Source organism: Zootoca vivipara, chromosome 1 (genome assembly GCF_965207765.1).
Source record: "Zootoca vivipara chromosome 1, rZooViv2.hap1.1, whole genome shotgun sequence".
Lineage (NCBI taxonomy): Eukaryota > Metazoa > Chordata > Lepidosauria > Squamata > Lacertidae > Zootoca > Zootoca vivipara.
The window spans coordinates 99,851,082-99,923,170 of NC_142582.1; the positions used below are offsets into that span (position 1 = coordinate 99,851,082).

General features: G+C 44.1%; 1 non-coding gene across 1 annotated transcript; it reads right to left on the reverse strand.

The window, feature by feature from the left end:
• Positions 1-6,666: 6,666 nt before the first annotated feature.
• On the reverse strand, positions 6,667-6,739 carry TRNAE-CUC (transfer RNA glutamic acid (anticodon CUC)). The gene has a single exon. It is a non-coding gene; the product is annotated as a tRNA-Glu (tRNA).
• Positions 6,740-72,089: the final 65,350 nt, after the last annotated feature.

The window sequence follows — 72,089 nt, forward strand, 5'->3', positions numbered from 1 at the left end:
ACTATTCAACAGTTTAATTTTCTTTAATTTTCTTTTCAATTTAGAGGAGCCAATCATTCCTGCGGTTATTCCATATTGTCTTACGGTATTTTATGTTGCGTACCACCTTGATATTTTGTATGAGTGGGCACAGTATGTACTGTAAGGACTTATATAAATCAATACATGTATTATAAGAGACAAAATAGGCCAAAAGTGTAATGAGGAGATTTATTTCACATGTCAGTTTTATTTTATTTTTTAATTCCAACCATGGGGTGGGGGAAGTCAACATATTGTTACAAGGTGAACCCACAGGCATGTTCACCACACATGTGCCTTGAACGTAGAGCCCTGGGAGGGGTGAGACCTTTGGTATGGAGTCAATATGGGATACCAGTTAAACATGGGTGTATACTTTTAACCCTTACGCTCAGTAATAAACTTTGCATGCCAGGAAATTTACCACATGACAGCAGAGGGACCAGCTCAGCTCTGCCTACTCCCTGCCTTTGGACGTCCCATTTTGGGGCCTCCCACTGTCTACCAATGGCATGCATCCCATTGGCCCAATCCAAACTCATTGGCTACAATATTACTGAGACCGGGGTAATCTGTACCGTCACACAGCAGGACATAATTTGTGCATTCCAGATTAGCTCTTGCAAAGGGAGGGGGGAGCTGGCAAATAGCAGTTGCTTGGGAGCAATTCATAACAGAGTGCTGTTGTCTTTGTGCTCTTTGGTCACTTGTTCAAACGGAATACTGGGCTAGATTAGATGACCCTCTGGTTTCATCCAATAGATTCTGGACTCATCCAGCCAGGCTCTTGTGTTTTTCAGAGCAATATTTTCCCCTCACAACTCAGTTACCTTAATCAGATTTGTCCATTTCTCACTTCGCGGTTAAACAACAACTACTCCCAAAACAAAAAACCCTGTTTTCTGCGCTCTCTGTCTCTCTTTTGAGTTAGGAATGTCACAGACTTTTTTGCGGCTTTGTTTGCTGTTATTTTAATCTGTTTGTTTTCTGCAGATTCTGACTGAAATTAAGCATTTTGGTTAACAGCATGTTTAATTTACCAACTCAAACAACATGCCACAGCCAAACAAAAACAAACCTGAAATATGAAGCTGCAGAAGCCAAGTGCCTAAAATTCTCTCAACCCACACCCAGACCCACAATTTTAATAGGGTCTAAATCATGGATGTGGAAGAAATCCAATTCAGTCTGCATTTAAAGGTGAGCCCACCTCATTCACCCAAACGCAGCCATGCTTCAAAAATCATGCTACTTCGGAGTTCACAGGCCTGATGTGATCTTACTCCTCCTCACCTTCCATCTGAGTTGCTGTGCATACCTGGGCTGTGGATGCGGCAGTGGTCCTGCAGTTTTATAAAGCCCTGCCGACAGAGGGAGGAGGTTTGGGTGGCACCCTTAGTCATACTTACAGTGGTTCCATTGATTTCTGTGGGTCTGAGCTAAGTGTGACTAAATCAGGATCCACTCTATCCTTAGTGTGGGACGTCATTTAGTGGTGACCAAAACATGTGACAGGCAGGATACGTACAGGGCTGACTTTGCTGTGGCTCGGTGTCCAGAGAGTGGCCAATGTTAGCATAGGCCAATAATATATTCATCTGGCCCTCGACACTGCTGGAACTCTCGGCAGCTCACCACATCCTTCTAGGAAACAACATTTTCACTGGGAATGTAGCTGGGAGAGGGTGGACACATAAACTGTACAAAACCCCTCCCCAAGAGGTTAACTGGATGCCTGATCAACAATCAGATGACCAGGAAACTTTGGAAAAGTAAAGAAATGAGAACCACAGGAAACTTGGTGGGTTTAGTTTCCAAAATTGAGTGAATGTCTTTGAAAAATGGTATCACTCAAAGGTTCCGGTTTCCGCCGGCAGGAATGGCGGACCTGTTTTCCATCCCTCTGACCTTCGTAAGGAATTTGGCGGTTGCTAGGGGAGTAAATGGCAACCCCCTACCCTCTCCGGGGGTTACGGAGAGGGGCCGCTGGCCCGCGATGCCCCCAGACCCACTCCGACTGTTTATGGAGTGGGGGGAGCTTGGGCTGAAGCACTTACGAGGGCCAGGACTCCCGGACGCTAATCTGCATGGCGGGGATTTCCATGGTTAAAGAAGATAATTAGGCTTAAATCTATGGACATACTTCAGAAGGAGGGGAAGAAGCGCTGTTTACTGCTGAGAAATTTATGCTGCTGAGGGAGAGGAGTCAAAGGCTGTATTTCATCTGGAAGAAGGATTGATGGGGACGGAGCGATAAGGGAAGTGAGGTTTTTTTTCTTTTCTTCATATGAGTTACTTCGTACCTTCCCAGACGCGATGTCCTGGCTTGTTTGGAGTGAAAGAGAAGCAAAAGACTGTGTGAGTTGAACTTTATAAACTGTTGTTACTGAGCATATTTTTTAAAGATGTGGAGTTGCCGACGAGAAAAGCCCCCCTCTAGTTGGACGGAAGGAGTGCCTGGACGCGTTCGGAGGATTTATGAGCTGTGACGCACTTTGAATTGGAGCAGCGACCTGAAGCTAAGTTCAGCTATAGGGCAAGGAGATCCATTAATTTACCAAGAGTCTATGGTTTGATGTTTGGGTCTTCTGCCTGGAAAAGCTGTAAATTTTACAAAGATCGTTAATCTACATGGTTATGAGAGAAAACGAAAGTGATTTGAGCTTTTTAAGATGGCGCTGCTTCGTGTTGACGACGCAACAGGGAGCTCCAGACCAAGAAGATTTATGGGGAGGCTGGACTGATTAACCCACACAGGAGAAAGAACATCTGTGAAACCTTGTTTGATATTTATCTCAGCAGCTGGGAAACAATCGGTTGAAAGTGGAAAACATCTATGTGACTGTAAGGGAAAGATCTGGATTATTATGAACTCGGAGAGACGATTTGAACTTTAGAAAAAAGACGGCAGTGGACGGTTGCGAGGAATCCCCAATTTCTTGAAGCATGGGAACCCCCAAAAATTTTTTTAGATGATTTGGCATAACATTCGGTTTGATTGATATATATGTGTATAATTTGAAATAATGAATGTGATATAATTGGTTTTAATTGGAAAATTAATAAAATATATTTAAAAAATGAAAGAAAAATGGTATCACTCAGTCTAAGCCATCATAGTCTCACCCATTCTGGATAGGGTGAAATAGGCACTGCAATGACCATTCGTTTCTGGCATTGATTCAATATCAGTAACTGTTTAGAATAATAGAATTGTCGAGTTGGAAGGGATCCTGGGGGTCATCTAGTCCAATCTCTTGCAATGCAGGAATTCTGCCCAACAGTTGTCCCTGGGTGGGCTTGAACCACCAACCTTCTGGTTAGCAGGCAGACACACTGAGCCATTGCACCACATTAAAAATCGGAAATGAAATGCTAACTAGGAGAGGATACGTAACTAGCTGCAGCCAAATGAAGTCATTTCTTGTGATGACAATTCACACCAAAATCACTAAAATTTGAAGAGGCATCCTAGATCAGTGGTATAGTATCTGCATGCAAAAGGTCTCAGGTCCAGACCTGGCATCTCCACTGGGGGTGGGGTGGGGAACCTAACTGAAACAATTTTGAGCCACTGGCCCTGAGTGTAGGTAATACATGGACCACAAGGTGTTCCTTTTTTTAAAAATAATAATCACCAGTACTGTAATGATTGGTAACTTCAGCACATAGGGCGCAATAAAGCTAGACAGCCGATTAGCATTTACAAGTAAGGAAAGAAATGTATAACAATCAGGCTTCCCCGTTCTTTCAACATTGTAATAGATAATAATCTGCTAGAACTCAGTCCCATCAGAAAACAACTGTAAGAACGGGAAAGCACTGTATGTATTTAATTATTTTTCCTACTCCACAAACAAGTTTAATTGGAATCTTAAAACAGCAAGGAACAAAAGTTCAGTTCATTAGGGGCTAACTAACTGAAAAGGGCATGCATATACCGGTATATATATTTATATATATAGCTTTTGCCTGATCCAAGTTCCAACCTCCATCTGAGAACACCAGCAGTGCACACACACATCACCAAGGAAATGTTCTCATTATTATACTCCTAAAGCATAAACCAGGCCACCACAAGCTTTGAAGGTACTGATCTTCAATTATTTCTCTAATTGTTTGGTCTGTTCATATGTCTGGCTAAAAGGGAAGAATCACTGATGCAAAAAGAAGACACAAATAATTACTACCTCAGTGAGAGCTGCGGTTTTATATCCCTTTATTTATTCTTTGTTTTCTTATGCTTGTGACTTGAAGTCAATTGTATTCATGTACAACCCCAAAAGTATAATATACAACACTTGAGACATTTTGTGCACTTCATAGTAAGCCCAGAAACAACAACAAAACATCCCTCTGCTCTGAATGTCCTGCCAAATCAGAATTCTATTTGGTCCACTTATTATCAAACCTGGCTATTTGCCGATTTAAAATTCATTTTCCCACCTCCATGACACCGAGAACAAAAAGAGTGGTTATTTAAGTTGCTCTTCTTGCCCAAAATGCCTTGGGGAAAGATCTTTAATCTCTCTTGGCTGGATTCCCTACACTGGAAGAGCATGACTTTTATGTCCTACCTAAATCATGCCACTTGTCTGCCTAAAAATATAGATATATTTTTCAGTGAATTGGAAGCACCTTTTTCATTTCATCCCATTCCAGGCCAAGCCCAATAGTGATTGGTGGGGTGAGAACACTAACTTACTTTCCATCATTTCCACCGCTGTGGTTTACTGGGGGGGAAGGGGTGAGGCATGGCAAGTACGGTGCAAGCATGCAGCAGGAATGCTGGATGGATCCGCTAATGTGTTTGCACCATGCCAGCCTCACTGCTGCCTCACCTTTCCCTCCTCTCCTGGTAAGTGACAGCGATGGCAGTGATGGGCTACTGGGTAAGCCTTGCCATCCCATCAACTGCTCTTGGAGAAAGCACAAGTAGTTCTACACAAGTCTACAGTACAGATGAGATACTGTAGGTCCCAGAGTCAATTCTAGTCCGTAAGGAATGCCAACAAGCTGCCTGGTCACCAATCCACTTGCAAAATCAGTGTATGGAGACATGCAGGTGGATTCTGGGACCCTAAACCCCTGCAAAGGCCCATCCCTGATGCCGGTAGGTTTCAATGCAAACCTACCTAATTTACAGTTCCACAAAATGAAACACAGCCATCCTTTGGAATGTGTACTCTGAATTTTGTGATGAAGTTTTCCAACAACACAAGCCTGCTCTGCCCAATTTTAATAATAACCTTGAAAGATTTTTATTTTCATTTTGCTGCTGCATCACACTGTTCACTAAGACCCCAAGTTCAAACGTTTCCAACCTTTTTGAGTCCACGGTTCCCTTGACCAACTACATTCTTTCTGTGTCACCCCTGTGGGGATCAGGAGCCCAGTTATGTCACCCCTTGCCTGCAGAGTTGGCAGCCTCTCGCCCTTTTTCAAACACCCTCCCTTATGGAGTGTTTCCTCAGCCTCCTCTCCTCTCCCCTCTTCTTCGAAGTCATCCAGGCAACCACAGCTGCCACCCCAGTCTCTGAGCTGCAACCCCCATCCCAAAGAGAGGTGCCTTCTCACTCTGCCCCAAGGAAGTGCCCCTGGCCAGCCCTAGAGGCACCATTCTCCTGGGGCACTTGTAGCCAGGGCTGCTGCAACAAAGAGCTGTGCAAGCCATTGGGAGGAAGAGACGCAAGAGGGCATCAGAGGAGGAAGGGAAGGAAAGAGGGACCAGGAGCAGCTCGCCCATTGGGCCTAGTGGCGTGGGGCGCCGGGGTGCCAAGGGGTGCTGAGGGGCGCCCCAGCAAGTGGGGGAGCTGTGCAGCAGCCTCCCTTTCCCTCCTCCTGGACGCCTGCCAGCCGCGCCGCTCGGAGGAGAGAGGTAAATGAGCGGAGCAGGGGCACTAGGACCCTGTTCCGCTCTGCAGCGGAGCTTTCCTTTTTTTTAAGGGGGGGGTGGCCCGAGGGATCTGCAGCAGGGCGCCCGATGATCTTAAGACGCTACTGAGAGGGACAGAGGCCAGTGTTGCCCACAGCATCCCTGACTATCATTCAAGGCACCCCAGGGTGCCACAGCACACTGGTTGAATACCACTGCCCTAGATCTTTTTCACATGTACCACTGGCAACAGGGCCGGCTCTAGGGGTAGGCTGGGTGGTGCAGGGCGCCAGGGCGCCGGGCCAGCAGGGGGGCGCCTCGCAGCAAAGCCGTGTGGAAGCCGTGTTGCGCGCTGCGCCCGCCCACCAGGGCAGGGGTGCCGGAGCGATCTCCGCACCACGGCGCCAGGGCGCCCGACCTGCTTAAGACGGCCCTGACTGGCAAGCCAGTACAGCTGGTTATCATTGCCGCCCTTCATTGCTATCATCACTACAAACTGATGAAATGACTCCCTACTTTGCAACCAGTGAATGAAATGGAAAAAATGTTCGGGTGGGTGGGACATTTTGACTCAGTCCTACAAGTAGTACATTGAGAGAGTTTAGGTTGAGGTGGAGCAACCAATCCAAGCTTTCCCACTGAGCTTCATGGCTAGCCAGACATTTGAAATCAGGACTCTCTGCTCTGACTCCCATTTCTTCATGGAATTGTAAAGTTGGAAGGGACCACAAGGATCATCTAGTCCAACCCCCTACAATGCAGGAATCTATTGCCCTACATGGGACTTGAACCCATGACCCTAAGGTTGAGAGTCTCACACTCTACTGACTGAGCTACCAAGGCAGATACTGGCTTCCCAGATATGCAAGCTCACAGTGCAATCCTATACATGTCTCCTCTAAAGTAAGCCCCTCTGAGTTCCGTGGGACTTGCTCCCAGGTGAGTGTGTATGGGATTGCAGCCTTAAACTGATTTGAAACTGCAGTCCTAACCCCACTTACCTGGGAGTGAGCTCCACTGAATTCAATAGGACTTGCTTCTGAGTAGGGCTGCACTGTTGTATTTCTCCCCAGGAACTGCAGTACTGTGATGGTCACTTGAAGAACATTATTAGAACCTTCAGTGAATGACAAGCCCCATGCTTCTTTGAGAGAAGCCATGACAGTCAAATTGGTATAATAAATTTGGAGTGTTGAAAAACAAAATAGCTAACATTGTCTGGTGTGCTGTAGAATTGGGGAAATGATTTGTTTGGGAATATTTCTGTTGTCATTGTCATTGGTTTCTTTAATTTATTTGGCACGTTGGGTTCCTACCCCACCCACCCCTTCCCACTCCCCAATTCAACTGCTGTGGCTGTTGACAAGTTTTGATTTGAGTTGATTGTTTTCACTCTGCTTCAGAATGCCACTCCAAGCCTGTCCACAATAAAAATACAAAGCAGATGATGAGAGAGGCCGAAGGCAGGGAAAACAATAAAACAAAAATGCAACCTATTTGCATTTCATTCCACACATGGAATTACATGGTATTTTAAAAGAATTTTGCATGATTGTGTTTTGCTTATTTTAGCATACAACTGAGAAACTGCCTTATTAACTAGTTCACATTTTGAATGCTTCTACAGTCATGTTGTTGTTGTTGTTTAGTCGTTTAGTCATGATCTGACTCTTTGTGACCCCATGGAGCAGAGCATGCCAGACACTCCTGTTTTCCACTGCCTCCCGCAGTTTGGTCAGACTCATGTTGGTAGCTTCGAGAATGTTGTCCAACCGTCTCATCCTCTGTCGTCCCCTTCTCCTTGTGCCCTCCATCTTTCCCAACATCAGGGTCTTTTCCAGGGAGTCTTCTCTTCTCATGAGGTGGCCAAAGTATTGGAGCCTCAGCTTCAGGATCTGTCCTTCCAGTGGGCACTCAGGGCTGATTACCTTAAGAATGGATAGGTTTAATCTTCTTGCAGTCCATGGGACTCTCAAGAGTCTCCTCCAGCACCATAATTCAACAGCATCAATCCTTCGGCGATCAGCCTTCTTTATGGTCCAGCTCTCACTTCCATACATCACTACTAGGAAAACCATAGCTTTAACTATACAGACCTTTGTTGGCAAGATGATGTCTCTGCTTTTTAAGATGCTGTCTAGGTTTGTCGTTGCTTTTCTCCCAAGAAGCAGCCGTCTTTTAATTTTGTGACTGCTGTCACCATCTGCAGTGATCATGGAACCCAAGAAAGTAAAATCTCTCATTGTGACAGGACCAGTGGCCATGATCTTGGGTTTTTTTGATGTTGAGCTTCAGACCATATTTTGCGCTCTCCCAAGTACAAAAACTCTCCCCCCTCTCTGTGGTTTTCATTAACTGGCATTCAGAAGCATTGCTGCCTCTAGTTGTGGAAGCACAGCATAGTCATCCTGGCTGGTAGCCATCAATAGCTCTCTCCTCCATGAATTTGTCCAAGCCTCAGAGAATTCTGATGGAAACAGAAATAGGAGTGGAAATGGCCAGAAAAGATAGGACATGCCAACTGTCTGAAGATCTGCTTTGCAAATTCAAATTGCTATCTTACCTGCCTATGTTCAAATGCCATCAAACCAGAAGAAAATGGATCAACAAACTATAAAGTTACGTAGACAGAAAGAGTTATATATCTTTCATTGTGTGAGGCTTCCTTACTGGAAAAAAAAATGTATAAGCAAGGGTCAATGAGGAGTTTGGAAGAGGTGGTACCCCTCTTTAGCTAAATACATTAATAACCATGCATTTATTCGATGAAATGATATTTCCTTAACAATTCTAATGGTTGACAAGAACTGCAGCACCAAACAATGTTTTCAGGCGTAAAAGACAGCATCAGTTCAGCATGTTGCATGACATTTCCCCATAAAGTAATTTTTCCTTTGGTTGCTAGGATCCACAAAGTCCATGACAATGACAGGGTTGCCAGTGGGTATCCATTTTTCCCCAGAAGCTAGAAGGCTGAGTTTTAAGCCATTGACTATTACACATTTGTCATACAACACCTTTTGAGTTTTCTTAAGGTTCTTTGTTTCTAAGAGAAACAGATTTTTCATGTCTAACAACGCCGCTGTGCTCCGATGCTGTGTGCTTGCAATGGGTTACACCCCAAGAGGTAGGTAAATGCAAGATTTTTAATGCAATGCAGTTCCTTTAACCTTCAAGCAAGCCTTCAATCAAGCCATACTGTTGGATAGCTTGCCGCTATAAACCTTTGGACCAGCTGCCATATACTGAGACATATGATGTTCCGATGGGGTTTCACTCGTGAGGTCTTATCGAAAACCATCACCCCTACATCTGCCAAAGTTGTTCCCTGCTATCTTCCCTCTTCCACCTGGATGGATAAAAAATGTCGGCTTTGCAAGTGGTTTCACACACCTAAGTATAACTGGGTCTGTGTGGGTTTTTTTATTGATGAGTTTTATTATCCTGGTGAGAGTTACAAATTGGACTGTTTTGTTTAATTGCATTTGTAAACTCCCTTCTCTTTCTATTTCCTTTGGTCTCTGAATTCATTTGGAGGCAAACAAATCCTCCAATACACACTTTTGCTACTAACATCATTGTTGTCATCCCCCCTCCCTCTCCACAAGAGGTGCTGATCTTGCTAAGTCATTTTCATCAGCTTACACCTTAGCACAGGTGGAGACAGGGCCGGCCCTACGGCCAGGCTGGGTGGCGCAGGGCACCATGGCGCCGGCCCACCAGGAGGGCGCCACGAGCTGCGCCCGCCCGCTGGCCGGCCGGCCGGTCCGCTGCGCAGCTGCACGCGGCGCCCACCCGCCCACCGCGCTGGGAAACGGGGCGGGAGGGCGCCGGAGAGATCGCGCTGTGCCTGCCCGCCCGCCTGCCGCGCAGCAGCGCCTGTGGCAGCCGTGCTGCGCCCACCCGCCCACCACGCTGGGAAACGGGACGGCGCTGGAGAGATCCGGCGCACCACTGCGCCAGGGGCGCTTAAGGCGGCCCTGGGTGGAGGCTGGATATTTTGCATAGGTTGTAGGGGAGTTTTGTCACTTTGTGATGCAACAGGCAATAGCTCACAACAACAACAGCATGAGCCTGCTATTATACAGAGACCTGCCCCTGATTTCCAAGCAGCTCATTGGTTCAAACTGGGTGTGGGGAGGCTGTTCACGAACACCTGAGCATTCAGATCAGAGGCACCAAGCCAGTCACATGCATGGGCTACATAATATGCTAGATCAAACCTTTTCATTCATAGGTTCCCCAAGCAGAGAATTGAGGATATTTGAAACCCATTCAATATCACGAGAGGCAAGGGGATAAGTGTGTAAAGGTCTCACAACCCAACTCTCCAAAAATCATGCTTAAGGGTGGCATTCCAAAACAGTGGGACTTCCAGTCAGAGGTGAAACAGGAAGTGCCACTCTGTGCTGCCATCTCCACTGCCACCCCCTCATACTTGCTGCTTGCCACCCTGTCTTGCCCTGCCGCTGCTGCTCCTATACCTGCTGCTACTGCTGCCTACACCACCCGCTCTGCTGCCGTCGCTACACAGTCTGCCACATCTGCCACTGGTGCAGAAGCAATGCCAATTTCTGGCAAAGTTGTGTTGCTTTTGGGGCGAGATCTTGCCCAAAATGGATGTGATCTTGCCCAAGACTGGCGCCAATGGCAGTGGTGCTTCTCCACCGCTAGCAGAGGTGGCAGTGCACCCATGGGGTTGCCACACCTTGGGGGCTTCTGTTAGCTTAGGTAGCAGCCTCATCCTGCCTAATGGCTGGGCCAACTCTGCTTCCAGTGGAAAGGATGCCTGGAGGCACCCTCCTGCCAAGAGCCCTCAGGGGTATATTATGGAGCACTCTCTTGGGATTTTGTACTGAAACCCTGCAAAGCAGCATCCCAACCCGAAAGCATGTCCCAGTAGGAGACAGAAAGAAGGAGAGGGACTGGGCACAATTGGTGATGGTGAACATTGATGGTCAAAGATGAGACAAGTTCTTTTTCATTGTTTATCTGGCTGGATGAAAATGCTCTTGGGACCCAAAGCAGAAGTGCCCTCGGAGCAGCAGCAGCTACCCTCTGAGGCTAAAGCCCCATGTGGGCATGAGGCAGTTGTTATAATAGACATGAAGCAGAGAAGAAAAGGTGTGGGAAGTGCATTATTTGCTTCTGAAGGCAGAGGCGGCAATGTTAGTTTGGGAAAGGAAAATGTTATTTACTGAACAGAGGTCTTTCAAGGCCAGAAGGTTATTAAACAGTGCTTGAAGACACATTTGCTCCCAGGCTTTCATGTGATAGTTAATCCTCCTCAATTTTCTCTCCCATTGTGTTCTTTTCTCTATGTCTAATAGACTGTAATCCTGTAGGCAGACCCTGTATTTTATCTTATTTATTGTACAGTGAAAATGCTTTAGAACTAATACCTATTATGAATGACATATTGGCCACCTGCTGGTACCTGGTAGGCCTTCTGGGAGAGGAGAGGCACAAAGGGTTGGATCTGGACAGTCGTGCTTAGGGTAGACACATTGAAATCAATGAGACTTCAATGTGGATCCAACCCAAAGGGTTGGCCAGTTATGGTTCTTTTTCTAAGGAGACCCATCATGGAGAATGAAATGAAGAACACATTTCCATGAAAATAAATCTGTGTATGTGGTCAAGGCCCTGTTGAAACCACACTCATCTTGTTACCACCAGGCCTACAATTTTCCCAACTCAGGGGAAACTGGTTGTGATAGAAGCCAGCTCTCCGCAATTCTGACTAACTCTTGTGGCCTCACAAAGTCACCCCCTTTGCATCCCCAGAGCATTTAAAAAATGGTGCGATGAAATGAAACGTTTAATCTCATGTGATTGCAAGATTCCTAGAATGATTTTTCAAAAGGTAAGCAGGCCACCTTAAGCATGGAGAGAAGCATAAATGCTGAGGAATGACAGGTGTCATTTCCAGCAGTGGTGGTCTCTGAGCATCCCTGGAAGATTCAGGACAGTCAAAACAAAGTACTTGTTCACATAGCACATAGTTAAACTATGGAATTTGCTCCCTCAAGAACTAGTGAAGGCAACCAACTTGAATAGCTTTAAAAGAAGATTAGACAACTTCACAGAGGACAAAGTGGCTACTGGCCATGATGCTACCTCCACTGCCAGAGGTAGGATGCCCTTGAATACCAGCTTCTGGAAATCACAAGCTGGCAGATTTCTCCTGTGCTCAGGTCCTGGTTTTGGGCTGCCCATAGGCATCTGGTTGGCCATTGCGAGAAGAAGATGCTGGACTAGATGGGCCTTTGGCCTGATCCAGCAGGCTCTTTCTATATTCAGACACTTAACAATAATGCCTCGTGCTGTCTCCTCATAAGTGTGCATGTCAAAATATCCACATTCTGTGCAGATGAAGGAACCGAAATCAGCATTGATCCAAATAAATCCTACTCGGAGTAGACCCATTGAAATTCATGAATCTGTGTTAGTCATGTCCATTAACTTCAATGGATCTTCCTTGAGTACTACTACTATCCTATTGGACAAGGGAAATCAAATTCAGCAACCATCCATTTCCATGATATGTGCTCCCGTTCTAATACCTCCAACCCCTAGCAAGCAGAAGTCTTATATTGTAGCCGTCTTATTTTATTGCTGGCCAACTTTGGTCCTTCACTAAACCTGTGATGCAAATGTTTGAACAGAGCGGAAAGAATGACATGACATTGGATGAGTGTACCTCTCTGGAACATATAAGCATTTCAGTCACTATACGGATTTTTCCCCCCAAACTGTAAATCATCTGTGAGCCAGGATTGTTCTACTAATTACAGCAAGAAGCTGTGCTCATTAGCTGTTCTCATCTGGCTCACTGCACGAGCTAAATAGTCCGTAAATGAGCCAGCAATTATTGTTGTATTACCACTACCAGCTACTGCTCATATCAAAATATCTGCACCAAATGTTGCGCCTGTTGGTGTTCTCAGGTTAGGCATTTCATAAACATATTGAAGCAGTTAATTGGGCAATCATTTGGAGGAGAAGGGGGATTAAAAATAGTATCAACAATTAAGTATTTGCTTGGATGCCAGAAAGGTGAGTTCTGCAGGAAAAAAAATAACTTCAAAATCCACACAGCAATGGGCCTATGCAAATATTTTTCAAATTATGAAAATGGCCTTCAGGCCCACATGCATTCTCCACCATCTTTGCTACAACAGCAAGACACTTTAGGCTGCATTATAAAGCTTCAAGAGAGACATTATGGTTGAATTCTTGGCACATCACTTATGCACAGGGTGTGCTGTTTCCTCTGCCATCACTCACACAGAGGCCAAGCGCATGCAAAGGTTAGTACCATTGCACCAGTTTGGTACCATTAAAAATGCCATTGTTAGGCAGAGTTAGGCCACATCCACACCATATAGTTAGCGCACTATGGAACCACTTTAACAGTCACAGCTTTCCACAAAGAGCCCTGGGAAGATAGACTGATGTGTCAAACAGCCAGAGATTTTGCAAACTTAATTAAAAGCTTAAGAAGAACTTTCTGGATCAGACCAGTGGCCCATCCAGCATCCTGTTCACACAGTGGCCAACCAGATACCTATCAGAAATTCCACCATATGCAACACCCACCATTAAAAGATCCTGCCACAACATCCAAAGTGGCCAAAGGTCTATCTGAACACAAAAGTTCAGAAGAAAGGAGTGAGGGTGCCAGCCTAGCCTTCCATGGAAGGGATTTCCACAATCTGGGAGCAGCCACCAAGAAGGCCCTCTCTTGTGTCCTCTTTAAATGTGACTGTGAAGGTGACGGAGCCAAGAGAAAGGCCTACCCTGAAGATCTCACACCCTGGATAGGAGATGCAGTCATTTGGATAACCTGGACTTTATAGGCCATAACAAGCACTTTGAATTGTGTCCAGAAACAGGCTGGTAGCCAGTGGAGCTGTTGTAACAAGGAGTTTCTGTTCTCCCTTTAACTGGCTTTGATTAGCAACTTTTATCATTTCTTTCTTCATTCCAGGGAGAAGATTAGTTCTGAACCAGACCATTCTCAGCTTGACTTTCCCACTGCAGTCAGTTTAAAAGCTGCTCTGCAAGCTTTTTAATTTTAAGCTCCAGCAGTCTGGTTCCATCCAGTTCAAGTGGAAGCCATCCCTTTTGTCCAGGCCATGTTTTCCCCCAAATGTTCCTCAGTGTAACAAACAGGGCTGGCTCATCGTAGACCCCCGGTGGCGCAGGGCACCATGGCGCCGGCCCGCCAGGAGGGCGCCGCGAGCTGTGCCCGCCCGCTGGCCGGCCGGTCCGCCGGTCCGCTGCGCAGCTGCGCGCGGCACCCACCTGCCCACCGCGCTGGGAAACGGGGCGGGAGGGCGCCGGAGAGATCGCGCTGTGTCTGCCTGCCCGCCCACCGCGCAGCAGCGCCACGCCCCACCGCGTTGGGAAACGGGGCGGAAGGGCGCCGGAGAGATCTGGCGCACCATGGCGACAGGGGCGCTTAAGACGGCGCTGGTAACAAATGCAAACTCTTGCTCTCAACCCCATCATCTCATCCATGCACTGAGACTACAAAGCTGTGCCTGTTGAGTGAGTGGAAACTTGTCACATTTCAGAGAAATATACCTCGGAGGTCCTGGCTATCAACATCCTATCTAGCAATTTAAATTTGACTTCCAGGACCTCACAGACTACTGCAATGTGCTACCTTTGAAGGTAACTTGGAAACTACAAGTAATCCAGAATGCGGCTGCCAGACTGGTAATTGGGAGCAGCTGCCAGGACCATATAACAATGGTCCCAAAATATCTACGTTGGTTCTCAGTACATTTCTGAGCACAGTTCAAAATGTTGGTGGTGATCTTTAAAGCCCTAAACAGCCTCGGCACTGTATACCTGAAGGAGCGTCTCCACCCCCATTGTTCAGCCCCTGACACTGGGATCCAGCTCCAAGGGCCTTCTGGCAGTTCCTGTTGAAGATTCATTGCCCGTGTCTGCTGTCATGGGATTGTTGTCTATCACATGACGGTATATGTTTTTCATTCCACAGAGTGGGAAGTGACGAAGACAGGGTGTTTGTGTTCCTGTGTTCCGTGAAGTGGGATTATTGTCCTTTGTTCTTTCTCTTTTTTGCTTCCTGATGCTAGAGAGAGAGGGAGCCATGTTGCAGTGCTCTGTGTGTGTTTATATGTAAATAAAATAGATTAGCCAAATGCTGAGTTACTGAGGTTTGTTACGCAATTGTGCAAACTCTGCAGATCCCTGAGTGTGCTGATGTCAGTTGGCATCAGTCACTGTGATGTTCGAGCTGGAGAAAGCTTTTGAAGCTCCCGAACAATCGGCCAGGAGGGAGAGAACATACCAGTTGGGCATGTGTCTTTGCCAAGGTCCTATTCATGAGTAGGAGATCCTAACAGTTCCCTCACTGTGGGAAGTGAGGTTACAAGGAACCAGGCAGAGGTCTTCAGATGCCAAGGGGATACATGACTACACAACTTTCCAAAGACCTCTGAAGGCAGCCAAGTATCAGAAGTTTTTAATGTGTGATGTTTTGCTGTGTATGTTGAATGCTGCCCAGAGCGACTGGGACAACCCAGTCAGATGGGCAGGGTGTAAGTGCACCACAACCACTGACTCCTTCCTAGCACAATCTACACAGCTATCTAGATCAGGCTTCCTCAACCTCAGCCCTCCAGATGTTTTTGGCCTACACCTCCCATGATCCCTAGCTAGCAGGACCAGTGGTCAGGGAAGATGGGAATTGTAGTCTCAAAACATCTGGAGGACGAGGTTGAGGAAGCCTGATTTAGATTATGGGTGATACCCGAAACCTTCAGATGGGCAACACCTGCAACCAGGCAGACAATTCACCCTGCAGTCTGTTGGTGCATCATATTGATAATGATCTATGCTCTTAATTATCAAATCACTCTCTACAAGGATCCCTTCACCCCTGGAGAATAGTAGCTTGTCCCCTAAGGAATGGGTCCCATCTAAGGGCTCATTTCCCTTATTCTCAGGGTGACACCCTCCTTCCCTGAAACCATTATTCTTCATAACAGCCAGGGAGCTATCATTGTGGGAGTGTGACACAGCTATAACATCCCAAAAGGTCACATGCACCAACCTCTCTGCCTCCCTCAGCTTTCCCAGGCCAGCCACCTTGGCCTCAAAGGAACAAACTTGTTCCCAGAAAGCCGGAAGCTCATGGTACTAAAGACATACCCACAACTTCTGTACAACAAACAGATATAGTACTTGCATATTTGTCAGATAGTGCCAAACATGGGAAATCCATTCACCCATTCACCCACTGGCTTTCTAGATGCATGTTTTGTTGAATTATTTTATTCGGAGCTTGTTTGGTTTAGGCCAAAGGGGGGGAGCTTCCCCCCCCCCAGCATTGCAATCTCCCAAAATGTGAAAAGGACTGTCCATCGTAGGCAGGATGCTGAACTTCAGGAGAGTTACAGGTAGGTAGCCGTGTTGGTCTGAGCGTGCATGCACACGAAAGCTCATACCTATGACAAACTTAGTTGGTCTCTAAGGTGCTACTGGAAGGATTTTTTTATTTCAGGAGAGTTGTGTCTTCTTTCTTGTCTTGGGCGTTCTGGGGGCACTAACAAGAATTGATGCAAAGAGCACTCTTACAAAGAGCATTCTCACAAAAAGAGGGAGTGTGCCCATCTGCCCATGTACTATTGGCACACAGGGCAAGGTGAGTTGTGAGTTGTGGCATGCCAAGGTGCTGCTGGTCAAACTTCTACTTCCTCCGGAGGAATCTGAATATGCAACACAATACTTTGTTGGGGTGTACTTCGCCAGCGTGGAAAATTTACATAATTAATTGCTCTCTCTCTTTTTCTTACAGTTTTCTACATTTGTCTGCTGCATAAGGAGATCATTCTGCTCTGTGCTGAGCCAGTGAACCTTGCATCAATGGATCTACATGGGTGGGATCTACCGGTGGACCAACTGCAGTAGCTCAGCATAGGGTTTCTGACTCCCAGTTGTCTAACTGGAGCAACAACACAATGCTTTTGTTCTACCTAAATTAGGCTGCTGAAATAAAGAAAGCTAACAAGGAGCAAACTTGTGTGAAAAGTACTAAGAGCTCAGTTCAGTTCTGGCCCTGAAATAAATTCGTAGGCTCAGAATGTGCTCAGATACAACAGGACACTGGACTTGGTGGGCTTTTAGCCTGATCCAATGGGGCTATTTTGCATCTCGATCTAGTTGATAGATCTTGGGGTGCTAATAAAACATGAAACAGACCTGACAAGGCTGACATTTGCCCTGCTCTGATCTACATGCTGCATACCCTCAGATTTAAAGCCAGCTTTTTAGAGAGAGGACTTAGAGGGGAGAAATGTTGGGAGGGGTGCTTACACTGCTCCAAATAGCAGTGACCCCAGGCTACTTTTTTCTTTGTGAATTCCCAGACATCTGGAATTTGGAGCAGAGATGTGGCAGGTGGCAAAGGGTGAAGCACAAACCTCCCCCCCCCCCGGCTGCTTCTCTGCCCCAGATCCATCCCACCATCATGGAAACTGCTTTTCCCTGGGAACATGCAGCCAGGCTCTGAACTGAAGTGTTGTTCCAAGAGAAACGGGAAGTAACTTCAGTGAAATAAACAGCTGAATATATTTGAATAGTCTGTTATTTGGGTTTGGCTGCTTCTGTGTTCTTTCACTGTTAGAAGAATTAACACCCAGGTTTAATGGATGACAGAAAAAGAACCTGGCGTGGGCGCCTTGTCTTTTCATTGCTGGCATATGCAGCAACAAGCAAATCAAAAAGAAAGGGCTATGAGGTTGGAATAAAGCAAAGGCTAAAATGGCACATTTCCTGCAGTTTTGGGTGACCTATAAGCTGCATGGTGGCAGGCAGATTTCACAGCATTCTCCACCTTCCATTTGCTCAGAACTAGCAATTATTCCAGGTGGTGAAAGGGGAAATTGCTTGAGCCAATCTTATAGCAGTAATCAATATGTAAATGCCATTCTGTAAACCTCAGGTGCATGATTCAGGGCAGAGGGAAACAACTTATATGTCTGCAATAGGCATTTAAAAGTTAGCGATAAAAATTATTTAACTAGAACATGGAGAACCGTCATAGATTCCAGTTTGAGCAGAATTCAAAGGCATCTCTGCGAAGAGCCAAATGCAATTTTTTACAGCCTGCCTCCTCTACACGTATACTTGCTGGTAAGCATTGCTGGCATCAGGACTTCCAAGGAAGCGTGCATAGGACTGTAGCTTTGGAGCATTTTTGAACATGAAGTTTGAATTCAGCCTCTACTACGTCTGATGCTAAAGACAAAACGAGCCATCTTTTACAAAGTGCTGAGCAGCAGAATTGCCAGGGTGATACTTTGGCATGAATAGGGGGCAGAAGAAGCAGGCAACAGGAGAAGCAAGGCTGCGAAAACATGCTACCGCACATCCCAGCACAGTTCAGGGAGAGAAGCATCATCCAATGTGCCTAAGAACATTGAACATATGCAGAGGAAGCAGCAACATTTCCATTGGTCTGAATTTCCTGCGGAATGCACACTAGAGTCACATACATTCATTCCTAGCAACAAACATATGGGACTTATGTCATTGGAATAGTTCCCCACATCCCAAAAACGGATAGATAGGAACTTATCTGCATCAGCCAGCAGTTGCTGCAATTTATATACCGTACATAGTACATTTGTACCCCACTTAGATTTGTTTCAATGTTAAGCAGTCTAGAAATAAATAGATACTAAAAAACAGCTGTTGGTGATCCCTGATTTAGATTGGGATTATGATCTCTGAAGGAGGCAGCAATAAGATCAACCCTGAAAATGCCTTCCCTGGACATGGAACATCTTGACAATTTTGGCCCAGTGGCAAATGTCCCCTTTGTGGGCAAGGGTTCTTGAAAAGGTGGTTGGCGGCCAGATCCAGGTGCTCTTTGAGTACACAAATTTTCTAGATCCATTTCAGTCATGATTCAGGCCTGGTTTGGGTATGGAAGCTGCCGTGGTCACCTTGTACAATCACCTATGTTGGGAAAGGAACAGGGTGAGTGTGATTCTGTTCCTTCTCCATGATCTCTCAGCAACACTCAGTGCCATAGAACATGGTATCCTTCTGGGGTAACTGTCTGAGCTGGGTATTGGGGGCACTGCATTGCAGTGGTCCTGATCCTACTTGGATGGTCAGCTCCAGAACGTGGCTCTTTGGAAACCCCACAGAGAATAGCATGTTTCCTAGCTGGAATCCCTTGGGGATTGGCTCTGTCCCTCATGTTGTTTAACATCTGCATGAAACCTCTGAGTGAGGTCATACAGAGGTTTGGAGTGTTTTGTTATCAATATGCAGCTCTATTCACCTTTTAATCTTCTGCAGGTGAGGCAGTGGATGCGCTTGGTTGCAATAACGAACTGGATGAGGGTCAATAAACCAAAACTTAACCCAGACAAGACTGAGAAGCTGTTAGTGAAATGGCTTCTCTGTTCAGCTGAGTAGCACAAACAGATGAGGGTCACACTCCCTCTGAATTTCATAGGTTTTTTTTAAGGATTCCAGCTGGATCCACTGCTATCATTTGAGGCACAGATGGCCTCAGTGGCATGAAGTGCCTTCCACCAGCTTAGGCTGGTGGCCCAACTATGGCCCTGTCTGGTCAGGGATAATTTGGCTACAGTGGTCTATGCTTTGACAACCTCAAGACTTGATTATTGTGAGGCGCTTTATGTGTGGATTCTTTGAAAATGTTTTGTTTATTGCAGGACACAGCTGTCTGGTTGCTGACACGTTCAAGGCAAATGGATCATACAGCAGTTAGGAAAGTGACAGGAAAGTGCACTACTAAAGTGCGGGGGAAATGAGTGATTAATGGGAAGATGTACACCCACTGCACAAGCAGCTCGGTAGTAGGAATGCTCATTGTTTTATAACCTCCCAACAAGCCAATCAGAACAAGGGCTCAACAAAGGCCAGACATCCTCTAACCCCCTACATGAGCTTTGATGCTAGCAAATCAGAATGAAAGCTCAATAATCAGGTCATCGGGGGGAGCCCTGTATTGCTCAAGTTGTACTTCAAATGTTTCACGACACTGGCTGCCAATTCAGCTGAGGATAATAATGCTATTTGTGGGACCTTTTTACTATTGCACCCTGAGTTCCGATAAGTCCTCAATAAAAGCTCTAAGAAGTAATGAACAATGGCAAAAGGTGACTAACTATTCATTCTTTCTTTCCTCTCAGTTTCCAAGGAAAGCAAAGTTCAGCGGGTGAAGGAAAAAAGGAACCCTTGAAGGTGTCATTCAAAAAAATGCTTGGGAAGGTTACGGAAGTAGGAAATTGAAGTAGTGTTGATGAGGAGACAGTTTAAGGCTGCTTGTTAGCATATGCCGAAAGCTTGTGTGTGTGTGTGTGTGCACGCACTTGGAGGTCACATCATTAATTAATATACAGTCAAAGTGCCAAAACACATGAAACTGAGTCAGCTCTGAGTTTTCTAGACTCCGATGGCCGATCAGATTACTGCAAACTGAATTAAGCCTGTCAGAATAATGAAACGGTTTAATGAAACAACTTTACGGTGTCAGCTTGATTTGTGCATGCAATAGCAAGACGCTGTCGTTTGGATCATAGGCGAAAAGATCTTCTCCTGCTCTTCTCCTGGGCATGGAATCGCACTAACATCTGTGAGTGTCCTCACCATCCTTGTGAAACATCAGGAGTGCGACAAGGTAGTTTTCACACAACCCGCCCTCTCTCTCTGCCTCCTAGCACCAACAGCACGGCAAAAGGGAGAACTCTTCCCCTGCCGCCGCCACCCTGTTCAAAATAAATAAAGAAGCCACAAAAACAGCTCCCGCTGCCTGAAGCATATTCAAAACATTGTGTATGAGCTCTGCATTTTCTCTTCTCACCTCTGCCCCTCTGGCAGCACTACTGTCAAGAAAGCAGAGGACCAGCCCACACACAAAGAACCTCAATCCTTTGTCCCACAGACAGGCAAGATGTATAGCCTTGATCACCTGTCCCGCCTGCCCAACCAACAAGCATAATGAACATACAGAGCTCCAGTCCAAACCAGCATAGACTTTGGTATAAATTACCCATTGTTACAAGCTGAGAGGCTTACGTCTTTTCTCCAGCTTTGCCCTTGCTAATTCATGCCACGGTTCCTGAATGAACATATCACAGGGGGCTGGCAGAATTGCTCAGTCAAATCATGTTGACAGAATCTTCATTCACTTCAAACTCGCTCACCTCAAACAGGTTTTTGAAAGGAGCGTTAAAGTGTGGCAACTGTCCTGGGTGATCCTCTGGTGGTTCCACATCAGGATGAGCCAGTTGGTGAAATGGGTGTATAGTGTGGCAAGTGCCCTGTGAAATCTTCCAGGAAAAATACCTGGCGTCTCCAAAACCCTGGTGATCATCTGCTTTTTTGGTCTAGAATAGATTAGTGGTGATTTTTCCAACCCTCCCTTTCCTCCTAGAGCTGAGGCAAATTCTCAGAAGAAGCTCAATAAAAATGCCTCTTTGATTATTGCCACGGCACTTTGTCTTTGCTAAGAAAAGTAACTGAGGCCATTATTGCTCTTGTGGACAAAAGCCATTATGCCTACAGCATCTGTCAAACAAACAGTGGTGATGTTGAATAGATAATCTGTGAATGTGTTTAGGGTGCTGCATACAAGGAGATGGCTGGTCTATCTGTGGAACTTTGCTATGCATTTCAACAATCCTCAGACAAGAGGGAGGGTTTCCTTTGGCAACCAGGGTACAGCATTGTTCAGAGAATGGCAAGCTGGTTTTACTATAATAGGTGAAGATGGCTGGGCTTCGTTCATTCATGGACCTCCAAGGCAAGCTGATTTTATTACTATATATTAACTTAGTTGGGCTTCATTCATTTATATAGGGATGTGGGGAAAATGAGATTCACTTCACATGTTAAAGGTGAATCTAACTAATTTGACCTTTGAAAACAATACATGAACCAAAACACAGTCAACCATTGGAATTCAAACATCTTTGATGTAGTGCGGTTTTCTAGACACATAATGTGTGCAAAAATACACATACTGTCATACCTTGGAAGTCAAACGGAATCTGTTCCGGATGTCTGTTTGACTTCCAAAATGTTTGGAAACCAAAGCACGGCTTCTGATTGACTGCAGGAAGCTTCTGCAGCCAATTGGAAGCCACGGAGGAAGCCACAGAAACATCAGACCAAAACATGGGTTCCAAAGAACATTTGCAAACCGGAACACTCACTTCCGGGTTTGTGGCATTTGGGAGCCAAAATGTCTGAGTACCAAGGCATTCAGGATCCATGGTATGACTGTACTAGGTTAAAGTGTTAGAAAATGCAAATATTACTGAAAATAACAAGCAAAAATGTATTCTATTACAGAAAATTGTTTTCCTAAAATGTGTATAATAGGTAAAATTGCATGCACATGTGTGTATAGTAGAATAGATAGGTAGCCGTGTTGGTCTGAGTTGAAACAAAATTAAAAAATTCATTCAGTAGCACCTTAAAGACCAACTAAGTTTTTATTTTGGTATGAGCTTTCGTGAAGAAGTGTGCATGCACATGAAAGCTCATACCAAAATAAAAACTTAGTTGGTCTTTAAGGTGCTACTGAAGGATTTTTTTTTATTTTATTAGAATAGATTCACACTAAAATGCTGTCATGAAGACCTTTTTCTAAATGCACCCCGCCCCCAACGTACACACACAAAACACTGTTGTAAAAATGTGCAGAATTTAAGCTTGGGAAAACGAAAAACTGAGAGAAACCCAAACTGACAGATTCACCTATCCCCAAGTTGAAAAATGGCACACAACTCTCTTACCATTCCAAATACGAGAAAGCTCTGCAAGAGGGGTTGTTCTGCATTTCCCAAGGGGGGAAAAAATCCCCATAACAGTGGCAAGGGAGGCAAGTGACATATATAATAGGTTGGCATAATATGAAAGTTGTCCCTTACCTTCACTAGAACCAGCCTCAAATTGCAGGACAGGAGGTTTTCAGAGGCATCCGAAAGTGCAGATGATGAGAAAAAGGGAACAGGCTATTCAGCCAACAAAACAGAGCAGAGCTGAATAGAAGTTGCCCACGAGCAGCTAAAACTGAGGAGTCAAGACCAAAGGTCTCAGCTTTATAGGGCCAGGTGGTACCCTATTGGCTCTTTGTATCCATCTCATTCCTCCTCAGCTTCTAACTATGTGTGGCGGCAGCACTGCAGCACGGTCAAGGCCAGCTTTGCTTTCAAGCTACCACACTGGTGCAGACAGTAAGGTGCCTGGGCCCAACTACCAGAGTCCACGCATTTTCCTCCTCCAGTTGTGGGCGGTTGTTTTTGCTTACAGCCAAGAATGCATCTATGCTTACCTCATGCAAGCTGCATCAACTAGTACTAGCCAGAAATTCTGGATGAAAGATACTTGAGACTGTGGGTGGCCAGTCAAATTACTGTATGGGACTGTTAGAAAGTGAAATTTTGTCTCTTTCCAGCTTTTTTTCCTTTCACCATTCTGAAAACGCTTGCACAATGTGGAAATGACTTGTGTCATGTGTTTCTTCACAGTACAGGCTGGAGTCAGGGAAGAGAAAGGGACAAGAGTTGTGGGTAACAGTTCACTAACTTCCCATTACAATGATGTCTGTATATAGCCAAATCTGTATTTTGGGTAACAGAAGAAAAGAAAGAGCAATGCCAGAAGTGACACAAAAAAAATCCCGATTAAATGAAACACTGGTGTTGTTGTTTTTAATACTGAAGATTCAACCTAGGACCCCTCCAGACTGCCGCCCCTTTGCAGATACGGTATATTCTGTAACATATCACTGATGCGATAATATGGCATTAGTGGTGGATTTACAATGGACCGTCTGCACATCATACTGCTTTATTAGTTGTTCTGCAATTCTTCCCAGATTGTTCCACCACATGGGAACAATCTTCTTGCAGAGATTCAGTTTTTTTATTTATTTTCAAGTGTCTCCTGGAAACACCTGACAGGCCTGTGCAGCTGTCTGCATGGATTAGTCATTCGCTTTAATGATTATCTGGATTCTTAAAATGGTCTTTTATTGTTGTACACCACCTTGGTATTTTATGAGACAACACCCTAGAACCACTGTTGTAAAATCTTTTTTTTTTAAGAATAGCTTTTGTTTGGTTTGGTTTTTTAAAAGGGGGAAATTGAGAGATATAAAGCTACAAGGTTTCAGCAGGAAGCTGCAGGACACACACTGATGGGAAATAAAGCAGAATATCCACCCCAAAACTTCTGCAGATGAAACAGCATTGAAAGCAGGATGGCATATAACTGCTCCAATACCATGCTGAGCCCAAATCATCACAAATGCATGGTGATGTTCCACCACCATGTTGTGGATCTCTCTTCGCGTTCCAGCTGTTGCCATGAATGTAGAACAGGGATGTAAAGCGGAGATGGCTTGTAATTATTTATTTATTTATTTATTTATTTATTTATTTATTTATTTATTTATTTATTATACCCCACCCATCTGGCTGGGTTTCCTTAGCCACTCTGGGCGGCTTCCAACAAAATTTTAACATTAAAAGCTTCCCTAAACAGGGCTGCCTTCAGATGTCTTCTAAAGGTCTGGTAGATGTTTTTCTCTTTGACATCTGGTGGGAGGGTGTTCCACAGGCGGGTGCCACTACCGAGAAGGCCCTCTGCCTGATTCCCTGTAACTTGGCTTCTTGCAGCAAGGGAACTACCAGAAGGCCTTCGGCGCTGGACCTCAGTGTCCGGCCAGAACGACGGGGTGGAGACGCTCCTTCAGGTATACTGGACCAAGGCCATTTAGGGAGGGGGGGCACATAGCAGTGGATTTAAAAGGCAATCATGATGTAATTACATGACAGTCCTGCATCTTTACTGAAAGATTCTGCAAGACCGCAGTAGAGAGCTGTCCAGATCAATGCTCCGCAAATGTGTAGGTGCTGACTGGGCAGGTATGCCCAACATGGCCATAGGATGTTAATTCAGTGGCCCTGCGCCTGAGCAATCTGCAGCAGAGACCTATACAATGGTGACTCAGATGTTCACCACCACCTTTGCCACCTCCTCATGAAGACTGTCAGTAAGTTCACAGGGAACATGTCTCTTCAAGGGTAGCAGCTTCTTTCCACATGCTGCTGTGCACCCTTCCAAGCTACCACTGGTGCAGACACTCTCACCTTGATAGTAGCACTCCATTAGGTGTGAGGAACCCTTGAGATGTTGCTGCACTACAGGGAAAGTTTCTTACCGTCCTTTTTTATTTCAGTCTTTACACAGAGAGGTTATAGAACCCAGCCTCTTGGATAATGGCATCTCCACCCCCACCCCCCATCTCTCCCACTTCCTCATTTGACACTTCTACAGGTGCCGCTAAGTGCCCTCTGTCTTTGAGCTCTTTGCTCTCCTACTTTTAAGGCTTGCTGGGTTCTGGGAGATGGAGGGTCTGGAATGCTGTCTAAAGACAGTGTGTCAGCTGGGTGTTGTTCCAGCCCTCCCATGATTTCCCAGCTTTCCTCCTCATCTGCCTCTGACCTGCAACCTCCCTCAAACCTCCCTGTTGTAAATCTATACTGTCTTCCTCTTCCTCCTCTCTGGAAGGGTCAGGATGGGGAGGTGGTTTCCACCATTCCTCCTCTGCCCAGTCCCTGACAGCCAGCATAGTCAATAGTCAAGGCTGATGGGAGTTGTAGTCCAGCAACATCTGGAGAGCCAAAGTTTCCCCACTCCTATGCTTTATAGCAGTGGTAGTCACGAAATTAAAAGACGCCTGCTTCTTGGGAGAAAAGCAATGACAAACCTAGACAGCATCTTAAAAAGCAGAGACATCACCTTGCCGACAAAGGTCCGTATAGTTAAAGCTATGGTTTTCCCAGTAGTGATGTATGGAAGTGAGAGTTGGACCATAAAGAAGGCTGATCGCCGAAGAATTGATGCTTTTGAATTATGGTGCTGGAGGAGACTCTTGAGAGTCCCATGGACTGCAAGAAGATCAAACCTATCCATTCTTAAGGAAATCAGCCCTGAGTGCTCCCTGGAAGGACAGATCGTGAAGCTGAGGCTCCAATACTTTGGCCACCTCATGAGAAGAGAAGAATCCTTGGAAAAGACCCTGATGTTGGGAAAGATTGAGGGCACTAGGAGAAGGGGACGACAGAGGACAAGATGGTTGGACAGTGTTCTCGAAGCTACGAACATGAGTTTGACCAAACTGCGGGAGGCAGTGGAAGACAGGAGTGCCTGGCGTGCGCTGGTCCATGGGGTCACGAAGAGTCAGACACGACTAAACGACTAAACAACAACAGTCAGGATGAGCCTGTGACCTTCCCAATGCTACTGGACTACAATTCCCATCCTCCTTGACCATTGGCAATGCTGGGTAGTGTGCAGAGAACTTGCCACAGTGAAGCAATTTGCAAATATGATGTCAGTTCTTGCCCCAAATAAATTAATGAAGGTCTTTAATTTCCAGTGTTTGAGGCTGGTTTGTGTGGATGTTTTTAGCGCTGTTGTGTAAACACACACATTGTATGATCCAATGTTTGCTCTTGTAGCACTTTGTTTGGTGAAGTGGGTGGCAGTGGAGAATCCAAGCTGCTAATCTAGCAATGATAAAAACAAAATGAAACTAAAAACAATGTTCGACTTTAATTCTACTGACTATTCTTTATACAGCAGTTCAACAGCACAGTCGACACGGCATACAAAAGGTATATATAGTGGTATAATTGCCAACCTTTTTCCATTTCCTATAAATCATATTTGGCTATCCCCATCTCTGTTTACCACTTCACATAGGCCCACGTATAGCACACTCTCCTATGAGAAACACTTTGATGCATGTGGTGTAAAAAATGCTGATGGCGCAATATTTTGTGTATGCTGTGCAAATTTATGGGTGACAATACCATCAGGGATTGCGGGCATGGAATGTGATAAAAATTCTTATTCCCTTTACCTAGTAAAGCGGAAAAAAGTCCCAGAATGTGACAAATAGGAGAAGCGGCAATTGTTAATTATCATGACACACAGCCCATCTGTAATTAATCCTTTTTTCTTCTAACAGGATTCTGCAACTGTAGCATAAAAAAACAGGTCAGATGATGCTTTAATTAAGGCTGTGCTGTGTTGTTGCTTCAACAGCAACAAGAACTGTTTTTGTCTATAGGTGTGTGTGAATCACTACAAATATTTTCTTAACATCTTTACAGAGTGCTGGTTAAGCAACTTTGTTAACGTTGTGTCTGTACTGTAGGTAGTCTGATTGAAATTCAAAGCAGATTCCCCCTTCCCTCACCGCACACAACTCCTTCCCTCCACAGCCATCCTAAGATCCATGAAACCAATATCAGGGTTGTGCTTTCAACTGCTGAGCTTAAGTGAAAATGAAAATATTGCACAGCTAGATCTGTGCAATGAGGGAAAATTGTCTCCAGGATTACACTACAGTTTGGGAATAACATGAACACATTTTAATGACTTGTGAGATTTTATAACATGGGAAGAAATAAAGTGAAATGTTACCATCCATGGTACATTTAATGCTTTGGCACCCTATATATCAATGTAACACTTGCATAACCTCACAATTTCTGACACTGTTGGCAAGGCCAGGCAGCCTACTCCAAACTGGCACCCTGTACCCGGTAACAAGTTATTTTTTCCACATACTTTTTTCTTTGGGATCTGATCCTGCCGTGAGCAAGAGGAGCTGCAGGAAAGCAAAAACCACCTTTTCCTCAGGGAAGGGAGAATGAGGACATAGCATAAATGCTAGGGATGGGGGAGAAACTTACATAATTTGCACTTTCTAAAACAATATAAAAAGTTAAACACATCCTTACTTTGAAATTCACGGACATCCGAATTTTGCAATGCAATTTTGTAACATGTACAAAAATGTATCTACAAGGGCAGAGTGTTCATATGAATGCATATTTTTGTGATATAACATGCAAAATGCATCTTTTATGGAGAAACTGCTTTGCAAAAATGTGTCTATTTGGGGAGGAAATCCACTAGAATGCTGATGAATTCTCATGTGAACCTTTTTTTCAAAGATTGCAAGCTGATGTGGGAAAATGGACACCTAATCTTAAGGCTGGAACAATGAGAAACTGAATTTGACCTATTTGCCCATCTCTAGTAATTGCACTGGGGACACGCTATCACAACATCCCCAACTCTCACCTCCTGTTTGGAAGGAGACTGAATCGAGGTACACCTCTTCCCATACAGGAGTGATCACTGGTATCAGGGCTGATCTTTTGCAGTATTGTGGGGGAAATTGTTTCATTTCATGTGCCAGTTACCTAAAGATAAAGATTCATACAACCATTTCCCCCTCAGAGTGTGTGTGTGTTTGTATGCTAGATATTCACAGACATACTGGTCTTGTGAGTTGATCTGTTTTTAACATTCGGTTGGAAGCCGCCCAGAGTGGCTGGGGAAACCCAGCCAGATGGGTGGGGTATAAATAAGAAATTATTATTATTATTATTATTATTATTATTATTATTATTATTATTATTATGTGTATTCCTGTTATCAAAATCCATGGTACTTGCTTTCAAGAAAACAAGCACAGAATTAGGCTCCACCTTCTTTCCTCTACTATTATGGAGTAAATAGCTATGATGGTCCAATCCTGCTGTATTCCATAGTCTTATTTTCCCTTGGACATTTTGGGAGCAGCTGTAGCAGATTCTTCCAGAACACATCAATGATACAGGATAGAATTCCAGAATGTTGAATATGCTACAGAAGGGCCCTCTCCAATCAGCCTGCCACAAGACAGCTATTTTTATTTCTTCTGGTTGGCCCAGGTTATTTAACTGGTTTTGATGTTACTTTATCTGAATCAAGGTATGTAGCACTGTAAAGCTTTCTTACAGCGCGCTACATAATGAAGGGAGGGTATTGTAGGATGCTTCAGTTTCCTTCTATTGTCCTCTGTCATGGAAAATGGGACATGACTTTTAAGTGCAGGAAATAGCAAAGATTAAGGCAAATTGTCTCTGAACAGCACCTCCAGACTGTTTTGGATGCTTGCATAGAGCACTGGTTAAGCATCTCAACAAGACTGGCTGGTTCATCTATCAGCTCCATATGGGGGCTAACTGAGGTGCCTCCTGCCTCTATCATGGATAGTAAGGATAGGCTTGGTACTCTCAATAGTTGCCACTGGAGAACAAGCTTACTGACTTCTGCAGAGTAGAGTACACCCATGATGATATCTGTCAGAGAGAGAGAGAGAGAGAGAGAGAGAGAGAGAGAGAGAGAGAGAGAGAGAGTTGTATAATTAGTTTAAAATGTCAGCCAGCTTAAGTCAAGGGCTCCCAAAATGTTTCCATATTCTTGTCTTAATTCTTCTATAGAAAATAATAATAATAATTCCTTCCAGTAGCACCTTAGAGACCAAATAGGTTTGTCATAGGTATGAGCTTCCTGCCCACCTAGCAGTTCGAAAGCACATCAAAGTGCAAGTAGATAAATAGGGACCGCTCCGGTGGGAAGGTAAATGGCATTTCCGTGCACTGCTCTGGTTCGCCAGAAGCAGCTTTGTCATGCTGGCCACATGACCCGGAAGCTGTCTGCAGACAAACGCTGGCTCCCTCGGCCTTCAGAGCGAGATGAGCGCCACAACCCCAGAGTCGGACACGACTGGGCCTGATAGTCAGGGGCCCCTTTACCTTTACCTTTAAGGTGCTACTGGAAGGAGTTTGTTTGTTTGTTTGTTTGTTTGTTTGTTTGTTTGTTTGTTTCGACTATGGCTACCTACCTTTAACAAACTCTTCTGTAGAGAACCTGTGGCTATTTTTCATTCAGAATGGGAGCAGAACACGGTGACCTAATCCTCTGTAGAGAAACAAAATAAGATTGTTTTGTGTTTGTGAATTGCAATGCAGGATGACAAGCTGAGAAAATAGAAGCAGCTTTCTCCCTGATAAAGGGATAAAGCTTAAATATGCATAAGAGAGCACCCCAAAGTTACTGAAACATGCCATTCCTCCATCTTTGCCTTTTTGTAGCAACAAAACCATCCCAAAATACAATGTGGGGTGACTAAAAAGAATTGGTCTCTCCAGTACACATTCCTTGTGTCTTTAAAAAGGGGCCCACACTAATGGTCTAATCACTTGACCCTATGCAAAAGTTATAGGAGGCGTTCAACATTGTGCCCTTCCGATTCTTCCATCAGCACAAACATTTCAACTTGCCAGACCAAACAACTGCCCTTTCCTCCCTCCATGCACTATTCCATGGGTTCTACTGACAACCCTCCTGAGCCAATTTTGGGGGGCATGGAGGAGGAGATTAGAGAAAGCCCCCATTGTGCAGGGCATTCAATGATGGGACTCATTAATCAAAGCCTACCCCAGGAATGCCAAGCCATTTATTTAATAGCCTTCAGCACACCTAACTCCGATAGGATGAAGCCTTCTTTCTGGTGGTGGGACCATCCAGAGAAGGACCCGAGGTGAACATCTGAGTTGATGAGCAAGTTTGTACGAGAACAGAAAGACCATTTGCTCTGTTTTTTTTAAAATTGAAAACCAGTACTTTGAATTATATGCAAGGAGCCGCCTTCTCTCAACGAGGAATTCACAATTTATTGGACTTAACCAGCAGCTCCCACTCACTGAGATATTATCAGCCACAAAGGATAGAGGTGGAGCTGAGTAGCTCTGAAACTACCCTGTCCACATCCACAGACTGAAACAACTGAAACTTGTGTTTTTTTTAAAAAAAAAAAAGAGAGAGAAAGAGAAACCTATTGCTTTCAGCATGGGGTCCATACTGATGTGGCTGCAAGCATCTTTATCTACAGTGCACTTAGCAAATATGTCAAAAATGGGTTGTCAAAGGTTCAAAGTAGTCATGCTGGAGCCCAATATGGAGAAGACTCAGAAGCTTAGAAAATACATGGGTCCACCCATTAAAGATTCTATGAGAAGCAAGGGTATGTTTTACATACTGTACCAGCATCGCTACTAGAAGGTTCTATGCAATGTCCTCAGGAAATCATTTTGGTTGGCATTTAACCCTATGTATACTGCAACCTGTAAATAGCTACACAATCATTGGGGGCACTCTTCCTCCCACATCCTCTAGAAATGAACAAGAACTGCACAAACACAGATTGTGCTCTTATAGTGTGATCTATGGGAGGACATATTTAAGAAGCCCAGCTCTTCCTGCCTCTGTCATGCATTTTAACTCACTATCCTGTTCCAGGCCGATTCTGCACTAAGTGAATTTAGGTTGATCACAGACTCCAAGGAGCGCCATCCTGGGATGTTGCTTCAGCCCTGGTTTCAGCTTTGGTTCTCCTAGTTGCACCCTCTCCGAGGGAACTGTTTACTGGTGCTTAGAGGGGCCACACCCTATTCCTGAAACATTAGGGCTGATGACTGTGAGATTTTGGAGATGAGCTCCCCAGACGATGGAAATAGTAACAAGGCTGATGGAGGGGTTATTTCTTACACAGAGATTTTTTGGACATAGTGGTGCCTTCTGAAGGTAATTCATACCCTATTTCCCCCATTAACTTCAGATCCTTTTCCCGATTGCCATGAGTTTGTTAGGTTTTTTTTAAAAAAAGGTAAAGGACCCTTGGACAGTTGAGTCCAGATAAAGGCGAATATGGAGTGCAGTTCTCATTTCACTTTTCAGGCTGAGCCAGCGTGGTGTAGTGGTTAAGAGCAGTAGACTCGTAATCTGGTGAACCAGGTTCTCTTCCCCGCTCCTCCACATGCAGCTACTGGGTGACCTTGGGCTAGTCACATTTCTCTGAAATCTCTCAGCCTCACCCACCTCACAGAATGTTTGTTGTGGGGGAGGAAGAGAAAGGAGATTGTTAGCTGCTTTGAGACTCCTTAAGGGGAGTGAAAGGTGGGGTATCAAGTCCAAGCTCTTCTTCTTCTTCTTCTTCTTCTTCTTCTTCTTCTTCTTCTTCTTCTTCTTCTTCTTCTTCTTCTTCTTCTTCTTCTTCTTCCAGGTCATGTGGCCAGCATGACTAAACTGCTTCTGGCACAATGGGACACCATGACGGAGGCCAGAGTGCATGGAAGCACTGTTTACCTTCCTGCTGCAGCAGTACCTGTTTATCTACTTGCACTGGTATGACTTTGAACTGTTAGGTTGGCAGAAGCTGGGACAGAGCAACGGGAGCTCACCTCATTACATGCATTAGAACCACCAGCCTCCCGATAGGCAAGCCCAAGAGGCTCAGTGGTTTAGACCACAGCGCCACCTGTGTCCCTCATGGGTTTTATACCTGGGCCATAACAGCTGTGTTCTAGGATGCACTGTGATTAGATTTATCCTTTGGTTTGTTGTATGATATTAGTGGATCTGCCTAATTCTTACCTCTGAGGATAGTTAGAAGGGGTACGTACTGTAGGTAGATCAGGATCTTCTGGTGGACCTCTGATTCGAAAGAGGATGGCAAGTGTTTCTGACTCCCAGATGCCTAGCAATAATAAACTAGCAGTGGGGTTGTGTGTGTGTGTGTGTGTGTGTTTGAGAGGTCACATCACTTTGGTTCTGCTACTACAAATTCCTGGGCTGATCATTTTTCTCAGAAGCCCCTTGTTCCTTTATTCTTAGTGGAAGTTCACCAAACTGAATCACTATTCTTCATCAGGTTCCAGTTAGCGGACCTTGGGGTTCTAGTAAACAAGCAAGGTTGATCCCACAAGCCTGGAGTCAGCCCACCTCTGAGAGCTGGACTACCGTAGATGCATATGGTTGACTCCTGCACCCTAATATCATCAAAAATATTCATTTCAATGGGGACTGTACAGGAGAGCTTCCTCGGGAATTGTGCCCTATTTAACCTGCCCCATGGATCTGTCACCATATTTTCCTCAGTCCACCTCATTTTGGAGGATTCCTACAGAAAACAAACTGCAATGCTTAAAATAACCAACTGATTAAAGGTCTCACCTGCTATCAATATACAGGTAAATTCCATGTATTTTAATGACTGTTGTGCACACACATTCAGTGCAGCATAGACACGTTTATTTTTATGTCGTGAAGCTGTTAAAACTGCTTCCCCCATGTACATAGTTCTTAGACACAGTCAACTGAATGTTAAGTAAGCAGATATTTTTCCTCTTCACCCTGCTAAAGCCTGGTGGGGAACTGGAGATAATGTTAGTCTTATGAATACCTTTGTCAAGATAGGCACAACATAAACTAATTTTGTATACAATGCAATACACATTTTGTATACAAGGTGCTATTTAGAGCTAGAGATCTAAAGTTTAATGCCCCTGACACAACTACTTTTTGTGTCAGCCTCCAGGGTCTCATAGCATAAATAGATGTTAAACAATAATGCAAGGTTGTGTTTTCGGTTTCCCTGTCACTGCTGTTTTTAAAGTACCTTGAGTTCTCCAAGCCCTCCCCAGTGAACATCTCCATGGAGACAAAGACCCTTATGTATCTCAACAGTTAGACAAGTTAGATACATTCCATTCCTGTTAATTGGTGAATCGGTTTCAGGTCCTCTGGAACCCTAAAAGATGCATGAGACATCGCGGGCACCTAAAGATGGGTAAGGGTAGTAATTAAATCTCAAATACACTTAATGGTGAGTAAGCCCCACTGAATTGAATGAAACTTACTTCTGAATAGACATGTATAGGATAACATTGTTAAATTTTTGGGGTGCAATCCTGTGTTCTGTGCAACTGTTTCCATGTACCAAAATACCTTCTTTGGAAGAATAAAAAACATGCGATATAACCCATCATAATGGGATAAAGGTAAAGGGACCCCTGACCATTAGGTCCAGTCGTGACCGACTCTGGGATTGTGGCGCTCATCTCACATTATTGGCTGAGGGAGCCAGCATACAGCTTCCAGGTCATGTGGCCAGCATGACAATGCCGCTTCTGGCGAACCAGAGCAGCACACGGAAACGGCGTTTACCTTCCTGCTTGTAGCAGTACCTATTTATCTACTTGCACTTTGATGTGCTTTCAAACTGCTAGGTTGGCAGGAGCTGGGAGAGAGCAACGGGAGCTCACACCGTCGCAGAGATTCGAACCGCCGACCTTCTGATCGGCAAGCCCTAGGCTCTGTGGTTTAACCCACAGTGCCACCCGTGTCCCTATCATAATGGGATACAATCATTTATTAAGGATACCCCATGTGGCGAATCGCTAAACTTCATGCTGCAGCATCTGCCTAGGCTGTTTAGTATCATCAAGTCCTGGACTGCCCCATCCACTCACAGCTGGATCTTCCAGGGCTTCCTGTTTCTTACTGGCTATGTCCTGCAGCTCCCGCTCCCAGCTCCTCTTGGATTGCTGCCCATGTTCCAGCACTGACACCCTGAGAAATATTAATTAACTAACTAGCTAATTAAATGTCTATACCACCGTCACCCGAGGATCACATCCAAGCAATATAAAAACACAAACTGTATAACATAGTAACAAACAAAAACAACAACGCCCCATGTACAGTTTAAAAGGCCATAGATTGTTCAATTAGCCAAATGCCTGGGAGAAGAGGAACGTCGTTGCCTGGTGCCTAAAGATATGCAATGAAGATGCCAGACAAGCTTCTCTAGGGAGAGCATTCCACAAGCGGAGAGCCACCACAGGAAATTGCTGTTTCCATGTTGCCGCCTCCAGATTGCATGTGCAGGGGGCACATGAAGACAGGCCTTAGATTATGATTGTTGGGTCTGGGTTGGTTCAAAAGAGGAGAGGTGGTCCTTGAAGTATTGCAATCCTGAGCTGTTTAAGGCCTTTATATATCAAAGCCAGCACTTTGAATTGGGCCAAGAAAGTAACTGACAGCAAGTATAGTCTGGCTAGGATTGGTGTAATATGTTCAAACCGTCTTGCCCCTGTGACCAATCTGGGTGCCAAAAAACGCTCACTCCAGTGCTTCATCAGAGCACCAGAATGAAAGGTGCACCCCTCCTGACATCCCGATTTTGGGGACAAAAATGTTGGAGGGTATGCCAAAGTAGTTTCTGTGCCATCATAATAGGACTACACAGTGCTCTGGACACCCCTAGAGTTGCCCTGTGTTAGACAGCTAACAAATTAATTTGATGGAGATACTGTAATATTATTGCTATTACTATTATTAATGTCAGATCATAGTTGTTAAGCAATGTCATTTTTAAAGCATTTCTATACATAACACACAGTGGTAATTTGTTTTGGCTGTCAAAAGGTGAGATTTCATATTTCAAACTCACCAATCAAGTGATGTAAACAAATTAAAAGCATTTGCATTTTGAATTTTGATGTAAACATTTCATATTGCAAATGTGAATATGATTTTCTAAAATTCAAAATTTGAAAGCTGAAACCAGCAAAAACTAGCAAAAGTTGAATATATGAAAAATAGTCACTTCTGTGGTATGCTGAAGTAGGGATGGGCAAATCTATCAATTGTGGAAGTTCAGTTCTCCACCTTTCCACCTCACTTTGTGATTTCTTTTTTAAAAAGGAGTATTCACCAGCATTTTACTATGAATTTCTCCTGATATATTTTTGTATAATTTCCACTACTATCTGCATAAAGAAGGCTGATCGCCGAAGAATTGATGCTTTTGAATTATGGTGCTGGAGGAGACTCTTGAGAGTCCCATGGACTGCAAGAAGATCAAACCTATCAATTCTTAAGGAAATCAGCCCTGAGTGCTCACTGGAAGGACAGATCCTGAAGCTGAGGCTCCAATACTTTGGCCACCTCGTGAGAAGAGAAGACTCCCTGGGAAAGACCCTGGTGCTGGGGAAGATTGAGGGCACTAGGAGAAGGGGACGTCAGAGGACAAGATGGTTGGACAGTGTTCTCGAAGCTACGAACATGAGTTTGACCAAACTGCGGGAGGCAGTGCAAGACAGGAGTGCCTGGCGTGCTATGGTCCATGGGGTCACGAAGAGTCGGACACGACTAAACGACTAAACAACAACAACATCTGCATTTTTATCCACATTTTAGCTAAAAATATGCATTTTTGCCCACATTATTTGGCTGGAGAAGGGCACGGCAAAATCAGGAGGAGTACAGATTTTGGAGGATGGTTGTGGTTCAGTTTGTTTGTTGTTTTGGAAAGAGTGGATTAGGTATTTACGCCTTTAAATGCAAACTGATGCCCTGCAGTTTCCTATTCCAGCTTATGCTCAGGGTCAGTCCCACTTAGCATCAGAAGTAAAACTGTATCACATGATTTCAGACAATTGGAGGGGAGGGGTCTCTTTTAAGTGAGAAACACTCCTGAAGTATCACAGCAGTCAACGGAGAAAGAAACTCAAAGTAATAGCTCAAGATATTCTGGTGTGTATTTACTGTCACACGTAGCAAAAAAATCAACCTGACAGAGGCTCACCCTGTCTTGAGTATCCAAGCCACCTGCCCTTCAATCATAGACTATCAAGCACTCGTGTTGCCAAGTGGCTCAAAAAGAAAAAGAAAGATCAGAGCTGATCACCTTGGCAAGACTCTGCAGTTGCCCTTCTTTTATCAAGGGGTTCCTGCTTCTGTGTATGGCAAATCAGAGGCAAAAAAGTTCCCAGGTTGTGTCAATTTTAGGCTCGTTTTTGCTCTCTTACTGGGAGAGGGCACTCTATCGGAATTTTGGAGGGCCTGCCTTGAAACTGAAACCAGAGAGGGTTCAAAGGGTTGCCGGAGCTGTGATCCAAGTGCTTTGAACACATTTTAAGCTGAGCAGGAATCAAAAGGGTGGTTTCAATGGAAGCCCAGGCCAGGAATGATTCAGGGAAAAGCACAGGAAAATGCAGGAAGGGGGGGGTGCTAGTTAAAAGAAAGCCCAGCGAGACAGGGAAAATCGGTGGCATGCTTAGTCCTGAAACTGCCCTGAGATGGCATCCTTCAAGGACAGACCCCCACAGGTGGAGACCTTGAGGAGCAGACAAGATCTCCTGGCACAAATGCTGAGGATTTCCTTTGTGAGACTGTCTGGATTAGGACCTGCTGCAAAATGCCTGGAGCTGTTAGAGGAGGAGGTGGAACCACTGACCCAGTCCTTGAGAACACTGCCACCAAAATGTTTGGGTCTGGGCTGAAGAGTGACATGTAGTGCATCTCTACAGACCCAGCATTGTTCTGCTTGTGAATAAAACAATCCCTGAAATTCCTTTAGCACTAGCTGCTGTGGTCTGGGAGGTCGGAATTCACAACGTCTCCCTCTTGAGCAAGGGTCAGCAACCTTTTTCAGCCATGGGCCGGTCCACCGTCCCTCAGACCATGTGGTGGGCCAGATTATATATTGAAGGGGGGGGGAATGAACGGATTCCTATGCCCCACAAATAACCAGGAGATGCATTTCAAATAAAAGCACACATTCTACTCATGTAAAAACATGCTGATTCCCGGACCATCCGCAGGCCAGATTGAGAAGGCGATTGGGTCGCATCTGGTCCCCGGGCCTTAGGCTGCCTACCCCTGCTCTTGAGCCTCCCAGTTGCTAGAAGCAATACAAGTTTATGCCTCCTTGTGTCTTGTTCCCATGCCTCATGACCTTCCCATGATATTGATCTTGGATTTCTTGCTGGATCACATTTGGACATAGACCGAGTCCTGGTATTTGACCTTGGGCAGTGCCCTTGAGAGCACCCCCTGGAGCATGAAAACGAAGAACGTGTGATCCACTTGCTTTAGCTCTGCCCATTTCTTTTTCACCACTTTACAAGAAATAGTATGTGACTTCTAATGTTTTTTTTATTTAAATAGCCTCTGTTGTCATTTTTGATTCCTTGTAAACCACCTGTGAACAAAGTCAGATGGGAACTTACCTCTTACCACCTCTCCTGTTTCCCATTCCCACCCGTCTACCCCCCCCCACCCCCATAACCATATGCAGAGCCTTCCAAACTCCAACCTTTTCTGCTACTGTGGCAGGAGAGGAGCAGAGGAGAAATCTATCTATCTATCATCTATCTATCTATCATCTATCTATCATCTCCACCTCTCCTCTCCGATGTTTGGTGTGCTGCTATGGCTGCATGCCAGATGCAAGGAATACTGGGAAATGTAGTTTTTCCACCTTTCCTTCCCTGTGACAGCAGCAAAAAAAAAAGATGACAGCAGGAGGTAGAATGGGGGCATACTGGTGTGTTATCATGGACACCCATGGAGGAAGTGGAAGATGAGTTGGACTGTGTTCTCAGTGACATAATTGGGGGGGGGGCAACTTGCTTGCAATTGGGTTAGAAATAACCGTATTCTTTTCTGTATTTGGGTAAAATAGTTCCTTTTAAAAAAAGTCAAATTCTGAGCCTAACTGGAGCAGGTTTGCCCATCACTGGTATTTAGTGGCCCTAGTTTTAGTTGTCATTTCCCCATCCCCTTTTTTGTACTAATAATGCAAAAGAAACATCATTGGTGCACCCTTACAAGAATCTCTCTCTTCCTGCAATTTGAAACTTGCAAAAATCTAGGTTCTGTTCTGAATTCATCATTCCAACTCGTTAAAATTGCTTCTCAGTGACAGACAGGTGCACGCCCAAACTTTCTCACCTGATATAAAAAGTCAATGTTAACAGTGTATTCATTAGCATCCTTATGTTTAATTTATTGTTGCATTTATAAAAATGTACGGCTACAACAACAAACACAAAACCGCAGGTAGAATTCCTTTTTTCTTTTAAAGCTGTCAAGATTCCTGAGGCCTGCCATGGTGCACTAGTTAATTGATGCTGACATCTAGTGGTAGCTCACACTCCTAGAAATACAGTACAGTATACGTAAGGCCTACTGAAGGAATTCGGTTTTCTCTAGATAGCACTGCCTTGACAAACTTCCTTTGCGTATTTATACCCTTAATAATCTATATACATTTCCCCAGAACTTTAGATGTATTGATGTGATGCTTCACATCAATACAGGACTAAAAAGCTCAGGCACAGAATAGTCTTACATCAGAAGCACATTTTCCTGAATCCTTATTCACAAACTGCCCTTCACAAAAAATGTGATGGAGGAGAGCAGGGTCCCTGGCAACCGTATCCCCAGCTACCCGCGCCTTTTGGGAACTCTTCAAGTGCGGGGGCTGCTATTCACAGATCAACTTTATGCGGGATTCAGAGCTACAGACAGGGATAGAAATGTGTTGGCTTTTCATCTTCATGCAAACCTACCTGATTTGCATTTCACAAACCACAGCTTTCTTTCAGAATTCATACTTATGGATTTTGCAGTGTAGTTCTCCAACCCCCAAAAAATGAGCACAAAAAGTTTTAGGGAAAAGTGTACCCCCTGCAGTGGGTATACGAATGAGGATAATGTACTAAAAAACTTTATATGCAGTAGAATTTCTTGCAAAAAATGAGTATTTTTGGTAAAGAAGAAGAATCATAGACTCATAGAGCTGGAAGAGACCACAAGGGCCATCCAGTCCAACCCCCTGCCGAGCAGGAAACACCATCAAAGCATTCTTGACATATGCCTGTCAAGCCTCTGCTTAAAGACCTCCAAAGAAGGAGACTCCACTACACTCCTTGGTAGCAAATTCCACTGCCAAACAGCTCTTACTGTCAGGAAGTTCTTCCTAATGTTTAGGTGGAATCTTCTTTCTTGTAGTTTGAATCCATTGCTCCGTGTCCGCTTCTCTGGAGCAACAGAAAACAACCTTTCTCCCTCCTCTATATGACATCCTTTTATATATTTGAACATGGCTATCATATCACCCCTTAACCTTCTCTTCTCCAGGCTAAACATACCCAGCTCCCTAAGCCATTCCTCATAAGGCATCATTTCCAGGCCTTTGACCATTTTGGTTGCCCTCTTCTGGACACGTTCCAGCTTGTCAGTATCCTTCTTGAACTGTGGTGCCCAGAACTGGACACAATACTCCAGGTGAGGTCTGACCAGAGGAGAATTGTTGTTGTTGTTTAGTCATTTAGTCGTGTCCGACTCTTCGTGACCCCATGGACCAGAGCACGCCAGGCACTCCTGTCTTCCACTGCCTCCCGCAGTTTGGTCAAACTCATGTTTATAGCTTCGAGAACACTGTCCAACCATCTCGTCCTCTGTCATCCCCTTCTCCTAGTGCCCTCCATCTTTCCCAACATCAGGGTCTTTTCCAAGGATTCTTCTCTTCTCATGAGGTGAATACAGTGGTACTATTACTTCCCTTGATCTAGATGCTATACTCCTATTGATGCAGCCCAGAATTAAATTGGCTTTTTTAGCTGCTGCATCACACTGCTGACTCATGTCAAGTTTGTGGTCTACCAAGACTCCTAGATCCTTTTCACATGTACTGCTCTCAAGCCAGGTGTCACCCATCCTGTATTTGTGCCTTTCATTTTTTTTGCCCAAGTGTAGTACTTTACATTTCTCCTTGTTAAAATTCATCTTGTTTGCTTTGGCCCAGTTGTCTAATCTGTTAAGGTCATTTTGAAGTGTGATCCTGTCCTCTGGGGTATTAGCCACCCCTCCCAATTTGGTGTCATCTGCAAGCTTGATCAGGATGCCCTCAAGCCCATCATCCAAGTCATTGATAAAGATGTTGAATAAGACTGGGCCCAAGACAGAACCCTGTGGCACCCCACTAGTCACTACTCTCCAGGATGAGGAGGAGCCATTGATGAGCACCCTTTGGGTTCGGTCAGACAGCCAGTTACAAATCCACTGAATGGTAGCAGGAGGTGTGCATATATTAGGAGAAATGCACATAAAATGTGGACAAATTTTTGTGTAGTTTTTTGTTTTGATTTTTAATTGCAAACTGATGCAGGAATAGGATGATACTTGCAATGGTTCCGGGCTCTTTGTATAAATGGTCAAACAATCATCCATGAAAGTGATGCTGGGCTTGAAACATTTGTACAAATAGCCCTGAGCCACTGCAGATGCACATTGGGCTTTTAAAAACACATGTGGGCTGGAAAAAAAAGACTCTCTTGCCCACTTGTTCATTTATATAACACACAACACCCACCCCAGTAAATCTAATTTTGCACAAAGTTCTTCCACCTTCCTACCCTGTTCAGAGACACATTTGATTCTCTCCCCAGTACTGCTGGAATTTTTTATTTTTTATTAAGTTGCTGCAAAAGTTCAGCCAACACTTAAACAAAACAAAAAAAAACACCTCACCTTTTTGAAGGGGGTGGTTGGTAATTATCCTACTCCTGAGGAACATCGCTTTCTGTTGGGTTCATAGGATTTGTAGTTTTCTCTAGGCAGGCAAATCCTATTACCGTGGCAGAAAATGACACTCCTGAACATGGGTGAAGGGAGTGAAGGGATGGATGACAAGCAGGATCGCTTGTCATCCATCTCTCCCTGTTTGCAAAAAATCAGGGGCGGTGCTTACTTCAGACTCCTCAAATTTAGTTTAACAAAAGTTAAATCCTTCAGCTAAAGTGAACAAAAGACCTTCAGCTAAAAATGAAACCTTTAGCTTTGCATTAAGAATCCACACACTCTTGCGAAGTACAGTGGTACCGCGGGTTAAGAACTTAATTCGTTCCGGAGGTCCGTTCTTAACCTGAAACTGTTCTTAACCTGAGGTATCACTTTAGCTAATGGGGCCTCCCGCTGCTGCCACACGATTTCTGTTCTCATGCTGAAGCAAAGTTCTTAACCCGAGGTACTATTTCTGGGTTAGCGGAGTCTGTAACCTGAAGCGTCTGTAACCTGAAGCGTCTGTAACCCAAGGTACCACTGTAGTGCGAGAATTTAAATGGCTAGTGTGAAGTAGGAACGCCATCAAAGAAAAGGGAACTATCATCCATTAAGTGCTATTATTGCCTTTGCTTCCTAGAGCAAGGAGACTCCATCAATTACCCTGGAGCTCCAGCAAACAGTATCATCACAAGGCCACCAGTTGCCTTCCCTTGCATTATCGCTGCACCACACCACTGCCAGCAGTGCAAAGTATCTCCTAGGTGTACCCTCCCACCAGGGTTGGCATAGTTATGCTGGCATAATATTTTTCTATTCATGTCTGTTCCACCAGCACAAAGGGATTTCACACCAGCTTTATTCTGCCCTAGTAGATGTAAGTCGGAGATAGAATTATGGTGTTTTGTGTGTTTTTTTTACATTGTCAATCTGTTCCCCAATTGTAATTTTTGTAGATGCCTGGTTTTCCCCCCTATATAAAACTCTCAGTAGGTAGTATTCTGCATATATGTTGTTGTTGTTGTTGTTGTTGTTGTTGTTGTTGTTGTTGTTGTGTGTGTTCAAGTCAATCAAGGGCAACTTTCCATGTGTTTTAAATACTGCAAATATTACTCACGGTGAAATAAAACTGCTTCTTAATTCTGTGGATATTTGATTGACTATATGAAACGCCATGTTGATACGTTATGCTCTGCTATACCAATACAAGAATTATATTTTAAAATGGGGATTGGAGGAATTCAAAACATAATTAAACATCAAACTGGGCCCTTGCAGCACACTGACAAAAACTACACTCAAATCCCCAAAATTATCACCCCAAACAACAATGTAGATCAGGGATAGGGCACTGGTGGCACTCCAGAAGTTGTAACTCCAATTCCCATCAGGCCCAGGCAGCATTGCCGATGGGAGTTGTAGTCCAACAACACACAGAAGGCTGCAGGGTTCCCATCCTTGATAGAGGTAGTAAACATCATTTTTTTAAAAAAGAGCATTGCATCACCCAATAGAGCCATTTCCATAGAGTAGAGCAGAGCATCGTTCCCATTGCTCCATCTAGTATTGGATAGGGATGGTTGGAAGCACCATATGGCTGTCCTTTAAATACCTAGCCCATCCAGGCAGTCTAAAAGGATGTCCAGGAGAACTGACAGTGTCACCATTTCCAGTCTGTTTCCTGGTACGTATCCTCTGGCAGAGTTATTAAAGCTGTCCCTATTCCAATACAGATTTTCTTGCATGTGACCACCTCTGACTGAAGGCTACCTTATTCATGTTTGCAAATGGTTTAAAAATATTTTAAAAGACAGGTTTACTTTTATTCAACATGTTGAATTTGTGAATGCTCAATACCTGGATTTTATCATTAGGCACATATTTAAGGTGGCCCCCTGTATAGTAAATGCCTCCTTTTAACAAAACTTCCTATATCTGTAAAAATTTTATGCTTTGTTCCCAGATATTGTAGAAGTAAGCTGTGTTAAGTAGTCTAATCCAATAATGTTACCTTCTTTGAGATTTAAAACAGTATGGACTAGCTATTTAAACACTCTAATTTTTAAAACATCCATTATACATGAGAAAGTAGATAATAATGAATGGAGATAAATAGCAGGTTCTAATAATGATGCAATGCATTACTCCACAATTTTATACTGCAATCAGCCAGCTAGCGGAGGTAGCACATGCTAAAATGAATTTCCTAGAAATGAAACACAGAAACTTGGCAGCGTGTCTCAGATTAGGGGCAATAGGATTCTGGGTGGAGGGGGGGTGCAATTTTCTGTGTCTTGTTTGAAACAGGTGTAATAAGCCGTCAAAGCTCAGAATTCCCCCCCCCCTCCAATGTGGATTCTCCACTTTAATGGCAGATCCCCAGTGATGTATTGCAAAATTGCTTTTGAAGCTCCCACTAGTTTAAAAAGCAGCTTTAATGCAACCCATTGCTGGAGGGGTGCTATTGTGAAAAGAAGAGACTTTTTCTCCTGGACACACAAAGCTGGTCCTGAAGTGCCCTGGACGATGGCCAGCATCTTTGTCAGGGGGAAGGCCCTGGCAGAACTGCCACGCTCCGAGGACTGTATTAAGATGAGAGCTGGATTTGTGTATTTCATTTGCCGAGTACATTTTATGTGCAGCCAGACAAAATATTCCTTGCTTGCCTCTCTTTGTAAGCAATTACGGAACCTGACATGAAGAGATTTTCCTCTGTTAGGTTGAAAGGAAGAATCATGTCTTCATGCTTCCTTAAGCTTTTTGTGCATTATACTAGCATGCCAGGTTTAACCACATAGTCATGCAGAAGCTGGCTTACACTTGGAAAATGTCCATCACCAATAGAGAGATAAGTAGATGGGAGAAGAGAATTAGGCAGGGCTATTCCGTCTAATGCCACTAAGCCTATTGTGTAGACGGGGCTTTTCTTTTTAACCTGCCTTATGCTGTGCTGAAAAGCCTCTCTATTTTACACCTTTATCTGGCACAGAGACGTAAGCATACGGCCCGAATCAAATCCTCTTTTGCTTTGTGATCATGAACCAGGCAAGTGGAAGGCTGGTTCACGAAACCCAAAATTACCCTAGGGTATTCACTGAATTCCATGTATGTTGTAGATGGCTTCACGGTGAAGCCATCGTTGATTACTCTGTCACACAGCCAGATTGATTTGTAACTCCGAATGAGGTAGAGGTGGGAAAGTGACTTGCCTCATCATCATGGGCTGAATATCAATCTGTTCGTGCACTGGAGCAATCAGAGAATGGCTTTATCTCACGGCCAGCTGGAAGGAATGCTGAACCCATCATGCTCCTGAAGCCCAGTTTTGACTATGCAAAACATCTCCTGTTTGGAATGGTTTGAAATGACATACCCTCCAACATTTCTTCGATAAAAATAGGGACGTCCTATTATGTTAATGGCGCTGTGGTCTAAACCACAGAGCCTAGGGCTTGCTGATCAGAAGGTCAGCGATTCGAATCCCCGCAGCAGGGTGAGCTCCTGTTGCTCGGTCCCTGCTCCTGCCAACCTAGCAGTTCGAAAGCACACCAAAAAGTGCAAATAGATTAATAGGTACCACTCTGGTGGGAAGGTAAACGGCATTTCCGTGTGCTGCTCTGGTTTGCCAGAAGCGGCTTTGTCATGCTGGCCACATGACCCAGAAGCTGCCTGCAGACAAATACCACCTCCCTTGGCCAGTAAAGCGAGATGAGTGCCGCAGCCCCAGAGTCGTCCGCGACTGGACCTAACGGTCAGGGGTACCTTTACCTTTACCTGTACCTTTAATGATAATTTTACTATTTATACCCCACACATCTTACTGGGTTGCCCCGCGCACTCTGGGCAGCTTCCAACATATAATAAAATATTAAACATTGAAAAAAACTTCGCTATACAGGATTGCCTTCAGACAGCTTGGGGGTCGGATACCTCCATACCCTCCAACATTTATCCAATGAAAATAGGGACATCCTAAGGAAAAGTGGGACATTCCGGGATCAAATCAGAAACCAGGACAGATTCTCTAAGTCAGGAAAATAGGGGCACTTGGAGGGGCTGCAATGAGTAACTTAGACAAGATGTCCGTTGAATTGCTGGATCCACTTTGCAACTCCACTTTGCATTTCAGTCAATGTAAATACATTGGGGAACATTGAGAAACTACTATCAGGGGGTCTATTTTTTATTTCTTCATTTGTTGAATGAAACAGGACTGCAAAGGAGGAGGGGCATCAAGTTAAAATATTTCCATTGAAGTCAGTTATTGCCTCCTCTCCTCCATGATAGGACTCTGTAGCCACCCACAGAGGCATTATATAAGACCCAGCAGGGAATGTTGAATACATACATCATGGTTCAAGGCATTGGGTGATGTAAGTAGTATAATGATGGAGGAATGCAGCAGAACACAGCTCCAGGAAAATTTTCACATCCGCAGCAATGACATCGTTTGATGGACTTCTTGCTCTGGGGAATAAATGTGGTGATGACAAAGCTTTCAAGTTTTGGCATTGCTTGTGACATATTAGCAAAGTTAGAGAATGAGACCAGATTACTATTCTAAGATTCTATCCTAATGTTGGGGAAGGGACACGGGTGGTGCTGTGGGTTAAACCACAGAGCCTCAAACTGTCTGCGGACAAACGCCGGCTCCCTCAGCCAGTAAAGCGAGATGAGTGCTGCAACCCCAGAGTTGTCTGCGACTGGACTGTCAGGGTTTTTTTTAATGTTGGGGTTCCAGACTCGCATGGCTCCTCTTCTGTGAATGGGAAAAATCACAACCTGCCTTCCCCCCCTCCACTTCATGAAAGGCAAAGGGCAATATTGTAGGAATTCACTTCTCTCCCGCAACACTGTTTGCAGAAGGAGACCACCCAGGTTGCCACCATTTTGGAAAGGGCAGGTGGCTTTGAGTGCTACAATCAGCCGCCTGACTTTATCTATATGACAGGTTAGCGGTGGTGGATGGCACTGGATCTTATTTTTCCCCAATGAATGCCATGCTTGCAGATATCCCAGTTGTCCCCAAGTTGGATACAGAGTCCCCTTAATGCAGATCCTATATAGTAGGCATTAGAAGCTATTGTCCCCAGCATAGGCTCTGCAGAAACCCTCTAAGGTTATGCCCACCGGTAAGGCTTGCCTAGGGCTTTTTATCAGCCAGAACTCACCAGAACCAAGTTCCAGCACCTCTTTGGTGCATTCCAGCACCTCTGTAGCATTGCAGTGCCATTCCCTGTTACGGCACTCAGAGCTGCAGGAAAGAGGTGGAGGTCAACAAGTTCCGGCACGTCTTTCTCTAGGAAAAAAGCCCTGGGTTTGCCCATATCATATCAACAACCTTACAAATGCCTCACCAGTAGCTCAGAGATGTTGAAGCCACTCCAGAATTATTCTCCACTCTGCTTTTTAAGAGAGGAAGGGGCATCTGAATAGAAAAAATAGAAAAACCCGGAAACTACAACTAATCCAGAATGCGGCAGCTAGACGGGTGACTGGGAGTGGCCGCCGAGACGACATAACACCAGTCTTGAAAGACCTACATTGGCTCCCAGTACGTTTCCGAGCACAGTTCAAAGTGTTGGTGCTGAGCTTTAAAGCCCTAAACGGCCTCGGCCTTGTATACCTGAAAGAGCGTCTCCACCCCCAACGTTCAGCCCAGACACTGAGGTCCAGCTCCGAGGGCCTTCTGGCGGTTCCCTCACTGCGAGAAGCGAAGCTACAGGGACCAGGCAGAGGGCCTTCTCAGTAGTGGCACCCGCCCTGTGGAACCCCCTCCCATCAGAGGTCAGAGAGATAAACAACTACCTGACATTTAGAAAATAGCTAAAGGCAGCCCTGTTTAGGGAAGTTTTTAATCTGTGATATTTGATGTATTTTAATGTTTGTTGGAAGCTGCCCAGAGTGGCAGGGGAAGCCCAGCCAGATGGGTGGGGTATAAATATATTAATAATAATAATAATAATAATAATAATAATAATAATAATACCTTTAGCAATCCTAACTTCTCAATCCTAACACATAATCGGATCGTTCCAGACTAGGATTTTAAAAGGAGGGTGCATATTTTTCTTCCTCCTCGCTTTAATTTCCCCCTTGTGCAAAGATGCCTTCAACTCTTCATCTTTGTCTTTGCAAACACAGCCAAACAAAGCCCTCGACTGGAGAAGTCTCACACTGCCACCATGTGGCAGCCCACTTATCTACTGGGGACTGCAAAGGAAAGAGGAAAGTTCTTTTCTTTTTCCAAGTAACATCCTTGGTGGGTCAAACTTGTATCCTTTTGTTTAGTAGCAGATTGGGCAGTTTAACTACTCAGGAAAGGAAAACCAGTGACAGGGCTCACTGTTTTAGATATCGTCATCCGTCAGCTAACCTGCATTTCAAAAACAATTTCCCCTGTGTTAATGAAATTGCTCAGAAATCAACAAGACTAGTACAGTTCAGTCAAACATGAATCACTTTTAGTTGTTCAGTATTCCTTTTGTAGAATGGAATGTCTTTCATTTAGGGTTCGGGGGGGGGGTAGGAAGTTCATGTACAACACCAAAAACTTTTTGAACATAGAAGCTACCCTTTTTTCTACATCTTATTAATAACACAACACACACCTTCACAAATAGTGTATCTAGTACGCGAGATGTTCGGTGGTGCATGGCTAAACTCGCCCCTTCTTCACCTCCTGTTCATTTCTTGACTGAGACGCCGTATCTAATATTTTTTGGCCCTTTTAACACTGCACTTTTTGCCACACATTCCTTGTGTGTGTGTGTTCATATAATTATAGTTCGTTTAGTAGTTGATATGAAAGTTACTAGTACAAGAAAGTAAGGAATCAGGAGGATGAATCATTTCTTATTCTTTGACTTTGGCTACAAATTAGCCCCCCCCCCAAAAAAAAGTCCCACTAATCTTCTCTTTTTGGAGCTTATTCAATACGGCAATGTGCGGAGTACTTAAAAACAATAAAAGAAATAACCTAAGAAAATGAAAGAAAATGAATTTCCAATTACTCGTCGGAATTGTAATAAATGCACTTGCAAAGCAAAGAGTAAAATGTAACTTTGTTCTGCATAAGTGGAGCTTGCCTTTTGTGCTTAATATAGTTCTATTATAATTAGCTGAAGATTTGTTCTGGCTTGAAACAAAGTTCCTCCTTGCATTTGCTGTGCTCTGTGTATGCAGAACTTTCCGTCAAGGCAGGCTGGAGCGGCAGGGTTTGCTTTGACAGCCTTTATAATCTCTTTATAGAAATGAAAACGGGAAAGAACACAGCTGGTTCGAACAATGGAGCATGTTCAACATTAGACCAAAACACTGGAGATATTGCAAAATATTGCACAATATATTTATAGCTCCCTGCACGTTTTTTGAAATTCATGCTGATGCTCTTCTACTCAAGTCTCTGTGGAACAATCTGTCCTCTAATTAACTTTCAATTGGAGACATTGCTTTTTAAGCCATTGGCAGCAGAGCTGGCCTGGGAGCAATGACAGTGTGTGCCAGTGGAACAGAGTGATCCCAAAGGGTGTGATCCAAAAAAGTGCCTCTCTGGCACAGAAGCCAAAGATGATGCCCATATTCACTTTTTAAGAGCCAAATATGCTTCACTACTAGGAATACCGTTTGCAGTATCCAGCTACTCACAGTGAGTTGCTTGCACAAATTGCAAGTGTTCAGATTGTTCAAAAAGGCCCATCAGATACAGCAGAAAATGTCCTTTGCTCTTTCTTCTGCCTTGTACTCTCCAGTTCCGCATTGGTTTTGGGAAAAGTGACACACCCTTATTATTCTTAATAAATATACCTATAGCAAAATTTCACTGCAACTATCAAAGTGGTTTGCGACCATTATATATACAGTGAAAGCAACATAAAGTTAAGAACACAGATACCTATTACAGAAAGATTCTCTAGACTGTATACATTAAAAAAAACTTTTCAACAAAAAATGTTTAAAAGTTAATGCAGAAGATGCCAGCTGTATCTTCATTGGCAGAGCATTCTGCAGGGTTGCCACTGAATGAGTATCACCAAATCCTACATCTGTAGGATTGAGCTGGAATATAATGGTTCAGCCAATCCCTAAGGTACCCTAGACCATAGCTGCCAAGTTATCCCTTTTTTAAAGGGAGTTTCCCTTATGCTGAATAGGCTTCCTCGCGAGAAAAGGGAAAACTTGGCAGCTATGCCCTAGACCAGGGCTTTGTAAATTCCTACAAGGACCTTGAGCCTGGCTCAGTACTAGCCATTGCAGATGCTTTAACAATGTTGGTTTATCTGCCCGCATCAGTGGTCTAACTTTCACATTCTGCCCTGCATGGTGTTCCATGCCAGGATCCTTACCTATACAGTCAGCATCAATCAAAAGCTTGACAGGGCTAGAATTACAGGTAGCCTTTATAAATTAATTTAAGCACATTAATTTGACTGATACTGAATACAGTATATGACACATAGCCTGCTTTATCCTGTGTTATCTATGCTGACTTGAAGGAGCTCTGCAAAGTCTGAGGCAGAGATCTTTCCCATTCCTATTCCATGATATCCTTGTAGCCATAGGTATCAGAATCTGAACCAGAGGTGCTCTTCTTGCAAAATGTAGGTCCTTCCACTGAGTAATAGCCCCTCAGTTCCCACGGGCAGTCCAAAATTTATAGACATTACGCAGAGGCTGCTGAGAGCAACTTTCACATATTGGCATCTATGTCACATAGATGGAGCTGCCTAGTATCAAGTCAGGCCATTGGTCATCTAGCTCAGTATCCTCCACACTGAATGGCCGCAGCTCTCCAGGGTTTCAGGCAGGAGTCTCTCCCATCCTCACCTGAAGATGCTAGGGATTGAATCTGGGACCTTCTGCTTGTATGACAAGTTCTCTGCCACTGAGCTGTGGTCCTTTCCTATAATGTGTAGCATCTTGTCACATGATGTCCCTCAACTAATGATGGATGGACAAGGCTATTCTGCTCCACATCACTTTTGCATATTCACTCATAAGGCCATATCAATAGGATATTCTATTTGCATTAACCTGTTGTTGTTGTTGTTGTTGTTGTTGCTGCTGCTGCTGCTGCTGCTTTATAAAAGATAACTGGATGGAAAACAAGGCAAGCTTTTTGGTTTAGAAAAATGGTGAGTAAATGCCATGTTCTGGATCCTACAGGCAAGGCTGGTCAGAAGTTGCAGAATCACAGGTACTTCCAAGTGAACAACTTTCTCCCGTGAAGGATGGGAGCAGACTGAGGCCAATCTCTTCTAGTCTCCATCTCCTTGTAGAGAACTTCAGAGCTGACTATCTGCCTGAAAATGGGCACTCCTCCTGTATTCAACAATATCACTCCTGGTGTTTTTCCCACACCTCGGAATCAGTGATGTGCAGTGGGAAGCATCAGCTTCCTCAGGGAAGTGGGGCTCTGGGCTCTGGCCCTACAGACTCTGGTGGTATGAGAGGTTCTTGGGATCTTCTCTCTGACAGCCTCAGAAATGGTGCTCTCCTGATCTCCAGCAGCTGGCTCAGAGCCCTGTGCTTGGTTTGGCTCTTTAGCAGGGGACCTTTGCAGCCTCCAACTTTGTGCCTGGCTTGTTGCTGGATTCAGGGGTCATGACAGTAAGAGAATACATGTGAGAGGTATATAGATTTATGCATAGAGTTACTGGGATTTACAAGTAGAAAGTGTTTCCCAGAAACCTACATAGCTCCCATTTGTGGGCTTCCCATTGCATCTATCTGGCAACTGTGAGAACAGGATGCTAGGCTAGGTGGGCTCTTGGTCTGACCTAAAAGTACTCTTAAACTCCACAGTAAAGTGAAGGCCTGTTGAACTGGCTGTGCTTGAGAGTTCTCTGCAGGGAACTTGCTTGTGCAGCTAATGCTGTTAAAACCAGGCTTTGGTTCTCAGAGCAACTAAATCTGGACTTGTAAACAGCAGCATTCCAGCAAGCTTGGGCTTTGTTGCACATCATCTGATGGGTGGGAAAGCTGAAGCCTGCTTTTTGCTGCTTTGCACAGGGGCTCCCAAGAACCCCATAGTCAACTTGCTGTCAGGTGGGAACCGCGGCACAAAGCACTTTGCCACATCCCTATGCCTGGGACTTCTCCAGGCACTGAGCACAGGGCTAGCAAAGCTCTTTGGGCTGGGACTCTATAATGCCCAACAGCCATCTGACCTTCAGGCCCTTGGAAACTGCTGCACAATTGATTCTAACAGGTGGGTGGATAACTTTCCTGTTGTCTGTCATCACAATGATGTCATATCATTGACAGGTAGGTTGTCCCACCAACTGTCAAGATAAGGATCTGGCCCACAGAACCAAAGAGGTTCCCCAACACTGGTCTGCATCAGGAGAAAGTAGGAGCAGAGACTGGACCCTACATATTATGGTGAGAGTAAGTCAGCATACAGTGGCCATTTCTTTACATTTCATAGAAGAAAAGAGGGACATTATAAGAATCTCAGATCATGGACTGCTGCACAACCCACCCACCCACCCCCTTACACATTGTTGAAGGCTCTCTTCTGTCTTCTGTATACTCTGTTCCTTTATTGAATTTCTCTGATTTAGAAGCTAAGAGGGTCCATTTGTTCTTTGGGTTAAAGATACACTAGAAGAACATAATTGTCCTACAATATGTTATGAGCCGTTCAAAATAAACCTCACCAGCTGTAGCATGTGAAATGGCAGGTTGTGCACGACATGGGGCCTTATTGTTCATGCGCTTGTCTTATCATACTTATGCCCTAGAGTCAAGATGCATCTGTCTCCCACTCCCCCATCAGAGAGGAGACTTGGAGAAGGCAGCTGAAACTCAAAAGGCAACTCTATAAACTCATAAAGGAAACTTCAAGAAGCCTCACCCAAAAGACACGACAGGAAGAGAACGGGGGAAGTGATTTACTAGAGGCAGCAGGCAGTAGAAAGATAGGGACTTCGTAAATAAGGGCACATACCTGTCCATATCAATCCCCAAATAATGTTCATGTTCCCTACCTATAGTTGTAACCTTGTATATTCTGAGAAATTCAAACTTTACTTGCAGCACAATCCTATATGTATTTATTTAGAAGTAAGCTTCATTGAGTTTAGAAGGGCTTACCTGCAGTATAGGATTGCAGCCTGAGACACTTTTAAGAGTTGCAGGGGACACAAACCCAAAAGATGCAACAGCAGCTGTAAGCAAGAACCGGATTGTAACATATTTATAGATCAGTGGTAGTACTGAAAGAAAGTTCCAGGTTCAATCCTAGACATCTCCATGTAGGGCTAAGAAAGGCTGCTGCAAAAAAAAAAACCCCTGCAGATGTGCAACCCGTCATATGGACCAAAGGTCTGATTCAGTATAAGGCACCTTCCAAGTTCATACATTGTTCCTATGTATCTGACATACTTTGATCTTTGGCTGTGAGTTGAAATAAGTGCAGCAAACCCTACAGCCTTCCACCTGGTTACAGATTATTCCATCCTTTGTGGATTTTGGTCATATGGTATTTCTGCAGAGTTGTATATTCACTATTTTTCCCAGGCAGATGTTGTAATGGTTGGAGTTAAAGTGAGGAGACAATGGCCCTCCAGATGTTGTTGGAGTTCCATCATTCTGACCATTGGCCATGCTGGTTGGGTCTGATGGAAGTGGGAGTTCAACAACATCTGCAGGAGTTTCCTCAATGTTCACCTAACGTGGCAGCCAAAAATTGTATCTTAGTTTCTTCAGATGTCTTCAATTCATTCCTGACACTTCAGGAGTTCAAAATTAGGAGCCCTGGAGGAAAATACCATGGTACATTCAACCAGTGCAGAATATTTAGTGAGGGTGACTGGGGAAGGCCACGTCGCATACGTGATGTCAGGACTTCGGGAGGAGCTGGTGGTGGACCCAAATGCAGCGACTGCACTGTTTCAATGGCCAGGGCTCCTTCTCCTTCACCTCCTGGTGCCACCACCAGTGAGAAGCTGCTTTGACTCTCCTTCCCCTCTGTTATGTACTGAGCTGAATCATAGAACAATAGGATCCAGAATCAGCAGTCTGATTGGTCCGCAGGAGCCACCCAATCCAACTCCAGCTGGAAGTGAATCCGCAACCTGATTGGCCTGCAGGAGCAGCCAATCAGGCGGCTGGCAGAAGTGAATTCGCAACCTGATTGGCCTGCAGGAGCAGCCAATCAGGCTGCTGGCAGAAGTCAATCCACAAACTGATTGGCCCACAGGTGTAGCCCTGAAGTAGCCAATCACGCAAAGCCCATTGTGTAAATAATGTATATAAGCAGATGGTTTTGGGAAAAGGGCATTCTTCTTCTCTTCTTCTCCTTGATGACTACGAGCTGAATAAAGAGCATGAAACTCACTCTCGACTCCGAGAATATTTCACCCTCCATAGCAGAAGGAGAAGAAGCCTCCACACTTTCTGGACATTGTAGAGGGCGGCCAGGGCCAGATTTAGGGTTGATGAAGCCCAAGGCTACTGAAGGTAATGGGACCCCTTATATGTCCAGCTGTCCTTTGTCAACAACACTTTGTCACTGTTTTTTGTGTTAAATATATGCTATATGGTATTTTATGGACCTAACAGGTATCTAAAGCCATTTGCACATAACAACGAGGAGCCTACACAACACAAAACACTGTTGCTGTATGTAGGTTTTATTTTTATTTTTTTATCTTATATTTTAGAAATGTACATCCAGGTGTTTATTTCCTTTAAATTTGGGGGGGGGCCCACCAAGAGAGTGGGACCCTAAGCTATAGCTTGTTTAGCTTATACATAAATCCAGCACTGGGGGCGGCCTTGACCCCCAAAACATAGGGAGGCCCAAAAAGGGCTGTGCCCCTGGAGTTGGCACCCCTGATCAGTACTAGTGTACAAAGCTCTAAATGTCTTAGGAACCAAGCACTTGAAAAAGCACCTTCACCAGTGCCTTATGGCGTGAATTTTGCAATCTTGGGAGAGCAATCTGTAGAAGTACCCCAAATAATGGGAACCCAAGACAGGGAATTCTCAGTAGTAGCCCCCTGGCTACAGAACACTCGCCCAAGGGACATTAGCCAGGCCTCTTTTCTGCATTCAGGAAACAACTAAAAGACTTTTTGCATTTATCCAGGTTTTTGGTCAATACTGTTATTAAGCGTTTTACGCCACTGGCTTTAGTTATCTGTAATGTATTATATGACAGAGGATGAGATGGTTGGACAGTGTTCTAGAAGCTACGAACATGAGTCTGACCAAACTGTGGGAGGCAGTAGTAGAAGACAGGAGTGCCTGGCGTGCTCTGTTCCATGGGGTCACGAAGAGTCAGACATGACTAAACAACAAGAAACAAATGTACTATAGTGTTGTTTAAAATTGTGTTTAAGTAATTGTATTTTTAGGGTGCCCACGACTCCCTTTGGAGAGAAATTTGAAATAATAATAAACAGTCCAATGCCATTCAGCATAAACGGTATGCTAAAAATTGGCCGCTCACTTCCACTCTTGGATGGTATGCAGTTTATCTGTTGATATTTAATATAATCTGTGTTATGTTCACTTTGGAATCGTCTTCACCACACTAACAAGTCAGAGAGGTATGTGAGCTGTAATAGCCCATCATGTGCATTAAAGTTCAGAAAATACAATAACCACAGCAGTTTCTGTTGACTCCTGATCAGCCAAAGATCATTTGTTGCTTTTGCTCTGGCAACAAATGTTAATGACAGTTTTCGGCTAGAGATTGCATTCCACATTTATAGATTCAATCAGAAGACTTTAATGCATAACTGCCTTTGCCAGTAACGAGGTTGTTGTTGTTCTGCATGAGAATGTGCATCATTTGCAGTGTAAATTTTACACACACTGTGACAACCAAAGCAGTATGATAAATTCATTTTTCTCTGACTGATTTTAGTAATAATAGCCTCTACCTCACCCTCTGTCATTTACCTAAGCAAACACAATATATTGCATAACAACTCAGACTGATGGTAGGGGGCAGTTTAGTTTTCTGTGTTGTGGTCATTTTGGGGCAGCTTTCTCCTTCTGAGATTCTTTAGAACTGAACATTATATGGTTGAAGCCCTGAAGCCAGAGGAAACTGAGCAGTAAGAATACTACAAAGCCCAAAATGGAAGGAAAAAAGTGAGTGGTAGGGGGAAGGCCAGGGGACGCGTGTGGTGCTGTGGGTTAAACCACAGAGCCTAGCGCTTGCCGATCAGGAGTTCGGCATTTCGAATCCCCACGACGGGGTGAGCTCCCGTTGTTCGGTCCCAGCTCCTGCCAACCTAGCAGTTCGAAAGCACGTCAAAGTGCAAGTAGATAAATAGGTACTGCTACAGCGGGAAGGTAAACGGCGTTTCCGTGTGCTGCTCTGGTTGGCCAGAAGTGGCTTTGTCATGCTGGCCACATGACCCAGAAGCTGTCTGCAGACAAATACCACCTCCCTCGGTCAGTAAAGCGAGATGAGCGCCACAACCCCAGAGTCGTCTGCGACTGGACCTAATGGTCAGGGGTACCTTTACCTTTACCTTAAGGGGGAAGGCCAGTGCTTTTTTCTCGGGGGATAGAGGGGGGTGCATACCCATAAACATTTTGTACCTTTGCCCATTTACTGTATTCATTTTTCCTGATTTGAACTATAAAATGGTGATTTTCTTGAGTCAAAATGAGAGTACCCCTAAACATTTCTTTTTTTAGAAAAAAAGAACTGGGGAAGGCTTATGTTCCTTTTCAAATGTTAACTTATTTTATCTAAGCCAATTTACAAGTGGCCACTGATTAGCATAGGCTGAGCCAAAATTTTATATATTAGTACTAGCATAAGCTATTTAAAATTATTGAGATAGAGGTGGAATCTAGACACATATTAAAAACACTGTGAAAATGCTTTTTTAAAAAAAAGTTAGCAAAATATATTGAATTTGCCATAGCTCGCCATCGCCATCTAGTGTCCCATTTGTATAATGCCCTTTACAACATACTTAAAATGTTTCATTTGCTGCTGTGTAGCTGAGTCCTGAGATAGATAGCCAGCCACTACTGTAGAATGGCATTTTACAAATATGCAACCAACCAATGTGTGGATAAATCACAACATTTCAGGCACACACACACACACACCAATTCACATCACAATATTGCTCTCATGGATGCTAGACTTCTACAGAGGGGCCTTTTTTTACTTGTGTAGAACCCCCATACAATTTATCATCCTGATCATGTAGAAGAGGGATGTCCAACTCCCAAGAGACTGCTATCTACACCCACTATAAAAAACTGGCAGTGATCTACCCATTGGATTGACCAAAGTTGTTGAGCTTCTTTTGGGAAGAATTCACCAAAGTTGTTGAGCTTCTTTTGGGGAGAAGTCACCAAAGTTGTTGAGCTTTCTTTTGGGGGGGGGGATCAATCAGGATCACGCGATCAACAAGGATCGACCAGGGGTGCCCTGTGATTGACCTTTAGATCGCGATCAACTGGTTGGACATGACTGGTCTAGAATTTAAATCATACAGGGAGCCCACATAAGGGGGGGAGGCTCTCCACTACAGGTGGAGGTCTATGGGATCAGTGGCACTGATGCAAACAAGAAGGCAGGGCCAGGGAGGGCCAGGGAGAACTTCCCTAGATATGATGCTTCTTGGACAGGGAATAATGCCTGAATATGGCTTCTCTCTCCTTTCCATTACAATCCAAGGAAGTTGTTGAGGGAGCTCATTAATTTGTTGCCTGGCATCAATAATGGGCCGGATGGGGGCAAATAAGTTAAAGTTCAGTATATATAAAATTTAAGTCATTAAATTTATATCCTATTCTTTCTCCCAAGCAAATAATGAAATAACCAAGCAATACAAATAAATAAATAAAAATTGAGCATTTGAACAGATTTCACAAATAGAAATATTAATATATGACACTTTTATATCACAGAATCATAGTATCATAGAATCTTATAGTTGGAAGGGACCCAGGGGTTATCTAGTTCAGCCAAGGGTCATTCAAAGTTCAATGTACTTTCCCTCTACCTATATGCATACATTATAACTCATAAATATTTAATTTTCCACAAAATTAATCCAATTGATATTCCTAAAAATGTGAATCCCTCACCCCTCAAAGCTCTTATCTCTACCCTCTCCTGCCCTCTTCCTCCTTCTCCTACTTTTTGGGCTGCCGTCAGTGCAATACACAATAAATCACTCCATGATCTTAATGTCTTAAGTATGGCTCAATGGGTAAATGGGATTAGGATTGCAACCATACCTGCTCTTTTTCTTCTGTGAGTCTAAGTCAGGCATCCCCAAACTGCGGCCCTCCAGATGTTTTCGCCTACAACTCCCATGATCCCTAGCTAACAGGACCAGTGGCCAGGGAAGATGGGAATTGTAGTCCAAAACATCTGGAAGGCCGAAGTTTGGGGATGCCTGGTCTAAGCCTTCTAAAAAAAAACCTCCTCCTCCTCATCATCATCTGTGGCTCTTCTTTGTGTTCCTCATCCACAAAAGGTATGGAGGGCAGCAATACGAGTCTTTTCTGTGGTGCCTTCCCACAGTGGCAGCAGTGGCTGGCGTATGTCCCAGGGGTGGAGCGCGCCGCCCGCATGGGCGTGAGACGTGTTCTGGGGCGTAGCGCACCGCCTGCAGGGGCATGGCACATGTTCTGGGTGTGTGGCACACCACCCGCAGGGGCAGGGCGCCCTGCGCGGGCAGGGGGCAGCCGTGATGGCACCCCAACGGGATCATGCTGCCGGGGGCGCTGCGCTCCCATCGCACCCCTCTTCCTACGTCCCTGAGTGGCAGATCTTGGCATGTCACATTTTAGCAGTGCCCTGCGCAACGCCAAAATTCAGTGCCCCTCACCTCTCACCTTCCATGCTATATCATTGTTGCGGCATCTCCTTGCGGCATCTCTGGTTGTGCTCACCTAAATCCATCTCTGCTTCCTACTTGTGGAATGCTCTCCCCAGGGAGGCACACCTGGCACCTTCATTACATATTGTTAGACAAAAACTTCCCTCTTCTCCCAGACCTTTGGTTAATTAAACCATATGTGGCCTTTTAAACTGTGGAGAGTTGTTGCTGTTGTTGTTACTATGTTATGTATTATTGTGTTTTTATATTGTAAAGTACCTGTGATCCTTGGATAAAGGGTAGTACTGTACAGTGGTACCTCGACTTACGACGGCGATCCGTTCCGTGGCGCTCTTCGTAAGTCAAAACCTTCGGTTGTTGAAGCGTCGATTTGGTGCATGCGCGAAACTGCACGCGCCGCTTCTGCGCAGGCGCAGAATGCACACGCGGCGAAAATACTTCCAGGTTTGCCAGCTTCATAAATCGAAATCTTCAGAAGTAGAGGCTGGACTACTTCAACATATATGGATCACATCTGCTCTATTTGCAACAGTCCACATTCCTTCCTGTTTTTGTATTTTTTTAAATCTTCCATTGTATCATCTTTGAACAAAGTCACATTGGGAGATAACCATTTATTCTGTCACTAAATACTATTGTATAACTAAATAACACCCCAAATTTCATCTGGTACTTCACTCCTGTGACTGTTACTCCTCTTAACATAATCCCCAATTAATCATCTCATTTGTTTGTTTGTTTGCCTGCTTGCTTGCCTGAACTATTTATTAAAGTGTAGTTCCGCTTATTTGATTATTCCTTCTTAGTTTACTTTGTACGCAGCTTCTCAACTGAAATTATTAGCACGGTTGAAATTGTTTCTTTATTAATTCCTCGCAAGTATGTACTTTTTCCCCTCTTTTGCCATATGTTCCAATCTTATCCAATATACTTGCTCCCAATCCTTTCCAAAATTCATTACCATCCGCTCAAGCTACGTACATATGTATCTGCCATGGATATGTTGCTGGACTTGAAGTGAATTTTAATGCAGATACAAGAGAAGAAAGTTTAACTTTGATGGCTGTGTCTAAGCTCTGAAACTTCTTTCCTAGAAAGTCCCATGCTTGATGGATTTCTACCAGCAGGCAAATACAGTGGTACCTTGATTCTTGAACGTAATCCATTCCAGATGTCCATTCGACTTCCGAAATGCTTGAAAACCAAGGTGTGGCTTCCAATTGACTGCAGGAGTTTCCTGCACTCAAGCGAAAGCCACATTGGACGTTTGGCTTCCGAAAAACACTCACTTCTGGGTTTTCGGCGTTTGGGAGCCAATTTGTTCATCAACTAAGCCATTCAAGAACTGTACCTTCTTGTTCACATGGGCCTTTGGCACCGGGCTGGTAGACAGGGCGCTGCGCGGTGAAGCCGTGCGGAAGCCGTGCTTCGCCCTGCGAGGGCGGGGGCGCCGGAGCGATCTCCGCCCCTCAGCGCCAGGGTGCGCAACCTGCTCGAGACTGCCCTGATTCTCATAGACTTTCATGACATCACCTTGTATACTGGGGAGCTGAGGGCAATGAAGCAACTAATGTGGCAGCTTAAACACAAGTGGAGGAAAACTCCTGATGAATGCAACTGGGCACTAGTACAGTCTCACTTTAGAACCTACTCTGTGGCAGCGAGGGTGACAAAAAATTGTTGTTGTGTTTTTGGTTGCCTCCACTGCACCTGCTCAATGCCACACAGCTGGGCTTTGTGAATACTTCAGCCCTGATACATTCTGGCCAAACTTTGGAACCATTAGAGGCCCATTTGTAACTTTTCTTTTTCAGAGCCCTTTGAATATAAAATCTGCAGCATCCACCAGAACTTGGATCCCACTGTTATAGCAGGTCAATCTGTTGAGATGTCCAGCTATGTACTGCCAGGTGAGTTTCAGTTAGTTTGGCTTGAGGACATGGGCAAGGTACTTGGATGGGTTTGCATGACCCTTGTGTGCTGGATACTTGCCCAACATGGATCATACAGTCTAGTAGTGAGGGGACAGCAGGCTGGGCCAAGGAGGTGCTCAATACTTCATCATGAGAGAGGGTGCTTCCAAGCCACTTGAAAGAGGCAGCAATGTGACCAGTCCTTAAAAAAAATATGTTATTGGACCTGGAAGATCTAACTAATTACAGACTGGGTGCAAAGGTCCTCTTCCTGGGCAAGGTTCTACAGTGCGTTGTCACTGACCAGCTCCAGGCACTTCTGGATCCAGTTCAATCCGGAATTAAGACCTCTTTTGGCACAGAAACCACACTGATTGCCTTGTACAATGATTTGAATTTGGACCCTGCTGATTTCCCTTGGTCTCTCTGACTTTTGATACCACCGACCATGGTATCCTTATGGAGAGGCTTTTCAAGATGAGGTTCAGTGGTTCTGTTCTTACTTGGATGTCCTGCTCCAGAAGGGAGGAGAAGGAGGGTGCTGTTCGGCAGCATGAAACCTACAGTACAGGGTTATGCAGGAGTTAGCTTTATGCTGTTTAACACACCCATGAGACTGCTGTGTGGGATCAGCCTGAGTTTTGAAGTATGCTATCATCAGTACAAAATCACCCTCAGAGTTTCTCCAGTGAGAAAAGTGGAGTCCTGTTGAACAGCACCAAAAGAAACAGAAAGATCTGAACTCCTTGTGAGAGACAAGAGTTGAAGATGACCAGGACATTTGCGAGAATTAATCAGAGCCACAAGGATTCTCAGTACTGTACACCAAAAGCGGACGGGGTGGGGAGGATATTACACAAACTGTATATCTGAGCTGAGTCTTAATTAATTGACTCATGCTGTTGGACACAATTAAGTGTACAGTTGAATTAGGCAAGTATGGATGATAATGATATGGTAAGCTTTAGAGTCGCAAATAGTTCCCATAACTTGTTCCATTTGGGATAAGGGATATTTGGGGCTCTCTTTTTTACCCTTTCTACACACTTGGATCTACATAATGGAATGTAAGATACAGAGATATCACACGTGGTCTTGTATTAACCTTCAGAATACAGACCAAAGGAATTAAAGGGATGCTATTAATGGTGCCAAATATCAAGAATGCCACACTAGTCTTTGAATGTGCTACTTTCTTATTCAAGTAGCTTGCATTCTAGTCACAGTTATGAACTTATGAGAGCAGGCAATGTGCAATGGTGCTGTTCCTTCCTGTCCCATGTGGAGCTCCTAAGCACTTCCAGAAGGGTTGGGGGACCTTCTGGAGCAAAAGGGGGGGCATGGAGAAGAGACACCGGAAGTCCCATTGTGCAAGCAGATTTTCACTGCACAAACAGGAAACTTCACTGCATGTTATCGCCAGGAAAACTGATGGCAGTCCAAAATCTTCTGATGTCTTTGTATGTATGTGCTAGGGTTGCCATATTTCAAAAAGTGAAAATCTGGACACAAAAGTTGTTGAACTTGGTGAACTTGTGAGCTTTTGCAGGGGATGGGGGATACTTGTAGAGCTTTCTTTAGTTTTGCCCAAGGCTGTTGAGCTTTTTTGGTGAAATTGCAAAAAAAACACGATGATTTTGAGCCCTTTTTAAAAATGGGAAATCAGCAAAAATAACATTACCATATGTCTGGATTTTCCCAGACATTTTGCCGATTTCCACCCGGACATAGCTTCCAACTTTACTATTCTGGATATGCCTGGGAAATTCCCAATGTAAGGCAACCCTAGTATGTGCATTTGTGTGTGTGTGTGTGTGTGGTGAACATTATGAATTTGGTGTAATGCAAAGTTCTGCTTATAATCACTTCCTCCTACCTATCTTTCCTGCCGCCCCCCAATCCAGTGCCTGTAGCATAAAGAGGAAGGAGAGAAACATCAGGATTCTGGGTGTGTATAATTTTTATTGTCATATATAGACTGATAGTTGAGGGCTACGAGCTGAAACAATATTTTATGAAAGTATCATGTTGAAGTTTCTGCAGGTTTCAAAATATTTAAATATGTAAATTTCAATGAAGAGATTTCAGGAGGGTTTTTTTTTTGATAGCCTAATGATTTTAAGCATCTCATTTCTAGTCAAACACTGACAAAAGATGTGCAGATTGCAGTGTGAGATGGTTTCTATGGTTACCGTTGTTTCCTAGCAGTTTAGTGACATCTTTTGTGAGCATTGGGCTGCTTCACTTATTTGTCACTAATGTATGTGTAGAACTATAGTTAATAGCCTTGGGCGGACAATTTCCCCCCCTTCAGAATGGCTGCATTGTTTTTTAGCAGCATTTTTCAATAAGGTGACAATGCACCAGAATACTAATGGTATGTATGGTATTTTAAGATGTCAAGTTTTTCAATAAAGTGGTGATGAAAATTTTGCATTTCAGTTAATAGTTAAATATTCATGAATTTTCACAGCACGATCAAGCAGGCGAAAAATAAACTGTATAATGTGTAACACTAAACATCATAAACTCAAACTCATTTTGTAAAAAAAAATATGTTCACAACTGTTTAATATAAAAACCCTTTTGTGGTCTTAAACCAGCTTGTGATAAATTAAAGGTATATAAAGTCACTTTCAATCAATCAAAAATAATTCAGCTCAGCATGTTTACAACATACAGGGAAAATATACCTCAGAACTAAATTATACTTTTTTGTCATTATAATTTATAATGACCATTGGGGGAAGGATGTAATAATGTTTTGGCCTCCGTGTGTGTGTACACACACACACACACACACACACACACAGCATTTCTTTTCAAGCTGCATAATGCTTTGGTGATGTTTGTATGCTTTAAGATTTGTACAAAGACATGGAAACTGCAGGGTTAAACTGGGCCGTGTGGGAGCTGTGCATGGTGTGTCCAGACCGTGACTGGTACAATCTTCCCACACTAGCACCAAAATTGTAGCTCCCCAGGAGTCAAGGGGAATTTGAAGAAGAACCACAATTTCAGATGAGCAGAATCTTGCTCCCATTATGCTTTTGTGCTTCTATTATATTCTCAGCATGAGATGTATTAATTTAAATGGCTGCAGAACCAGGACACATAATCTCACTTTTCTTGAAACTCAGGTGCCTAATGGTATGCTACGTTTGTAAACTGGTATTAATTAACTCAACAAGTCTTTGCAGGATCGCGGTCTTAGCGTCAGCGATTTATGCATTTGAGCATGAAATAATTCTTGTTCTAATTCTTTGCTGATTGAATGCATAAAATTCTTGTAGGCCTTTCCGGACATTTCTAGGCCTTTCCATAATTTCTATCCTCTTTTATGAATGTCTCCCTGTGCATTGAGCAGCTGAGTGTTTATGAGGAGTATAGAATATGCCCCGTTGCATTTTGCAGGTTAAACAATGCAACTGTGGAGTATAAAATATAGCAGGCAACACATTTTAGCAAAACTTCCTTAAAACCGAGGGACAATTTGTCCAATATTCTAGTCTTGAGGAAACAAAGTTAAATTCCAAACCAATTACATTAGGTCTATATTGTAGATCAGGCACCCCCAAACTCAGCCCTCCAGAAGTTTTGGGTCTACAATTCCCATCATCCCTGACTACTGGTCCTGTTAGCTAGGAATGATGGGAGTTGTAGTCCCGAAACATCTGGAGGGCCGAGTTTAGGGGTGCCTGGTGTAGATAAAGCAGGGAAGACTGCTAATACGCTACACTCTTGCCTTTAGTAGTTATGGAGTGGCACTGCCTAGCAGCTTCTTCCTTAATTTAGTTTTGCCCAAGGCTGTTTCAATGTTGCCCTTGTAGAACTCAGCAGGAATAAGGATGTAGAAAAAAAACTAGATTTTTTGGCTCTGCTCATCATTGGCTGTGGACCTATGTCCTGGTGGTCTCCCTGTCTTCCACCTTACCAGTTTCAGTTTGTTGTTTTTGTTGTTTAGTCGTTTAGTCGTGTCCGACTCTTCGTGACCCCATGGACCATAGCACGCCAGGCACTCCTGTCTTGCACTGCCTCCCGCAGTTTGGTCAATCTCATGTTCGTAGCTTCGAGAACACTGTCCAACCATCTTGTCCTCTGTCGTCCCCTTCTCCTTGTGCCCTCCATCTTTCCCAACATCAGGGTCTTTTCCACGGAGTCTTCTCTTCTCATGAGGTGGCCAAAGTATTGGAGCCTCAGCTTCAGGTTCTGTCCTTCCAGTGAGCACTCAGGGCTGATTTCCTTTAGAATGGATAGGTTTGATCTTCTTGCAGTCCATGGGACTCTCAAGAGTCTCCTCCAGCACCATAATTCAAAAGCATCAATTCTTCGGCGATCAGCCTTCTTTATGGTCCAGCTCTCACTTCCATACATCACTACTGGGAAAACCATAGCTTTAACTATACGGACCAGTTTCAGTTGGGTCCCAGCTATCACAATGCTTCCTCTTCCTTTCCTTGCTCATTCAGCTGCATTAAGCCTGCTACCCAACTTACACTGGGGGCAACTGCTGGGACTTTCCTTACATCTGTTGCCTTTCCTTACTTCAAATCACGTTCTCTGTCTTAGTCCTATGGGGGGGGGACCCTAAAGCCTGTGTGTTGAACCAAAGTAAATGTTCTGGAAGGACTGCAAGCGACAACTTGGTAGTCAAGATAAAACCCAAAGTAAGAAGTAGTTGTTGCAAGGATGAGTTCATATATGCTTATTTTTCCTTGCTTTGATATATGCTAATTGGCATGCTTTGATGTTGTGCTTATTTGTAGGCCTTGAGATGCTGGGCTCTAGGCCCAGAGAGGGAAGAAGCATTGGATAGCTACCACCTATGGCCTCACCAGTCAGGTGTGATGGGAGGGCCTGACGTATTTTACTTTGTGCATAAAGGCTGCCTAAATATTTGCTTGGGTACGGTCAAGTCATGGTGACTTCTTACTGCTGTGGTGTCCATCCTGTGTCTGTAAAGGCAGCAAGACCTGGCAGGCTGATTTACTGTCAGCTGATTCTTATAATAAAGCACTAGAACTGACCACTTGGGCATTTTTGACACCCTTCTTGGTATACCTGAACCAAACCACTCCCACGTGCCCACCTTTGGGCTGGTGGATCAGGACAGCCTGTGAGACATAGCTGGGTAAAAGTGTGGCAAGTGCTCTAACCTGGCCCACTCAGATCCTGCCCGAAGCAAGGCTCCCTGTGATACAAAATTTTGCCCCTAACTTATCAGAGGTGGATTGCTCCAAATACAAGGATTGCCTCCATTGCTCTTGTGTCCATAAACCATGCGATTCATATAGCCTGCAACCGCGGGAAGGCGCAAACTGTTCGGATTGACTGGTCTTTAACCGTATTAAAGTTTTACTTACTTACTGATCAGGATTAAAAGGCAAATCGATTCATTTTAGCAGCTATGGTAAGCCCTCATAGTTAAAATCTGTTGAGATTTACAGTGAAAGCAGAGTTTTCTCTCACTGTCTTTTTACAGACTTCAAAACTTCTGTAAGTCGCTCACCAGTTTTACTCCTAATGAAGGCAGCTTTCAAATCCTGCGATAAAATAATCAGATCACTTCAATGTCAAATGTCACTCGTTAAACGCATTCCAAATGCTGTGTAAAAGAAATTTCATGTACTTGGCTAGAACCATATTTAGTCCCTGCCTAAGCATTGGGGATGGCAAATTGAGGTTAATATATTGTTCTTTATGCATTTCTAACTTGATAAGCAGGTCAGCTAATCTCTTCCCAAAGTGGATTAAGAACGCTATTTAAGGCTGCATATAAGGAGGTGGGGAAATTCCCTCTGCACACTCTGTACCAACCTTTGCTGCAGGCTTTCAGTCATGTGGGTGTGATCTTGTCCCTGTACAAAGCATTTGCTAAACATTTCCTACGATGGTATTTCCATAGTGACAATGAGGGGGGACAGCAGAATAGCACACCAATGATTCAGGGAACAGAACTTGTCTTCAACCAGTGAGATGTCTGAAGCACAAACAGAATTTGCAAGATAATGTTGCTGTATGGAATGCTCCTCTTCAGAGTTCCAGCCAGCCATGCCCTTTTCCAGGATACGCCATTACATGTGCATGCAAACACACACACACACACCCTTCCTCCCATGCCTGGCCACTGAGCACATTCAGTCCTCATTGGTCTTTTTATAGGAGTCCCCTCCCCCCATTGTTTCTAATTATTTTGGGGACTTCTGCACTTTGGGATCTTTCTGAGCCTGCAGTTAAATGTGTCTCTTGCATGGATAGTGCTTGTTGTTTAGTCGTTTAGTCGTGTCCAACTCTTCGTGACCCCATGGACCAGAGCAGGCCAGGCACTCCTGTCTTCCTGTCTTGGATAGTGCAGTTTTGGCTATTGTTCACATTTGGTGAACAAATCCATTATAATTAAATCAGATTCCAGGTAGAGTTAATCCAAAGACAAAAACCCAACACCAAATTTATGAATTTGTAACAGTCACGTGAACTTCACAAAGACATTTTGGTTCAATTTCACATTTCTTTATCTTCCAAAGAGCCATTGCAAAGTTGTTTAGCTTTTTTTTTTTGCTGGAGGAGAGGCAAAGTTTTTTTTTTACCATTTTTTAAGTTTTGCCCAAAGTTTGCCCAAAAAGTAAATGTTGTGTGATAGAAACTCTTCATTAAAAAACCCTTTAGAGACATATTCACCTCCCACCTCCTGCTCAATTCTCAACTGCTGTGGCACCATGATAATTAACTGCTTCTTCCTTTTTTCCTTCCTCAGCTAAGAGCATGATGCTATACAGTATAGCCATTCAGATGGCTTCCAGCAACTACTGCAGCCCCTAAATGAATGGCCCTTCCAGAAACCACTGCATCCAACCTTTTGATGCTGGGTGATCATGGCGAGGAGAGGCAGAGGCCGAGAGAAAGAGCATTGTGATCCCACCATCACCGCTGTATTCACACCAGAGAAGTCGCTAGAAGCATTTCAAGATGTGCAAGTTAACTTTATTGTGTTTTCTTGACAAATATCTGTTTAAGGTTTTATGGCCAAATGCTCAATGTTCTCTGCCTGGAAGTAGTTGGCCTATGAAGGCTTTTAAAAATATATTTTGCATTCTGGAGAAAAATGTTGAAGCCTTCTAGTAAGTGTTGAGCCCTGTGTAAAAAAAAACAAGAAGAAGGAATTCATTGCAGAAGGAACTGAACACTTTTCCTCTTGTAGCGGCATGATTGCTCATAGCAAAACATTGGAAATGACTTGGTCTGCACAACACACAATGGAAGCAGGAAGTATGGGCAAATGCTTTATCTTAGAAACTAAGAGAGTATGTGCTCTGAATGATGCAATTGATATGGATGGATGGCACCCACCAACTAACACCAGCATATAGATTTATGGGGAAATTGGCAGCAATATGGTTTGAGCAACATATTTTTGATCTGCAGCTAGATGACATGGCTTCCAAGAAGAACTGGGGTTGCATCCACACTTACCTATGGGGGGGGGGAGGTAAGTGTGGATGAGGCCTCAGTTCATCTTCGAAGCCATGTCACCTAGCCACAGATCAACAATATGTGTAATTCATATGTAAAAGGTAAAGTACATACACTCAACATTTTAGAATTTCTAGAAGTCTGAATTTCTGCAAGGTCTGATTCAAAAGCAATAGTGCACTAAACATTTTAAGCTCCTAGGTCAGAATTGCTAAAGAGAACATTGCTACACTGCTTGTAAAAGATGGAATAGGGGAGCTGTGTTATTCATTCTATGTGGCGATACAGATACTATCCAATATGTGCCTGCGGCACTCCAACAACTACACTCTTGACAGCACTTCAGATGATAATAGCTTTGCTACCTTGGGAAAGAATTACATTTTCTCAGCAATAATCTATGTTAGTTTTAGTGATGGGAAATTGTGATAACATGTAACTGAAGTGGGAAATGTCTGAACCTCATATAGCAAAGGAGGAACACCTGCACACTGTTACCATGCAAACTGATTGCCCGGAAAGACCTTTTATCACTTCACCTTTTCCAGGACAAGTCTTGACACTGGGTGGGGCCAGGGGGGGGGGGGGACTCCCAACCTGTAAGCCCTGGGTAAAATTAAAGTCTTAAAGGAACAGATGGGACTGGATTTTTAAATACAATACTCCAAGTTTTATTTTAACAGGCAAATGCGATGCTTATACATACCCATAGGAATTCTCCATAATCTTAGCTCTATAAAGTCTCCATCTATTTTCATCTGCTTGAGTTCCTGTTGTTTTTAAATAGATAAAATACCTATTGAAGTAAATAAAAAGACTTTTTGATCAGGAATCTCTAAGGACTTGTGTAATATAATGCAATATTTATTAGATAATGCATTATTGCAATCCGGGAATGGAAACTGTGCAAAATAAAAATCAGACAAATGGTGTCTGGGTAATACTAATACTGATAATAATAATACCCACCTTCACCAGCAGCTTCCATGGTTAAGAGTGATTGTAAATTATCAGAATCTGAAAACCAACTTTCGAAATTCAAGAATTGCATAATAGTGGGGAGTTGGTCTACTTTTTTTAGATCAGGCTGGGGAACCTCAAACTCAGGAGTCAGATGTGACCCTGCAGGCCTCAGCAGTTGTCTCTCAGAATTCTCCCCAAGTCATGCCCCTTACTGATCTTGCTTCTAACCCTGAATGATATTGCCTGGTTGGAATCTGCTTTTGAACTCGGGCAGTGCTTCTGGCTTCCCTGGATGGAAAACAGAGAGGTCTGTGTGTAGAGGAACTAATGGGCAGCACAAAACTAGAAGGTTATATTCACAGCCCCTTCCATGTTTGCCTCTGGCCCTGTCCACCTGTGACATGTGGCCCTCAGAAGAATACCCAGAAGCAAATGCAGACATTGGGTTGAAAAGGGTTCCTTCCCCCTCCCACCTTCTCCAAATGTTTCATGGACTATAGAACAATACTAGCCATTTCATTCCGCTGTGAAACTTGCATGCCAGCCGTGATGCAATGCCAGCAGCATAGCTGGAATGCTGACATTATTACAGGTCCCAGTTGCCAGCTGTGGCACACCTACCTGGCTAGTTCCAGACTCTATTTCGCTATCTACGTGCAGAGATTTGAAAACATCCCATTCTTGAGTCCCTGCCAGTAGGTGATTGAATTGCCAAGTCTTGAAGCTCCCTTGATTACAAGTCACAAAAACCCTTATTTTACCATCTATGGCTCTTTTCACACAGATAAAGTGTGTTTCTAGATAAGCTTATTAATGACTTACGTTAAGACTACTCATGCCATATGTCAGGATTGGCCACAGGGCGGTGCCTTGGCAAGAGGGCCATCAGAGAGAAGCCTTGTCCTTGCTGTCCCCACCAACTGGTTCTTCCTCTGGACCCAATCCAGGAAAGCTAGCAAGGGGTGGGAGTAGCTTCCGTTTATCCTCACTACTCAGTCGCCTCCCTACATACTGTTCGAGAAAGAGGTCGTGTTGAGAATGAGACAAAGCATCAACAGCTAAGGCAAGGCCCTTGAAAGGTGCCCAAGGATTAGGTGGTCTTGCAATAAGGTTAAAGCTTGCTGGGAAATGATATATAATGAATTGTAAAATATGAATTGTAAAATAAGATAACATTTGTATATAAAAAAGAAGCTTTTCTTTTGAGGATTGTGAGATCAGAGCTACCTAAACAATACCGAAACTTATTTATATATGCAACTATAGCCACTAGAATGATATTTGCCCAAAAAAGGAAAGAAGAAGAAGTCCCGACCAGAGAAGAATGGCTACAGATATTAATGGAATATGCAGAAATGGCAAAACTTACCAGAAGAATAAGAAATCAATACAACAAACTTTTTATTAAGGAATGGAAATGGTATATTGAATTTTTACAAACAAATTACAAACAGATTAAGACATTAGCAGCTTTACTGTAAAAACTTGCAGTTTCTAAAACATATATGATAACAGATGATTAAAAGAATAAGTTTAGATAATTGGGATATGCAGGGAAAGAAGGGAAAAACTTTAAGGAACTGCAGGAAGAGGGGGAGGGAAATCAAGCTTAAAATGTTAGAATTATTGTTGAATGATTATTGAAATGTTTTCTTTTTTTCTTATAAATGAAAATTATAAATAATAATAATAACGATGATGATGATGATGATGATGATGATGATGATGAAAGGTGCCCAAGGATTCCAGCTCCTGCTGTCTTCAGTAGAGGCCCTAAAGGTTGTTATGTGAAATGGGGAAATATTAGGTTGCAATCCTATGCTCACTTGTCTGTAATTCAGCTCCATTCAGCTCCACTGCATGTTCTACAGCTTCTACTTATTCTGCATACACTTACATAGGATTGCATTGTGTCACACACAAACACATGCTCCGGTTCTATTTTTGATCACAAAGTATCACCGAATGGCTTTGGTTACCTTGTAGAATCCTCGTTTGCCCTACATTCCTTGGTCCGAAAAAATGTCCATCATTCAGTCCACCAGGCCACTTTCCCATGAGAAGCAGTGCACTGTAGTGGCTATGAGACGAAACCCAGAAACTCTCCCCTCTGCCACAAAGTCAATAGGAGGCCTTAAGCAGGTCACCACGGACTCCTCAATCTCGTCATCTGCAATGTGAAGATAATATTGCGCCACCTTACAGGGATTTTGTAAGTATTACTGAAATAACACTCCTGTTTGCACAATCCTGGCCATGCCTACTCAAAAGTCCTATTGGATTCAGGTAAGTGGGGTTAGGTCTGCAGCCTAAGGTGCTATATAAATGTGTACGAAAATTATCTAAAAGTGTTCCAAATATACCACATACATTCAGAGGACCATTTGTAAAAGTGAGGATGATATTTAGGAGGAGTTGCATTATAAGAATCGGGGCTGTGGTCTTGCTTTTAAATATGAGGCAGCCAACAGTTCTTTCATTTCTCCTTGTTTGGCCAATCCTTCAAGGTATAGTTTGGCAGCTCTGAGGAGTCCTACCATGTTCCTCAGACCATGTCTTGCTTAGCATGGACTTGGTACTGAGGCCTCTGAGGACAAACCTGACACTCCACGGGTCAAGCAACTAGAGGAGTTACCAAGGAGTGCTACCAAGGAGTGTGGTGGAGTCTCCGTCCTTGGAGGTCTTTAAGCAGAGGCTTGACAGGCATATGTCAAGAATGCTTTGATGGTGTTTCCTGCTCGGCAGGGGGTTGGACTGGATGGCCCTTGTGGTCTCTTCCAACTCTATGATTCTATGATTCTAGGAGAAGGCTCTTTGAGAGACTCTCTGGTAGGAAACTTGCTGAAGAACTCCTGGAAGCTGCCTTATTCCCAGTCAGACCATTGGTCTATTTAACTCAGTGTCTACACTGACCAACAACAGGTCCCAGGGACCTCAGAGAGGGGACATTCCCAGCCCTACCTGGTGATGTGGGGATTGAACCAGGGACCTTCTCAATCAGAAGCAAATGCTCTGCCACTGAGCTGTGGCTCTTCCTCTTGGGTAAATGTTTTGGTGTAAGGCTTTTACCTCCTTGGATGAAGCTGAGGGCACTCCATGGATCACAGCAGACAGAAGGTCCTTAGAAGCAATGGTACACTTTCATTCTAACAGATGGGAGAATTGGGCCCAAGAATTTCAGTTGGGGCAAATTCTACACATAGACAGGAATAATCCAATTCCTTCAGTAGCACCTTAAAGACCAACTAAGTTTATATTTTGGTACGGGCTTTCGTGTGCATGCACACTTCTTCAGATATCGTATCTGAAGAAGTGTGCATGCACACGAAAGCTCATACCAAAATATAAACTTAGTTGGTCTTTAAGGTGCTACTGAAGGAATTTTTTTATTTTGCTTCGACTCAGACCAACACGGCTACCTACCTGTAACTAGGAATAATCCAATGCACCAATACAGGATGGGGAACACCTGGATTGGCATTACTACATGTGAAAAAGATCTAGGGGTCTTGGTCCAGTATTCAGTTCTCACAGTGGCCAATCAGAGGCTTTTGGGAAGTCCACAAGCAGGACATGAATGCAATAGCATTCACCTCACTTATATTCCTTAGCAACTCGTGCCCCCTTTGATACTGATAACCTTTGACTCATACAACTTTGTCTAATCTCCTTTAAAGCTGTCCAAGTTAGTGTGGTGCTGTGGTCTGAACCATAGAGCCTAGGGCTTGCCGATTGGAAGCTCGACGGTTCGAATCCCCACGACGGGGTGAGCTCCCATTGTTCAGTCCCTGCTCCTGCCAACCTAGCAGTTTGAAAGCACATCAAAGTGCAAGCAGATAAATAGGTACTGCTCTGGCGGGAAGGTAAACGGTG